Source organism: Xenopus tropicalis, chromosome 1, assembly GCF_000004195.4.
Source record: "Xenopus tropicalis strain Nigerian chromosome 1, UCB_Xtro_10.0, whole genome shotgun sequence".
NCBI lineage: Eukaryota > Metazoa > Chordata > Amphibia > Anura > Pipidae > Xenopus > Xenopus tropicalis.
In genome coordinates, this window is record NC_030677.2 from 15,839,341 (window position 1) to 15,900,288 (window position 60,948).

Here is a 60,948-nt window from a genome sequence, read left to right on the forward strand (position 1 = left end):
CATTAATGATAGTGTCATACTGTATTACAGTCTCAGTAACTTTGTGCCCTTCCCCTGCCTTCCCCAGGGGGCCGGCAGCCATTACCTGCTCACTGTCCTGGGCCACACGGTTTCCATGCTCCTCACAGGCAGCAGCCATCTCCTGGTCACTCAGAGCGCTCTCTGCAACCTCCAGGGCCACACGGCTTCCATATTCCTCACTGGCAGCAGCCATTTCCTGGTTGGTCAGAGCATTTTCTGCAACCACCATTGCCACATGGCTTCCAAGCTCCTCACTGCCAGCAGCCATTTTGCAGCCATCAGACTCTCCTCTCACCTCCTGGTTTGCCTCTGTTGCAGCTCCGCAGCTCCCTGCAGTTACTCCAACACCGGCGTCCATTTCCACAGAGTCAGAGTCACTCTCAATGCCGCTTTGGGAACAACTTTTACTTTTCTTATTCTTTCCTTTAATAGAGCAGGAAACATTGCCCTTTGCAGCGCGCTCCACAGTCACCACAATGTTTGATCCGGCAGCCCTCTTGCTGCTGCCCAAACGGGTCTTCACTACCCGGCTAAAAGGTTTTATTGCCTTCTTCCCCATTGAGTAGGGAAGGCACCAAAAACACAAAGAAAAAAGCACCCACAAAACTAACCCCCAGACCCAGCTGGGCCTGGGAGAAAGTCACAGAACCACAGAACACTCAAAGCACCTCCACTCACTAGCAACAGCAATGAGAAAATGGCCTCTGAGAAGGGGGTGTGGCTGTGGGATAGCAGGTATAGTAGGGAGAGATGGTGCCTATAGTAGCAGTGGGATAATAGCCTCTGGGAAGGGACTGGGGCTGTGGGATAGCAGGTATAGTAGGGAGAGATGGTGCCTATAGTAGCAGTGAGATCCACAGTTATTGAGATATTTATATATATAGTTTCTCTATTTATCAACTTTTCTAAAGTACCAGTTGTAGTAAAGTAAGAGGATTTCCATCTCATACAGTTTTTGTCTGAGTTATATTATATTTTTTACACTCCTCCACTAATTATTCAGCTTTGCAGGCAGCAAATACACCCCCCCGGGGAGCAGAGAGAGACAGAGATGTAACATTTTACAGTATCTCTGAGGAAGACAATTTTCTGTTCATTAGTAGCTGGGAATTCTCAGAGTCGTATGACCCCGGGGCCCCGCTCACACTCTCTGTTAATCAGCCGAGCTCCGGCCACTGTGTGTTCAGGGATAAAAGATGCCCCGTGCCTAATTGCACAACGTAAGTCGGCTTTCAGCTCTCCCTGGCTCTGACTGCTCTCTTGTCTGATAACTGGGGGGTCTCTGAAATATATCAGGGGCACTAGAGAGACAGTGGGATAGACTGCTGGTAGGCTTGATATGTAATACAGCATATGAGATGCTTGTGGCTCCACTATAGAGTGAAGCTATTGCTGTAGTGCAGCTCCACTCCTTGTCCGGCAGGGAACAGCTGGAGTCTCTAGCCATGACTTGGCCACCCAACAAGGAATTAGAAGTCATTTGCCCTAATGCCCTGAGATCTGACAAGCTTTGGCTCAGGATAAATTAAACACGCCTGGGCTCCTAATCCTATTTGCAGTAATAAAGCCATTTACATGGAATGTGCCGCTCCTGGAGCGATGCTGATACAGTCCTGGCATTGGGCCCTACAGCGGCCAAGCAGCAGCAAATACTCATTCTTATATATAGCCAGGGGGCATCTATGTGCCCAGGCATGCAAGCACTTCTCAGCCATGTAACTGGCACCTTGCTGAATGCCGGCCGGCTACTGATTTACACCAAGCAGCCCAGTCCCTCATTGTTTGGGATTTGGCAGTTTTTCTGAGCAGGATTTGGTCGAATCCAGGTGTCTGGCCAAACCAAATCCTTAAAATCATGTGCTTTGCTCCTATTCAACCCTCCCTTTGCCTAATTTAAAATAGAATGGAATCTACTAACCCATTTGTGTGTGCTCAGACCTGTAAGTGCAAGAGCTATATGTAGGTCCCTAATGCCTGGGCTCTGGGGGGAGATTTCCACTTTCTGCCCCACCCCAAAACTGGCACTGAGTGTGTAATAGTAACAATGGGAGATTGCTTCCATTCCTCTATTAGTGATTCTATATACTCATTACACAGGGGTCTCCGCTAACTGGCAGTTCCACTAATAGGGGATGATAGGGCAACGACAGTGGCATTACCAAGCAATCAGCACCCAGGCAATGGGAGGGGGGGCCCTTACCTTCCCTCTCTGCCTGATTCTGACTCATTTCCTTTATCCTCATCTCCTTTAATCACTTTACTCTCTTCCCTTGTTTTTGTGATTGATTTATTGTGATAATGTGTCCTTGCTCATCTCTATCAGTATCTTAAGCAAAATTTTTTAGGGTTGCCTCCATTTCCCTTCCAGAAGAGTGTTCTTTGGGTCAAATTCCTAATCAAGAGCTGCATAGATTACTAACCTGTAAGGCAATGGAAGATTGAGGCTAGGGCTCACAGATGGGGGGTATGCAGTGTGGTGGGCCCGGGCCATGTTCATCAGCCAACCAGAAGTTAGTATCAGATAACACTTGGGGAAGCCTTTGTGCCTCCCATTTGTGCCTCTGGGAAGGCTCACAGTGATGGCATGCACTGCCAGGTATCATGGTACTTGTGTTTCATGCCAAGCCCTGGATATGGCCAACGTAATGCCGCTTTGGAATTTAATGACAAGCAATGTTGGAAAATCTGCAAGATTAATTTTGCTACTTCAGCATCTCTATTGGCTTCTCTTGCGGCTAATGTAATTAAATATAGGGGCCCCTCTGGCAGACATTAAAGGAAAGCGCTTCCTTGCACCCCCACAGCAATGCACCCTGCACCCCGCAACACCTTTTAATTTGTGCAGAACGTATCTATGGCCTAAATGCCAGCAGGCTGAGGGGCTGCTGTAAGATGCCACAGACAGTCACTATTTATTGGGCTGGGGGGTGGCTGGTTGGGCCTCTGTGTATTTGAGATGCCAGGGCCTATTTTGTTTCCCAGTCCAGGCCCAAAGGCAAGTTCTCAGTGAATGAGTGCTAAAGGGTGCCATTTTGTGCTTTCATTCTTATGCCTGGGCCGGGGCCATTGTTAAATGACCCCCTATAGGAGGTCTCTGATCTATGACCCTTTGTACATTGCCATCCATATTTATCTGAAACCCTTTGGTTTACAAAAGAGACCAATGTGTACTTATTACACACATGTTCCTTGGGCTGCATTAAATGGCATCAATCTTCTCCCTGCAATGCTAGTGTCTGACTGGCCCCTAGGGCTCGCCGTAGAACCAACCTTATATGGAGCACCTTCATTTACAACAAGTGCTAAATAGGCCCCACATGGGCCCATGCTGCAGTAATTGTCCTTGACTAAACCAGGAGATCGTGGCAGACCCACCGCGTGCCATTCCATATATTATTATAAACTGTATAAAGAAACACTGAAGCCAATTAAAGTATAAACAAGGCAATTTAATAAAAGTTTGCCCCAGCAGCGTCAGATTCGGATGCCAGACCATAGGCCCAGACCATACACCCACTTTCCAAACTGTTTCTCCTCACTCAGCCTCTATATTCTCCTAGTCCCTTTTTTTTTTACATTCTTCCTTAAAATCACATGGAATAACCATGAACAAGGCCAAATGGTTAGAAACAGGCCCCCCGGGGAGCTTGTATCCCAATCCTGATAACCCACCACTGAAGGTGAACATGAATCCAACCTGCTGATTGGTTGCGCTAGACTTTTACAACTTATTCCAATAACCAGAAAGCACAAAGCCACAAGGAGAAGCAGGGAGACGACTGATTGGAGAGAGTGAATGTCCCTGTGGGGCAGATGCTGAAAATTGTACTTTAACACCAGTTGTTGGTTTTACCCTTCAGACTTTCCCTAATAACCTCGAGTCAGTGCCCCCTGTGCGTCTGTGCCAGGCTGTAGGGATATTACACTCAGGGTGTAGCCCGGTTAAGAAACATATCAGAAGATGGTTGAAAGTCTGAACTTAGCTGCACCTTAGCAGATGCTCCATATTATGTCCCAGATTAATGTAGAGATTAAACTGCCCCCCCCACAAGCCTTTATACCAATGTACATGGCTGACTGTCCCTAGGCAAGGCCTTGTGCCCCCGCTCCTGCTGCTGCCCTGCCATAATGACAATGAGACAAAGGTGGTGGCTCTGGGGGGGTCATAGCTGGATCTTATTCTAATGCAAGAAAACACTTTAATTAAACAGATGTGTTGCGACTCTGCTCTCCCTCATCATCTTCATTATAACAGCACATAATGCAGCCGCCAATGTAATCCCACTCCAATAAATAGAACCCCCCCCACACACAGTCTCGTTATCTGTTGTATCAGGGAGGATTAAAGGAAAACAGCAGAGGAAAAAACACAGAAACAGAAAAAATTTTTCCCTCAACTCTTGTAGCCTTGAATAAAATGTCAGTACATGCAGGGGTGGCACAGAAAGTATCATATATATATATATGTCATGCTGTGCCACCCTAACGCCAACCCTGCATGTACTGACATATTATAATGATATATATAGTATATGTTATATACTAATGGGTAGGCAATATACAGCATTCTGCACACACTGTTGGATTGTGATATAGAAAAGCCCTTGAGAAGTGCAGTATCTCTAATATCCCCCAAAGCAATTGATGGTGGAGCTCTCTCCCTGCTCCTGGCTATTTCTAATGCGGACAGTCCGGCCCTATCTTCTGCGCATATGGAACTGACAAAGATGGAGTGCGACTACCAAATCCCTGATGTTGTCATCTGTCACTGTCACTGTGACTGAGAAAGAGCTTCTAGAAGGGGACTGAATTGGGAACAACTGGGGAGACCCCAAGTTTAGGAGTCTATATATAGATATACATGCAATTTGTATTTCCCTTTATCAGCAATGTATGCAATATAGGACATGTTGCTGGCTAATGATATACAGGGGGAAATGGACAGGGGGAAGTGACATCATTGTAGACCAGTGACATCATCATAACCCCAATGTGACATCATCCAGTGGCAGAGGAAGGTGGCAAGTGATGATGCAGAAGCCTACTTGCTTTGGGGGGTTTCTTATTAAACAGGCAGAGGGCAGGGCTGTCCCTAGAAATTATCTTTTAGGGTTCGTGCTATTATAGCTTTCAGCTAATGGCTGGGTAAGTAAGGAAGAGGTGTGTCTTATTATTATTATTATTAACATTTATTTATAAAGCGCCAACATATTCCACAGCGCTGTACAATAAGTGGGTTTCATACATTGGACATACAGAGTAACATATAAAGCAATCAGTAACAGATACAAGAGGTGAAGAGAGCCCTGCCCAAAAGAGCTTACAATCTACAAGACCCTATGATTAATTGCCAGATACACACAGAATGCATTGGCCATTGGGGGTTATGGCTCTGCCCAATATTTTTTTTAAAATATATTCTGGTATATGGGGGAGTGTAGGTAGTGTCAGACTGGCCTATAGGGATACCAGGAAAACTCCCGGAGGGCCCAGGTGTCAGTTGTCCCTCCTGCCTCTAACCATTTGGTCTTTCATGGCCATTCCCTTTTTTTTGCTTGGAAACAAAGAGACTGAAAAATAGATAATAGTATGTAAGGAAGATAGACTTGTGGAACAAAGAGGTTAAATGAGAAGAGGAAGAAAAATAGTTTGGAGAGTGGGCCCATGGTTTGAGGTTTTTCTGGTGGGCCCTGGGGTCCCAGTCCGACACTGAGTGTAGGTATGACAGTCTGTGGGGACAAACTCAGGCACCATATGCCCTTTAACTGGCATTTAAACCTGTGGGGTTGGCACCCTTGCTGATATACAGTATATGGGGTGTCTGCTGCTGCTGTCTCCATTGGTCAGACTGAGACAGTCAGCTCTTAGGCCAAGGAGGTTCCTGGTTTCCTATTCTGTGTATAAAGCACCGACACGGGAGTCTCCTGGGAATGATGTGACGAACGCACCCACACAGGCAGCGCCGCAGCCACAACAAAGTAGGGAGAGACGGGGCCTGCGTGGGCTGAGAGCGCCTTGTCCTTCAAGGAACTTGCCTCTCTAAATGTCACCTCACAGATTTAATTCTACAGGTCTCCTCCATCTGACACTCTCACTGCCTTCCTCTGAGCCTAGTAATACTACTCACTGATAGGAGGGGAGGGCAGTCACGTGACAGGGGCCTGTGTATGTGACCCCAATAATTCAATAAATACTTCCACAGGGAATGGGGCAGGTGAAGGGGTTACACAGTTAGAGGGAATGGGGCAGGTGAAGGGGTTACACAGTTAGAGGGAATGGGGCAGGTGAAGGGGTTACACAGTTAGAGGGAATGGGGCAGGTGAAGGGGTTACACAGTTAGAGGGAATGGGGCAGGTGAAGGGGTTACACAGTTAGAGGGAATGGGGCAGGTGAAGGGGTTACACAGTTAGAGGGAATGGGGCAGGTGAAGGGGTTACACAGTTAGAGGGAATGGGGCAGGTGAAGGGGTTACACCCCCCCAGCCTGCACAAGGTCTCACTGACTGAATGTCTCGTTGGTCGCTGGCGAGATTCCCGCACACACACACAAAAGGACAAAATGGAACAGGTAAAGCAGGAAGCAGGTGGTGGAGACTGCTCTGTTTCTATGGAAACTGACAGACTGCCGCCAGCTGTTGTTGACAGGGTAATGACATGTTTTTTCCTGTAAGATACAAAATTTTTCTCAGCAGGTGAGGAGCCCCCCACTCACACATGTACATAGAGTTCCTGCGGCCCCCTCACTAACCTGTGCCCATGGCACGCTGCCTGCCTCTTATCCAACAACCTGCCTGCACTTATCCACAAACTATACAACGACTATACACTGGCTATACATCAGCTATACACCTACTATACACTGGCTATACACTGGCTATACATCAGCTATACACCTACTATACACTGGCTATACACTGGCTATACACTGGCTATACACTGGCTATAAACCAGCTATACACCTACTATACACTGGCTATACACTGGCTATACACCGGCTATCCACTGGCTATAAACCAGCTATACACCTACTATACACTGGCTATACACTGGCTATAAACCAGCTATACACCTACTATACACTGGCTATACACTGGCTATAAACCAGCTATACACCTACTATACACTGGCTATACACAGGCTATACACCGGCTATACACTGGCTATACACCGACTATACACTGGCTATACACCGGCTATACACTGGCTATACACCTACTATACACTGGCTATACACAGGCTATACACCGGCTATACACTGGCTATACACCGGCTATACACCTGCTATTCACTGGCTATACATCGACTATACACTGGCTATACATCGACTATACACTGGCTATACACCGCCTATACACTGGCTATACACTGGCTATACACTGGCTATACACCGGCTATACACCTGCTATTCACTGGCTATACATCGACTATACACTGGCTATACACCGACTATAGACCGGCTATACACTGGCTATACACCGACTATACACCGACTATAGACCGGCTATACACTGGCTATACACTGGCTATACACTGACTATACACTGACTATACACTGGCTATACACTGGCTATACACCGGCTATACACTGGCTATACACCTTCTATACACTGGCTATTCACTGGCTATACACCTGCTATACACAGGCTATACACCGGCTATACACTGGCTATACACCGACTATAGACCGGCTATACACTGGCTATACACCGACTATACACCGACTATAGACCGGCTATACACTGGCTATACACTGGCTATACACTGACTATACACTGACTATACACTGGCTATACACTGGCTATACACCGGCTATACACTGGCTATACACCTTCTATACACTGGCTATTCACTGGCTATACACCTGCTATACACAGGCTATACACCTGCTATACACAGGTTATACACTGACTATACACCGGCTATACACCTTCTATACACTGGCTATACACTGGCTATACACCTTCTATACCAGTGTTTTTCAACCTTTTTTGGGCAAAGGCACACTTGTTTCATTAAAAAAATCACGAGGCACACCACAACACCGGCTATACACAGGCTATACACCGGCTATACACAGGTTATACACTGACTATACACCGGCTATACACCTTCTATACACTGGCTATACACTGGCTATACACCTTCTATACCAGTGTTTTTCAACCTTTTTTGGGCAAAGGCACACTTGTTTCATTAAAAAAATCACGAGGCACACCACCATTAGAAAATGTTAAAAAATTTAACTCTGTGCCCAGCAGCAGTGCCCCCTAGTACACTGGTGCCAAAGAGCAGCTGCCCCCTAGTACACTGGTGCACAGCAGCAGTGCCCCCCTAGTACATTGGTGCCAAGAGCAGTGCCCCCTAGTACACTGTGCCAAGAGCAGTGCCCCCCTAGTACACTTGGTGCCCAGCAGCAGTGCCCCCCTAGTACATTGGTGCAAGAGCAGTGCCCCCTAGTACATTGGTGCCCAGCAGCAGTGCCCCCCTAGTACACTGGTGCCAAGACCAGTGCCCCCTAGTTCATTGGTGCCCAGCAGCAGTGCCCCCCTAGTACATTGGTGCCAGCAGCAGTGCCCCCCTAGTACATTTGGTGCCCAGCAGCAGTGCCCCCCAGTACATTGGTGCCAAGAGCCAGCCCCCCTAGTACATTGGTGCCCAGCAGCAGTGCCCCCATAAGTTAGTGTGCCCCGTGGCCCCCCCTAATACATTGGTGCCCAGCAGCATTTTACTCTTCGGCGGCTTCAGCAGCATCTTCCCCTCACGCGCGCCGCCTCTGCACTTCTGCCTACACGCGACCGCACACAGGCCCTTTTATAACGTTGCGCCCCGTGCGTACTGACGTCACCCATACACACGGGGCGCAACCAATGACAGGGCCCGGATTTTATTAAAGGGGAAAGTAAAAATTGCGGCCCTGCCTACGGCACACCAGGCAACAGGAACAGCGGTTGAAAAACGCTGTTCTATACACTAGCTATACACCGACTATACACCGACTATACACAGGCTATACACTGACTATACACCGGCTATACACCTTCTATACACTGGCTATTCATCGGCTATACACCTGCTATACACTGGCTATTCACTGGCTATACACCGACTATACACTGGCTATACAAGGACTATACACGGGCTATACACCGACTATACACCGACTATACACTGGCTATTCACTGGCTATACACCGACTAAACACTGGCTATACACCGACTATACACTGGCTATACACTGGCTATACACCGACTATACACTGGCTATACACTGGCTATACACCGACTATACACTGGCTATACACCGACTATACACCTTCTATACACTGGCTATTCACTGGCTATACACCGACTATACACTGGCTATACACGGACTATACACTGGCTATACACCTTCTATACACTGGCTATTCACTGGCTATACACCGACTATACACTATACACCGACTATACACCTTCTATACACTGGCTATTCACTGGCTATACACCGACTAAACACTGGCTATACACCGACTATACACTGGCTATACACTGGCTATACACCGACTATACACTGGCTATACACCGACTATACACTGGCTATACACCGACTATACACCTTCTATACACTGGCTATACACTGGCTATACACCGATATACACTGGCTATACACCCTATACACTGGCTATTCACTGGCTATACACGGACTATACACTGGCTATACACCTTCTATACACTGGCTATTCACTGGCTATACACGGACTATACACTGGCTATACACCTTCTATACACTGGCTATTCACTGGCTATACACGGACTATACACTGGCTATACACCGACTATACACTGGCTATACACGGACTATACACTGGCTATACACCTTCTATACACTGGCTATTCACTGGCTATACACGGACTATACACTGGCTATACACCTTCTATACACTGGCTATTCACTGGCTATACACGGACTATACACGGACTATACACTGGCTATACACCTTCTATACACTGGCTATTCACTGGCTATACACCGACTATACACTGGCTATACACCGACTATACACTGGCTATACACCTTCTATACACTGGCTATTCACTGGCTATACACCGACTATACACTGGTTATACACTGACTATACACTGGTTATGCACCTTCTATACACTGGTTATACACCTTCTATACACTGGCTATACACTGGCTATACACCGACTATACACTGGCTATACACCGACTATACACTGGCTATACACCGGCTATACACTGGCTATTCACTGGCTATACACCGGCTATTCACTGGCTATACACCGACTATACACTGGCTATTCACTGGCTATACACCTTCTATACACTGGCTATTCACTGGCTATACACTGGCTATACACCGGCTATACACCTGCTATACACCTGCTATACACCTGCTACAACTGCCCTAAACATTAGCAGCCCCTACAGAAAGCAATCCATTTTAACCTACAGCCTCATCTCACTGATAGTTTACCAATTTGGCCACTCTGCCCAAGCCAGTAGACCACATCCTCTGCAGGCATTCGATTAAACAATTATAACACAATAGTAGGGCTATGGGAGGTGATAAGGCTGAACCCAGGCCCAGACTAACACAATGGCAGCTCAGGTAAAAGGTAAAAGGCCAACCAGTAGACAAAGGCACAAATGAACTGCAGTTAAAGGAGAAGGAAAGTCATTTGCCACATTAGTGCCACCTAGAACGCTATATTTATTCTGTAGAATGCTTTATCATTCCTGAGTAAAGAGCTCTAGAAGCTTTCTCTGTTTAAGATAGCAGCTGCCATTGTAGCTTGGTCTTTACAGCTTCCTGCTGTACAGCTTTAGCCTTTATAGCTCAGATGACACATTCCTAAGGGAGGGGGAGGGAGTTCTTAGCATTCTTGTGGGAGGGGGGAGTAGGAGGGAGGGGAGAGCTGTGCAGACTCTGGCCCCAGGAACGAAGGATTTTTTTGAGAGTGGAAGTCAGATACCCAAAGAAATTGTGTGTTTCTTTTGATAGAGGACTCTATATCTATCTGTAAGTGCTTATGGCTTTATTTACATAGAGCTTTCTATAAGGCATACTTAGTTTTTACCTTTCCTTCTCCTTTAAAGAACAGTAAAACCATGATTACGGCAGGACGGTTACCTACATTACCCACCTACCGAGGCCGTTCTACAAGCCCAGCGGCATTGGTTCATCCCTTCCAAATTACATGTTAACGTGTGGCTGAGTTTGCTTATGGCCAGTGATTACAGCTCTGCAGCCTTTAACCTCCTGCCGTGCCGTGCAACAGGTCTCCAGCGCAGCCTTGATGAAGGGAAATGGGAAGGGAATGAGGCCTGCCTGGGAAACCCTCACTTACAAATGGCACCTGCTTTAATCAGATTTCCAGTCTGCTAATTACCCAGCCATAGCACTGCATGTCAGCAGCTCAGGGCCTTAAATAGCAGTTAAATCACAGCTGGTTTCTAATAGGGGTACGTTGTTGGGGGAATAGAGAGAAAGACAGGAATGGACCCTCAGCAAAGAATAAATCAGTGATGCCCATTTACAGGGGTGTGGGGGCTGTGTGTGTGGCAGTGGGGCCTGTATGTGTGGGTGGCAGTGGGGCCTGTACGTGTGGGTGGCAGTGGGCCCAGAGCAAATATTTAATTGGTGGGCCCCATGTGGCCATCCCAAAATGTTTGCAACAGTACGACCCCTGGCCCTGGCTGTGGTTGTGGGTGGCAGTGGGGCCCATGACTGTGGTTGGCAGTGGTGCCCAGGGATCATAAGGAACCTTACACTGTACAGATAAATTAAACCCCTAACACCTTATCCGGAATTCAGACTTCTGATTATCTGTTATCTTGGCTGCTCTTTTTTCCCATGGAAAGGCAGAGGGGCTGGCACATAACAAATAGCTAACTGTGCTTTTTCCACCTTTATAGGGAGGCTCAGCCTCCTTTTAGGATCATAGGGAGGAGAGCAGCTCAGGAGCAGAAAGTGCAGAGAATTGGGACCTGGGAGTGTTAATCTCACTTACCCAAAGGTAGGTTTCTAAAGCATGATGTGAAAAATGGGTGCCTTTGGCATTCCCTGAGTTGCAGTTCATAAACAATTTTTGTGCCCATACCTGGAGGGCAGTGTAAGCTGTCATGCCCTTCTATTTGTCTGTATTTTAGAATCCAGTGGGGCTGCTGGATCACTGGTATCTAATAAATAACCATAACAACGCTCTCCTTCCTATGTGCCAAGCCATGGGTGATGCCCACTTCTGAACCAGCATTCCTTCAGCACAGAGCCAGTCAGGCAGCAGCCGGCCAGATTCCCTTATTTGCTGTTTAATCAAAAACCCAGGGCTTTGATTAAATGGAGATTGCTGCTGTCAGGCTTGGCACGGGATGAGGCGCAGCATCTGTTTCCAGCTCTCACATCTCATTCCCCTAAATCCAAGGCTGAATCCTGAGCCCACGACATATTCATGCACAATTAGGAGGAGCAGCCATTCCCGCAGCTGCCCCGTGGCACAGACCCACGCCGGAGGTGCCAATCATTCTTAGATCACAGCTACTGGGGAGGTTGGATCAATAGGATATCGGATAACCAATGTGTAACAGGGTGACATAAAGCAAATATGCCTGCATTCCAATCCAATGGGATTTACAGGTTCATATAACAGGGGCCAGCAGCACAATAATGTCCAGTTCTCAATCCCTCGCCAGGGGTATTTACATGGTGACACCAGCAGGATGTGCCAGCCTTCAGCAACAGGAAGAACCTTCATACATATTGTTGCAGCTCCTGTTTGAGTTTGCCATTGGCCACAGGGTGGTCTAGCCATGAGAGTATTCTAAGGGTCTGTTTGGCTACAGGCTGATTCTAGCCCCTTCCACTGCTTAACTAGAAGGCCACTGATCTGTTTGGATGACCTTACATGCATCTTTTATATGGTCCCCTGAGTTACTCCCTAGGGGCAGGGTTACTAACCAAATGCCAGAGCCAATGGTAACTTCTCAGACTAACAGGACAGTCAGTTGTGGCTCCATAAAGTGCCAAGTTGCACAAACAGAAGCCTTTGGATCTTTTCATCAAAATGTTCTGCCCTCGTACAACAGATCCCAGGGGGTTGCCAGTGGTGAAAGCCAAGTGCAGCAAACACAGCCCAATACAGACAATTGTATTTTCCACCCTTCCCAAACCTGGTGTTAGTGAATGCTGGCCAGATACTGATTGGAAGGGTGATGGCTTTGGACCCATACACCGGATACATCAGGCCAAGGGAGGGCAGATCAGCAGCTGATATCTGACATGTATATGCACCTTAAATGCATCATCTGAATAAGTTCTTTAATTCATCATATTATGGTTAAATATACACAACAGCCAAATGGGGACAAATCATTTATTCAACAGCTAGAAAAGAGCAGAACATCCAATAGCCTTTAGTCTGGGGGGATAGAAGCACCGAGTATGGTACAGAATGGATGCCGTTCCTATATATCTTTATCCCTGGCTTGAATTGGTCTCAGGGAATGGAACTAACATGTTGGCACCCAACTATATTGTCCTACTGTCTCCATCATTCCCTGTTACTCCATCTTGCCCAACTGCACCATCCTGCACAACTGTTTTAATTTTCCCTGATGTGGCCATCTAGCCCTACAATATATATGTTTTTCTTCTGCTGCTATCTTGCCCTGCCGTCACCATCTTGGCCTGTCTCAACCACATCTTACTCCTACCATCTTGCCCTACTATTTCCTTTTTGTCCTATAGCCTTTAATCTACCCTAATGTTGCCACCTAGCCCTACAGTTTCCATGTTGTCTTACTGTTGCTATCTTGCCGTATTGTCACCATCATGGCCTGTCTCAACCTTATCCTATGCATACCATCTTGCCCTACTGTCTCCATCTTGTCCTACTGTTTCCATCTTGTCCTACTGTTTCCATCTTGCCCTACTGTCTCCATATTGTCCTACTGTCTCCATCTTGTCCTACTGTCTCCATCTTGCCCTACTGTCTCCATCTTGTCCTACTGTCTCCATCTTGTCCTACTGTCTCCATTTTGTCCTACTGTCTCCATCTTGCCCTACTGTCTCCATCTTGCCTACTGTACTGTCTCCATCTTGTCCTACTGTCTCTCTTGTCCTACTGTCGTCCATATTGTCCTACTGTCTCCTGTCTCCATCTTGTCTACTGTCTCCATATTGTCTTACTGTCTCCATCTGTCTGCCCTGTACTGTCTCCATCTTGTCCTACTGTCTCCATCCTGCCCTCATCTTGTCCCTACTGTCTCCATCTTGTCCTACTGTCTCCATTTTGTCCTACTGTTTCCATCTTGTCCTACTGTCTCCATCTTTCCTACTGTCTCCATCTTGTCCTACTTTCTCCTTCTTGTCCTACTGTCTCCATCTTGTCCTACTTGCTCCATCCTGTCCTACTGTTTCCATCTTGTCCTACTGTCTCCATCCTGTCCTACTGTTTCCATCTTGTCCTACTGTCTCCATCTTTCCCTACTTTCTCCTTCTTGTCTTACTGTATCCATTTTACCCTACCATTGCCACTATTGTCCCCATGTTGTCCTACTGTTGCTATCTTGCTCTACTGTCTTCATAACACCATTCCCTACTGTCATCATCATGGCCTACTGTTTTAGTCTTGCTCTTTTTCCCCATCTTGCTCTACTGTCTTTAACGTTACTGATGCCATTTTGTCCTTATATTTCCATCCTGACCTACTGTTGATATCCTGATTTTCTTTTGCCATTCTGTCCTACTTTCTCCATCTTTCCCTAGTATATCCTTCTTGCCCTAGTGTACTTGACATCTCACTTCCTAGCCACAGCTTCTGCTAGAGGACCTCGCTTGCTTGGCCCAGGGCCCATCGGCCTCTATTTATATGTATAAGGCCATATTTGCATGAACTTCTCACAGTCTCTAGGGGTATTTAAAGAGGAAATTCACCAGTAAACTATGGAGGGGCCTATTCTATGTATCTTTTTAGTTGGTCTTTATTTTTCACTTTTTGATCCTTCCGCCTGCCTAGTTTATAGCACATATAGTAGCAATTCAGTGCGAGCCGCCTACAGGAACTTTCCATGGAATTAGTGGGGGCTGAAACCACAGAGCAAGGCCGCAGCTAAAGCAGGGGATTAATACAAGGCATTTCCGGCGTCGCACGTCTCACAGTCTAATTTGGGACCTGGGAGAAGCAATTACTTCAAAAAGGTCAGGAAATATCTTTCCTTTTAAGTTTCTCATGTATAACGAGTGTTTCTCCTGACTAGAACCCAACGTTACAGCCAGTGACACTGCCTTCTACACCCGCCGGGCTCATTAGCTAAAAGGTGATTAAACATGGGGAAATCAGTAATAAGTACCACCGGCCATTAGGCGCTGCCAACTGGGGAAGGTATTTCAGCTGCACTGAAGAACTCGAGTCTGTTGTGCCCTATGTTCTACCGCTATTAAAGGGGTTGTTTAACTTCCAGTTAACTTATAGTATGATGTAGAAAGTGATATTCTGAGACGATTTGCAATTGGTCTTTATTTTCTTTTGTTTGTAGTTTTTTTCTAATTATTTCCATTTTTGTTCAGCAGCTCTCCAGTTTGGAGATTCAGCAGCTATCTGGTCACTAGGGTAAGTTTCCTTAGTAACCAGGAAGTGGTTGGAATGAGAGACTGGAATATGAACAGTAGAGGACCTTATAAAAATGAACAATAACAATAAAATTGTAGCTTCACAGAGCAACAGTTGTTTGGCTGCCAGGGTCAGTGACCCCCCCCCCCCTTCATTTGAAATCTGGAAAGGAAAAAGAGGGCAAATAATTCAAAAACTATAAAAAAATAAATGATAAAGCCCAATTTAAAAGTTGCTCAGAACTGGCCATTCTATAACGTACTAACATTCACTTAAATGTGAATCACCCCTTTAAAGATATCTCTTTTATAGCAGCTTGGGGAAGTAAAGCAAATGCAAAATAAAAACAATGCAATGGGCAATGTCTCGTGGTTAGGTACTACTCACACTAAGCTACTCCATGGTAGTGCCCCCCAGCTCTAGGACTGTGGCAAGTAGCTTAGTGTGGGTAGGGCCTAACCATGGAGTAGCTTAGTGTGAGTAGTGCCTAACCATGGAGTAGCTTAGTGTGGGTAGGGCCTAACTATGGAGTAGCTTAGTGTGAGTAGTTGCCCTAAGGAGCCAGCTTGTTGGGTGCCCAGCGGGTAGCTAGTGTGAGTAGTGCCTAAGCATGGAGTATGCTGAGTGCTGGAGCTAGTGCCTATATCCATTGGAGTAGCTTATGTTGTGAGTAGTCGCCTAAGCATGGAGTAGGCTTAGTGGTGAGTAAGTGGCCTAAGCATGGAGTTAGCTTAGTCGTGGGGTAGATTGCCTATACGCATCGGATGTAGGTAGCTTAGTGTGGGTAGTGCCTAAGTGCCTAACCATGGAGTAGCTTAGTGTGAGTAGTGCCTAACCATGGAGTAGCTTAGTGTGAGTAGTGCCTAACCATGGAGTAGCTTAGTGTGAGTAGTGCCTGACCATGGAGTAGCTTAGTGTGAGTAGTGCGCTAGCATGGAGTGCTTGATCGTAAACATGGAGTAGCTTAGTGTGGTAGTGCCTAACCATGGAGTAGCTTAGTGTGAGTAGTGCCTAAGCATGGAGTAGCTTAGTGTGAGTAGTGCCTAACCATGGAGTAGCTTAGTGTGAGTAGTGCCTGACCATGGAGTAGCTTAGTGTGAGTAGTGCCTAAGCATGGAGTAGCTTAGTGTCGGTAGTGACTAACCATGGAGTAGCTTAGTGTGAGTAGTGCCTAACCATGGAGTAGCTTAGTGTGAGTAGTGCCTAAGCATGGAGTAGCTTAGTGTGAGTAGTGCCTAAGCATGGAGTAGCTTAGTGTGAGTAGTGCCTAAGCATGGAGTAGCTTAGTGGAGTGGAGTAGTGCCTAAGCATGGAGTAGCTTAGTGTGAGTAGTGCCTAACCATGGAGTAGCTTAGTGTGAGAAGTGCCTAAGCATGGAGTAGCTTAGTGTGAGTAGTGCCTAAGCATGGAGTAGCTTAGTGTGAGTAGTGCCTAAGCATGGAGTAGCTTAGTGTGAGTAGTGCCTAACCATGGAGTAGCTTAGTGTGAGAAGTGCCTAAGCATGGAGTAGCTTAGTGTGAGTAGTGCCTAAGCATGGAGTAGCTTAGTGTGAGTAGTGCCTAACCATGGAGTAGCTTAGTGTGAGTAGGCCCTGCTTAGCTACTCGCCACAGTCCTAGAGCTCCCAGCAGGTTACTGGGTTACTAGCAGCCGGCTAAGATCTGGGGGGAGTAGCAGGGAGCTCTGGCACCGGTAGCGGCAAGCAGAACGCCAAATGTGCCGCAGCCCCTAAAGTGTTTCAGTAATGAGGATTCTAATAATGATCAGTCGGCTGCACTGGCGCATTTCTCCCGTAGCTGAAATGAACTTTATCTTGCGGATGAAAGAGCAGACCCCTAAAGTCATAATTTGCCATAAATAAATCAGCAGCACAGCAATTAGTTTGCTCACTCAGGTGTGTGTCATGGAACATTTCCATCAGAGAATAAAGGTGCGGGGGGGACACAGAGCACAGGTTCGGTTACTATTGCCCCGGGTGCGTTTGTGGGAGCAGTAAGTGGTGCAAATGGGTGTCTGTGAGGGTGGGACATGGGTGCACTCCCACCCCATTTACGTGTGTGATTCAGCCATTGCAACGAAAGTCCTGCGTTTACTGCCCTGCAACTAATGCTCCTAGTAGGTGCAACTAGCTAGTGCTAGTACAGACAGGTGCAAGTAGGTGCAACTAGCTAGTGCTAGTACAGACAGGTGCAAGTAGGTGCAACTAGCTAGTGCTAGTACAGACAGGTGCAAGTAGGTGCAACTAGCTAGGGCTAGTACAGACAGGTGCAAGTATTTGCAACTAGCTAGGGCTAGTACAGACTGGTGCAAGTAGGTGCAACTAGCTAGTGTTGTATACAAGGGCATATGTAGGTGCAACTAGCTAGGGCTAGTACAGACAGGTGCAAGTATTTGCAACTAGCTAGGGCTAGTACAGACTGGTGCAAGTAGGTGCAACTAGCTAGGGCTAGTACAGACAGGTGCAAGTAGGTGCAACTAGCTAGTGTTGTATACAAGGGCATATGTAGGTGCAACTAGCTAGGGCTAGTACAGACAGGTGCAAGTAGGTGCAACTAGCTAGTGCTAGTACAGACAGGTGCAAGTAGGTGCAACTAGCTAGTGCTAGTACAGACAGGTGCAAGTAGGTGCAACTAGCTAGTGCTAGTACAGACAGGTGCAAGTAGGTGCAACTAGCTAGTGTTGTATACAAGTGCGTATGTAGGTGAAACTAGCTAGTGCTAGTACAGACAGGTGCAAGTAGGTGCAACTAGCTAGTGTTGTATACAAGGGCATATGTAGGTGCAACTAGCTAGTGCTTGTACATATGGGTGCAAGTAGGTGCAACTAGCTAGTGCTAGTATGCATGGGTGCAAGTAGGTGCAATGAGCTAGTGCTAGTATATACAGGTGGATGTAGGTGAAACCAGTTAGTGTTAGTATACATGGGCGCCAGTAGGTGCAGCTGGCCAATGCTAATATACATGGGTGCATGTATGGGTGCAGTGCTTGTATATATGGGTGCAGTGCTTGTATAACTGAGCACAAAAAGTGCTCTGTGCATTGCATTTTAAAGAGTGCAAATCTGCACCAATTTTTGCACTAACACTGTACTTATCAACCTAATGACAAACCTTGCCCTAGAAATTCACTAAGTGGGGTCCTGGGTTCAATTACAGGCAGGGCACTGGAGTTTTATTTGTTCTCTCTCTGTCTCCCCCAGTGTCCCAGGTTACTGAATCATTTCATCTCTATTCCTCGGCCAGTGGGGCAGCGACTATTGGGTTAAACTGACCCGGCTACAGCGTGATTGTGCCACTTATATCCTTATGCCCAATGGCCGGGGGTGATTAGTACTGTAATTACTTCCCTACAGATGTTCCCTCTCCCTGCAGGTTGGACCCGGGGTCCAGGCTCCTCGGATTCCTTCAGCTGCCTGCAAAGTCTCTTGTTCTCATGGAAGCCAAATCAGATTTAATTAGAATTCAGGGGGGTTTTTATTCCCACCCCCGGCTGTTTCCCTGCCTTTCTCCTGTACTTTCCCCTGTTTCCTTGGCAGCCTCTAACTCGGAACACAAGGTAAGTGCTGGGGCTGCTGCTTTCCCAAGGCCCCTCCATGGGGGGGGGGAGGTTGGGGGGGGTTCACATGAGAAATCCTCGTCCCGACATTTACGTTATCTCTATAAATAGGAACAAACCATCAATAAAAATCCCCCTCTTATGTGCCACAATGAATGGGAGCCTGGAGGCATAAAGGTCAGGCTGTCTATCGTGGCACAGATTGCTGGACTCTATCTAGAAACACTATCAAGATGGTTGGGTGCAAATGTTTTAACTGTTTAATTACCCCACACTTGGCCAGATGCCTAAAGGTGGCCATACACGGGCAGATTTCAGCTGCCAATTGGGGCCCTCCCGACTGATATCCGGCCAAAAATTGTCCAGATGTTGAACGGACAGGCTAGATTTTTCCACCGGATCAGGGGGTCACGTCGGCTCATTGATGCGGCCATTTGGCCACCTTGACTGCCAGTGACAAGATCAAAGGCACTGGGTGGCATGAAGGGTTAATCTAAATATAGAAAATAATGGCTTCAGAAGTGTTTCCTAAATAGAAACCCAATGTGTGGGAATATACAGAGCGCCACCCTGTGTGCAAGTATTGCCAAGTACGGCTGCGTTACTACGGGGAAACCAGGGAGGAAAGACAGAGCTTGATGAATGCCAGGCTCATTATATCCGAGTAACTATGGTGCCATAGGGCCTTAAAGGGGAACTCAACCGACACTCACTGTATATTGGAAAGTGGCTTAGAAGGACATTGGGCAGAACCCAGTTTTTGGGCAGAGATCCCCTCTAAAGGGTAAGGCCTAAAGGGTAAGGTCACCCTGATACAGGATCAAGGTTTGTATGCACCTATTTGTAATTTCTCAAACCTACAGTTACAGGAGCGGTTTTTGTATGTGTTTCCTGTGTCTCATTCAAACCACTGCCTGGTTACTAAGATAAATAAGACCCTAGCAACCAAATAGCTTCTGAAATTCCAAACTGGAACAAAACGCAAAATAACTGGAAAACCACAAAAAAATCAAAAAGAAAACCAATTTCAAATTGTCTCAGAATATCAATTTTTTATGTCATACTATGGCGACCAACCCTGGTCAGTTACTAGGGTCAATGATCCTGGCAACAACAAAGCAAAAAGATCTATATATAACTTTCATAAAAAGGAAAATAACCATTTCATAACCGAATCCGCCACTTTCTCCAGATTTGATAGTTGATAAAAGTAAGTGTTTGCTGCTCTCATATATAGGTGACTATATTGACCCCAAAAGGATATACAGTCCATCTAATTCAGTTCTATTTAAGAGTTGGACATAATGGGGCATAATGGGCAGTTCATCAAATCTAAATCCAAATACTTTTCTTTTTGTATGCAGCATCCATCAGGGAGTAAGGATTTGGATGGGTGATGGCGCTCAGTGCTGCTGCTGAACTGTGCTGAGCACCAACACCCCACTGAACAGTCTTCTACAGTCTTGTACATTCATTTATTGCAAGATAGAACAATAATAGTCAGATCTTAGGGAATGGAAAGCATGGATTGGCCAGAACCACCTAAGATCCAGTAGGGGAAGAACGCCTGGGACAGACACAGGGCTCCCCCGAGCATGAAGTAAGATGGAGCATTAATAGTCTGATCTCAAGCAGTTAGGGAATGGGCAACCCAATGGAGCAGTAACTATAGAAAGAGAGAACCCAGGAGTTGGGGGAATATAGTCTAGGACAGACACAGGGCTCTGAGCATGAAGTAAGATGGAGCATTAATAGTCTGATCTCAAGCAGTTAGGGAATAGGCAACCCAATGAAGTAAGAGTTAGGGAATAGGCAACCCAATGGAGCAGTAACTATAGAACGAGAGAACCCAGTAGGGGACAAAAGCCCAGGAGGACACAGAAGTAAGAGGGACATCCCCACACATACAGTACAATGTTAATAGAAGAAAATAAATGTGGCCAAACCGTGCTGCCATTTATATCCAGCTCCTTCCTCTCCTGCCTCCGAGCAGAACATTCCCCTAACCCCAGATTGTGAGCTCTTGGGAGCTGACAGACAGGACATGGCCTAGCTATCCGTATAACTGGGTCACTCCATGAATCATCCCTGAAATAATAACGGAGCAATGTTCTCTCCGTATGTGCGACATTAAAGGGCTCTGCTATGGGGGCTGCATCTGACTCCTGGCGCCTCTGAGCTCTTTTTAGCAACAAAGAATGACAGCCGCTAATAAATGTCTCATTAGTCCATTGCTGCTTTTTTGGAAAGTCCTTGCTTCTTATTCCTATTGGAAAATGTATCTTCCCTTCCGAACTCTGAAACAAAAATATATCTTTCTGTATCTATGGGCAAGGCAGCAGCTTATTTAAAGGGGAACTAAATATTCAACCAAAACCAGGAATGCATGCAGGACATAGAACTCAGGGTACCAGAGTCTCATGTATGAAGAATTGAGTCTCAAGGACTCTAAATATAGCTACAGTATGCACATTCTCTGTACAGGCTATGAGCCAACTTAGGGGGCTGTTCCTGCTGAATTGTGCTTAGTACAGGGGAATCCCTATGTGCCATAGTTTTATGGTATCTCTCTGTACAGGCTATGAGCCAACTCAGGGGGCTGTTCCTGCTGAATTGTGCTTAGTACAGGGGAATCCCTATGTGCCATAGTTTTATGGTATCTCTCTGTACAGGCTATGAGCCAACTCAGGGGGCTGTTCCTGCTGAATTGTGCTTAGTACAGGGGAATCCCTATGCTGCCATAGTTTTATGGTATCACTCTGTACAGGCTATGATCCAACTCAGGGGGCAGTTCCTGCTGAATTGTGCTTAGTACAGGGGAATCCTTATGTGTCATAGTTTTATGGTATCTCTTTGTACAGGCTATGAGCAAACTTAGGGGGCTGTTCCTGCTGAATTGTGCTTAGTACAGGGGAATCCCTATGTGCCATAGTTTTATGGTATCTCTCTGTACAGGCTATGAGCAAACTTAGGGGGCTGTTCCTGCTGAATTGTGCTTAGTACAGGGGAATCCCTATGTGCCATAGTTTTATGGTATCTCTTTGTACAGGCTATAAGCAAACTTAGGGGGCTGTTCCTGCTGAATTGTGCTTAGTACAGGGGAATCCCTATGTGCCATAGTTTTATGGTATCTCTCTGTACAGGCTATGAGCAAACTTAGGGGGCTGTTCCTGCTGAATTGTGCTTAGTACAGGGGAATCCCTATGTGCCATAGTTTTATGGTATCTCTCTGTACAGGCTATGAGCAAACTTAGGGGGCTGTTCTGCTGAATTGTGCTTAGTACAGGGGAATCCCTATGTGCCATAGTTTTATGGTATCTCTCTGTACAGGCTATGGGCAAACTTAGGGGGCTGTTCCTGCTGAATTGTGCTTAGTACAGGGGAATCCCTATGTGCCATAGTTTTATGGTATCTCTCTGTACAGGCTATGGGCAAACTCAAAGTACAGATGTGGGTTAAAATGAGCCCAAAATCAGAGGATCCGACATGCTAATTGCTTTTTGGAATGAGATTGTTGTATAAATCCGGGAGTATTGGAGCGGCTGATGGGAGCGGGTGGGAAACATAATGAGGTTAGGCCCCTCCGCACGCCTCATTTATATTCATCTCTTCTGCATGTTGGACTGGGGCGACGCATCGCTAATTAATAGTCATATACCCATGGAATGGAAATAACCCTGTAACGAGCTTGTCTCCAGATAAGATATAACCAGTGCTGCTGTTTCCAAAATTTTTTTTTTTTGTAGTTTCTACAACACAAGTGTCCACTAGAACTGCAACTCCCAGCGCCCAGTGAGAGTCAAAACACAAGAAGGTTCTTATCTCTGCATTAATAACATTAAATATAATACCAATTCTTATACCATTTATCTGGCATTTATCATTTAGACATGGGCCCCTTTTGACGGTTTCTCGGAAATAAACAAGTCTGTCCCTTTATCCCCATGTCTGATTCCTGTGCCATATAATGAAGAAAAAAATGACAATTATCTCTATATGTAAGAGAACAGGGAGATGCCTGACACAGTGCTGGGAATCAGCGTTCTCATTGGTCACTTCTCTTGCATTTATAATGAGATTTTTGGTCAGTAGAATTCTCATTGGTGAATTTTTTCACATCTATAATTTAGTTTTTTTCGACAACTTCTATAGCAAAACTAGTGGGACAGCGTGATGGTTGGGTTTATATCCCCTTTAATATCACAACTCACCAACCTGCAAAAGTGGTTATTTAACTAGGGGCCCCTATGAAACTGAACAAGGCAAGGGGCCACAGAAATAATCACCATTTTTACAGATAAGCCCCAAGCGTAAAAGAATATTCAGAATATGAAGTTTACTGTCACAATTTTTTCGAGCCCAAAAATTTGAGAAATTCTCAGAATTTAAATGGCCGTTCATTTCCATGAACCCTCTTGATTTTTCCCAAACAGGAAGTGCTCCAGCGGCCATTTTAGGAGCATTGGCGCTCATTCTAGAAAAACAATAATGTGTTTAAGTTTCACTTGACACTGTGTGAAATAGAAAACAATGACGGGATTAAGTTCCCCTTGAAAATGGGTGAAATAGAAAACAATGACGGGATTAAGTTCCCCTTGAAAATGGGTGAAATAGAAAACAATGACGGGATTAAGTTCCCCTTGAAAATGGGTGAAATAGAAAACAATGACGGGATTAAGTTCCCCTTGAAAATGGGTGAAATAGAAAACAATGATGGGATTAAGTTCCCCTTGAATGGTGAAAAAAAGGGATTCCCTTGGGTGAAATAGAAAACAATGATGGGATTAAGTTCCCCTTGAAAATGGGTGAAATAGAAAACAATGATGGGATTAAGTTCCCCTTGAAAATGGGTGAAATAGAAAACAATGATGGGATTAAGTTCCCCTTGAAAATGGGTGAAATAGAAAACAATGAGGGGATTAAGTTCCCCTTGAAATCGGTGAAATAAAAAAGCAATGATGGGATTAAGTTCCCCTTGAAAATGGGTGAAATAGAAAACAATGACGGGATTAAGTTCCCCTTGAAAATGGGTGAAATAGAAAACAATGACGGGATTAAGTTCCCCTTGAAAATGGGTGAAATAGAAAACAATGACGGGATTAAATTCGCCTTGAAAATGGGTGAAATAGAAAACAATGATGTGATTAAGTTCCCCTTGAAAATGGGTGAAATAGAAAACAATGACGGGATTAAGTTCCCCTTGAAAATGGGTGAAATAGAAAACAATGATGGGATTAAGTTCCCCTTGAAAATGGGTGAAATAGAAAACAATGACTGGATTAAGTTCCCCTTGAAAATGGGTGAAATAGAAAACAATGACGGGATTAAGTTCCCCTTGAAAATGGGTGAAATAGAAAACAATGATGGGATTAAGTTCCCCTTGAAAATGTGCCAAGGACAGGCTGACCATTCGATTCCTATACTATTCTGAGCGGCCATAGAACTCCATAGGACTCCATAGGAATGGTTCTCGGCAGCTTAAACCTGGGATACATTTTGTCAGTCTAAAAAAGTCACACAAAATGATATAAATCTGGAACGTTTGTGTACGGCCCCCCCAGTACACACACACTGTTTATCCAGGCTGGAATTAAAGTTCATCTTTTGACTTTCATTGTGATGTAGAACATACAAATCTCTTACCCTTTATTTCAGCTCATCCATTTATCTTCAAGGCTGCGGCCTTGGTTGCTAGGGTAAGTGGGATCCTAACAACCAGATAATTTAAAACTCCACACTGACTGAAGACACTGACAGATCTTGGGAGAACATGCTGTCTCGCTGCCCAGGCTGTTGGCTTTACCCCCGGTGATACTCTGAAAGGATTACACAGTGTTTTACATTCATGAATCCCTGAAATATAAAGTACAGATAATTCCTATTGCTTCTGCCATCGTCTGCCCCCCCTGAACCCCCACAGCTACAGCTTTCATCTTATAGGCTTGCCCGCAGCTGTCTGTATTCAGGCGCCATTCACTTTAATACGTCTTATTCATACAGGAATCTTTCATGTAACAGCAACTTGGACATTTCCTAATGAACAGGTAATGATAGCAGTTAAACAGAGGAGGCTCCACTGTCAGTCAGTGCTTCATAAGGGGAGAGTCAAGCACTGTTCAGTTATTACTTACTGTACGAGACAATGAGATGGATCAGCAGGGTGCAAATAGTCTCATTACTTTATTTATAGCTCAGAATTCAGTAATTATTGCCTTGGGCTGTAGGTTAATGCTTTGTTATACAGATAGCTAGAATCTCAGCCATAAAGCAGGGCAGGACTGCTGCTTACAATGGGGGGATCAGATGGGATCTGTGCCACTGTGACAGAATGCTCTGTTATACAGATAGCTAGAATCTCAGCCATAAAGCAGGGCAGGACTGCTGCTTACAATGGGGGGGATCAGATAGGATCTGTGCCACTGGGACAGAATGCTCTGTTATACAGATAGCTAGAATCTCAGCCATAAAGCAGGGCAGGACTGCTGCTTACAATGGGGGGATCAGATGGGATCTGTGCCACTGTGACAGAATGCTCTGTTATACAGATAGCTAGAATCTCAGCCATAAAGCAGGGCAGGACTGCTGCTTACAATGGGGGGGATCAGATAGGATCTGTGCCACTGTGACAGAATGCTCTGTTATACAGATAGCTAGAATCTCAGCCATAAAGCAGGGCAGGACTGCTGCTTACAATGGGGGGGATCAGATAGGATCTGTGCCACTGTGACAGAATGCTCTGTTATACAGATAGCTAGAATCTCAGCCATAAAGCAGGGCAGGACTGCTGCTTACAATGGGGGGATCAGATAGGATCTGTGCCACTGTGACAGAATGCTCTGTTATACAGATAGCTAGAATCTCAGCCCATAAAGCAGGGCAGGACTGCTGCTTACAATGGGGGATCAGATAGGATCTGTGCCACTGTGACAGAATGCTTTGTTATACAGATAGCTAGAATCTCAGCCATAAAGCAGGGCAGGACTGCTGCTTACAATGGGGGGATCAGATAGGATCTGTGCCACTGTGACAGAATGCTTTGTTATACAGATAGCTAGAATCTCAGCCATAAAGCAGGGCAGGACTGCTGCTTACATGTGCCTTAATTTGCATCTTATAAGTGCCTGTTTAAAAAAAAAAAAAAACTTGCATTACATTTTTGGGATTCCAACAACACCCCTTTCAGTAAATGAGCCCCATGACTGGATATATATATATATGGGGGGGGGGTGGATTTATTCCCTTGGAACACATCAAATTGAGTCAAGGCAAGTGGCTCTTGAGAAGAACAGAGGAAGAAGAGGGAAACGCCGGCAGGAGAATGTTCCCCACAGAATGACAAGTGTCTCTGTGCCCCGACATGAAAGCGCAGTGTGACAGGGAGACAATGTAGTCGCCTGAAGGGAACTGCGGGGGGCGACTGTTCTGCGGGGATGCGCTGAGTGTCAGGGGAATCGTACAAAGAATCTTACAGGGGACTTCTCCCATTCGCTGGCAGTTAGAGCGCAGTGCCTGTCCTATTTACCCGACCCCTACTCACTCTCCTGTTTTATTTACCCGACTCCTACTCACTCTCCCATCCTATTTACCCAACTCCTACTCACTCTCCTGTCCAATTTACCCGACTCCTACTCACTCTCCTGTTTTATTTACCAGACCCCTACTCACTCTCCTGTTTTATTTACCAGACTCCTACTCACTCTCCTGTTTTATTTACCAGACTCCTACTCACTCTCCTGTCCTATTTACCCGATCCCTACTCACTCTCCTGTTCTATTTACCCAACTCCTACTCACTCTCCTGTTTTATTTACCAGACTCCTACTCACTCTCCTGTCCTATTTACCCGACTCCTACTCACTCTCCTGTCCTATTTACCCGACTCCTACTCACTCTCATGTTGTATTTACCCGACTCCTACTCACTCTCCCGTCCTATTTACCCAACTCCTACTCACTCTCCCGTCCTATTTACCCGACTCCTACTCACTCTCCCGTCCTATTTACCCGACTCCTACTCACTCTCCTGTCCTATTTACCCGACTCCTACTCACTCTCCTGTCCTATTTACCCGACTCCTACTCACTCTCCTGTTTTATTTACCAGACTCCTACTCACTCTCCCGTCCTATTTACCCGACCCCTACTCACTCTCCCGTCCTATTTACCCGACCCCTACTCACTCTCCTGTCCTATTTACCCGACTCCTACTCACTCTCCTGTCCTATTTACCCGACTCCTACTCACTCTCCTGTTGTATTTACCCAACTCCTACTCACTCTCCTGTCCTATTTACCCGACTCCTACTCACTCTCCTGTTGTATTTACTCGACTACTCTACTCACTCTCCTGTCCTATTTACCCAACTCCTACTCACTCTCCTGTCCTATTTACTCGACTCCTACTCACTCTCCCGTCCTATTTACCCAACTCCTACTCACTCTCCTGTCCTATTTACTCGACTCCTATTCACTCTCCCGTCCTATTTACGCAACTCCTACTCACTCTCCCATCCTATTTACCCAACTCCAACTCACTCTCCCGTCCTATTTACCCAACTCCTACTCACTCTCCCGTCCTATTTACCCCAACTCCTACTCACTCTCCCGTCCTATTTACCCGACTTCTACTCACTCTCCCGTCCTATTTACTCGACTCCTATTCACTCTCCCGTCCTATTTACGCAACTCCTACTCACTCTCCCGTCCTATTTACCCGACTTCTACTCACTCTCCCGTCCTATTTACTCGACTCCTATTCACTCTCCCGTCCTATTTACGCAACTCCTACTCACTCTCCCGTCCTATTTACCCGACTTCTACTCACTCTCCTGTCCTATTTACTCGACTCCTATTCACTCTCCCGTCCTATTTACGCAACTCCTACTCACTCTCCCATCCTATTTACCCAACTCCAACTCACTCTCCCGTCCTATTTACCCAACTCCTACTCACTCTCCCGTCCTATTTACCCGACTCCTACTCACTCTCCCGTCCTATTTACCCGACTCCTACTCACTCTCCCGTCCTATTTACCCAACTCCTACTCACTCTCCCGTCCTATTTACCCAAGTCCTACTCACTCTCCCGTCCTATTTACCCAACTCCTACTCACTCTCCCGTCCTATTTACCCAACTCCTACTCACTCTCCCGTCCTATTTACCCAACTCCTACTCACTCTCCCGTCCTATTTACGCAACTCCAACTCACTCTCCCGTCCTATTTACCCAACTCCTACTCACTCTCCCGTCCTATTTACCCAACTCCAACTCACTCTCCCGTCCTATTTACCCAACTCCTACTCACTCTCCCGTCCTATTTACCCGACTTCTACTCACTCTCCCGTCCTATTTACCCGACTTCTACTCACTCTCCTGTCCTATTTACTCGACTCCTACTCACTCTCCCGTCCTATTTACCCAAGTCCTACTCACTCTCCTGTCCTATTTACCCAACTCCTACTCACTCTCCTTCTTACTGAATCTGACTCCTCTGCTTACTCTACTGCCCCAAGTGGATCTCCTGCTGTAGTGAGTATGAGCCACAGACACATGTTGTTATGTAGCGCTGGAGCACGTAATTAGACAATGAAGCTGAGTTGGAGGATACTGTCAACAAATAATTGTTATTATTAATTATCTCATTTGCTATGCATGGGAAAATAGCATTTATTTTCAGCTGAAAGCCAATGATTTAAAGGCGATTAGCTAATGAGATTTTAATCTTCTCCCTCACTCAGGAGACTGCTACACCCAGCAGGAACTCAGGAGCCTTTAATAGGGGTCAATGGGATTGGTGTAATCTCCCACCCTCTCCCAGTGGAACCCACTTTACCAGCAATAGCCTGGGGGACAGGCCGGCCTGTTTATGCCGTGGGGGTTATTGGGCAATAAATGAAGAGAAAAAAATTATAAAAATTAAGAATTCAACACCAACTTAAACCCCATGTCAACTGAGTATATGTTAGAGAATCTGCAGGTCTCAAAACAAGAGAAACTTACCTTCCTAATGTGCAAAAAAAACCCAAGCAGTCTGATTTATGTGCAGTCTGGGGAATAAAGGAACCTGAAAACCGTACTCAGTCAGTAGGAACAGCACAAGGTAACTGGATATATTGACAATACTTTATATAGTAACATTTTCTATAGTCTCATCTCCCACATAAAGAAATCTATGTCCCCCTTGGCTCCCTGGCACTGACTAGGCTATGCTAACTACATACGCTTCCCATCCCTCTCTGCAGGGAAGAATTCTATAGCTGTGGGCACACTGCCCCCTAATGGTGACTGGGATGTTATCAAAAGGACCTTGTAGGCATTCTCATATACGGGCATATTTCACCACTCTCTAATCATTACTATGGGATTTCTAAAAGTATTTATCAATAAGTGAAAGTGAAAGTTCACCCTTTGATAAATATGTTTTTCAAAATGCCAAGTTAATGAAGAGTAGTGGAATTTCTGGTTGACTGTCGCAAGTTCTGACTTCAATCTTTCATAGATATTGCCCCATAGATGGAGATTAATTCCCAGCACAGTACATTTCCCATAAGTCCCTATATAAAGGGGAATGTTGGGGGGGATACACCTAATGTGGGGGGGCACAGTACATTTCCCATAAGTCCCTATATAAAGGGGAATGTTGGGGGGGATACACCTAATGTGGGGGGGCACAGTACATTTCCCATAAGCCCCTATATAAAGGGGAATGTTGGGGGGTATACACCTAATGTGGGGGGGCAAAGTACATTTCCCATAAGTCCCTATGTAAAGGGGAATGTTGGGGGGATACACCTAATGTGGGGTGCAGAGATTCCAGCACAGCCCTGCACAGTACATTTCCCATAAGTCCCTATATAAAGGGGAATGTTGGGGGGGGATACACCTAATGTGGGGGGCAGAGATTCCAGCACAGCCCTGCACAGTACATTTCCTATAAATCCTTTATGGAAAATTAGGATGGTTTCCCCTTTAGACAGGCACCGGAGGGGGGCCTTATGGGTTATGGACACCTAAAGGTGGTCCTAGTTGTTTATGTGTGAAAAGGGACTTTCCCTGTTATTCAGCAGCAACCACTAGGTGGCAGTGTGCTGCGATATAAAAAGGGCTCACACTGCTCCATCTTGGAGCAGTGTGAGCCCATACAGCAAGTAGTTGGGTGTGTGAGCAGCAATCAATATTTTGTGCCAGCAAAGATGGCTGCCAAGTCAGAGAGTGAGACCAGCCTTTCCTCCCTGCCCGAAAATCCTGGGGATGGAATAGCCTATGATGCGGGATTCCGCTATATATGGACTGGCCTGTTTGGTGAAAAGACCACGCGGTATGGGGATTCCATTATGGTGCCGTTGTGTGGGCAGTGCGGGGCCGAAGCCTATCAAGCCCTAAATACTGCTAAAGGTCAGTGCCAGCAATGCCACAACAAGTGTTGGGTGGGGCCCCTGAGAGTTGAGACCCGGAGAGGGGAGGCCCGACCCAGTGAGGCAGTGGTACAGAGAGCCACACTCCCATATTGTGAGAAGTTCTCCCAAGAGGTGTTAGCACCCCCATCCTACCTGCGAGCCTTGAGAGAGGGGACTCTCCCCCATGTGAGGATGGTTGAGGTGCTTGGAGGAGGGTTGGTGGCAGGCAGTACTCCCGGCTGGGAGGAAGATATAGAGGAGACAGAGGAGGATGGAGCATCCAGTACCCCTCTATTTAAGCTGCCGGATAGTTTTTGGGCACCCCAGAATATCTCTCGTGAGGAGGAGAAGGAGTTTTGGGTGTTGCCCGGCCAGGCAGACCCAGACATCTGCGAGGTATCCCGCATACAGAGGGTGATTAACTTTAATGTCTACCGCTTGTGGGGATACTACATGCCTTACGCACCCCTCTGGGTGTATGACAAAGTGAAGAGCCTGATGGAGCACTGGGTGGTGGAAGAAATCGCTGCTAAGGAGAAGAGTGTCGGAAACTCCCTTACCCACCCAGACCCAGCTAAGAAGATGGCGGCCTGGAGGTTTGTCAGGGCCATTGAGAAAGAATGGTGGTGGGGACGCACAGTCTTGCGCCACAGTGTGCACAGCTGCAGCAGGAGAAACCCAGAGCCCAGGTACTTCAGCACCGAGGTAACCCTGCCATCTGGTGAGAGAGCCGAGAAGCCTCATCCAAGGTATTATGCCTCTTATGAAGACATCAAGGTGCGCTTCACCTACATGGTGTGAGGGCCCCAGGGGGCATGTTTTATCCCAGGTTGGAACTGTTGTTTAAGGGGTTGGCACCTGCAGTTTTGGTGTACCCCTCAGGCAGGACTTGTGCTTTCCCAGGAAGGGACTGTTCGGGGTTGGGATGAAGGTTACCCACACCGCAGCCAACCGGCTGGTTGGGAGGCAAGGCCTGCTCCTGTTTAATTCCCGGAGGGGAGATCCTGTGTTGGCCAGAGGAGGATGCCCAGGACTGGGTCTTTCAGTCAAGTTGCAGGACTGAGAAATAAGTTATTTTTCCAGTTTAATAAAGTTTAGGAATTGGTTAAAGGCAAACAGTTGTCCTCTCCATTCTTTTGCAGTGTAATTTCTTAATAGGATTGGGGCTCTTTATTGGGACTAAAGGTCCCCATACACGGGCCGATTCTAGCTGCCGATATCGGTCCCTTAGACCGATTCAGCAGCTAATTGGCCTGTGTATGGGCACTACCGACTGGCCTGCCCGACCGATATCTGGTCTAAAATCGGCCAGATCTTGATCGGGCAGGTTAGAAAATCTAGTTGGGTCGGGGACCGCATCGGCTCATTGATGCTGTCCCTGGACCGACTTTTCCTATACCCGTCATTATAATTTAATCGTTTGGCCCCAGGGCCAAACGATCGAATTAGCCTGGATTCTCCCTATATTGCCCACCCGTATGGGTATATGGGGACCTATATACCAGAGACTTAAGTGATTGAGTGAAAATGTTTATGTGTTTAACATTTTCTTGCAGGAAACCCATTGTATCCTTGACAGACCTCAGGAAAGGCTGTTGAAGCGTGATGTAAAAAGTATTGAGAAAAGGTACATGGGTTGTATGAGATGTGTCAGCCAGGAGGTGACAATTTTTCAGCAAGGGGAGAATGTAGGGATCCAAAGATTTGGGCCCCTTATGGGTTATGGACACCTAAAGGTGGTCCTAGTTGTTTATGTGTGAAAAGACAGTTTCCCTGTTATTCAGCAGCAACCACTAGGTGGCAGTGTGCTGCAATATAAAAAGGGATGACACCCATTTTGTGCAAGGTTTTAGTCCTGGAACCCCACCTCTTACAGAGGCAAGCTACAGGCTGGAGTTATAGCTTGGAAGCTTTTGTTATAGTTCACTCTAGGAGTGCAAGACAGGGTATTTAGAAAGGGCAGTGGGACGCCCCTCCAGGAGGTAGTGAGGTTAAGACCTCCCGGCATTTATAGCTGGAGTTCAGGGACATGTAGTGGCCAGCTCAGGTGGAGCAAGGGACCACATAGTGGAGATTCTTAATCAAAGGGTATTCCAGTGTGAGTAACAGGGAGAGGCCTCAGGGAGGGTTGGCCTGGTGGGAGTACTGGGGAGAGGCCTCAGGGAGGGTCGGCCCGGCAGGAGTACTGGGGAGAGCCCTAAGAGAGGGTCTCCTGGCGCGAGTACCGGGGGGAGCTCCCAAAGAGGCTCTTCTGGCGGGAGTACCGGGAATTAGCCTGAGAGAGGCTCTCCCAGAGGCAGTTAGGCGAGTACCTGAACTGCCTGTTATACCCTGGACAATCTGTGTGCAAGTAATAAACAAGTTCCTTTGGTTCATCATTACTGCCTCCACTGCCTGGTAAGCAGCCCAAGGGGGGCAAGGTACTGGGAGCTGCAGGGAGTCCCTGTCCAAGGAGGACTGTACAGAGTTTCCCAGGGAGGGGTGTTACAGTTCAACCTGTCCCTACTCTGGGTGGAGGCACGCCAAGTAACAGCAATATTATACCTGCCCCCCATAGTAAGCGGGACACAGGGCTCCTGTAGCGCTATACGCAACTAAATGCGTGGTAAAAGCAGCAGCACCGGCTAAAGTGGCCTGCACTTCTATATAAACACTGAGCAACAAGGAAAAAAGTGACAATAAGACCAACCTGATCTGGTGGCCTTTGTGCCAATGGTTGGGATTATGATGCCGGCCTATGGCAATCCCTTTGGGCTGGTAATGGCCAGGCAGCTAGCTCCATACATTGGCCACTAAACTCAGTCTGGGGCTTCTTGTCCATAACACCCTGACAGTGTCAGTTTGTGCCCATGGCTGCCCTCACTTCTGCCCAACTAAAGCTAAAGCACACTGGGCTCTCTCCACAGTAAACTCAGCTGCAAGCCCTCTGACTACAGCTCCCAGAGTTCCAGCTGAAAAGCAGTTTCACTTTCCCAATAATTCATATTTTTCCTTTCAAACTGTGGGTCCCAAATCCCTGCCTTACTGCTTTGGGAGAGGGAATGGGCACTGAGCACTAAGTGATTTTGGGGTGACAAAAGGAAGGAGCTAAAATGGTGCAGTATATCAGTGACTGAAGCCTAACAGTCAACTTTATCATTCTCCCACAAGATAATGTTTCTAAAGCAAAACCCTGCAAGCTGGAAGAACGGCCCCTAACTTTGCCCTTTACAAGTATGGCGGCCGCGGTAGCGCTGTGCGTGCGTCCCACAAACGTATTGCCAGCCTGCGTGGGAAGCGGCGCTCTCTTGCAGCGTCTCTATGGTGCCGCCACACAGCCGCGTTACTGGTGAGGGGAGGAGGGGGCGGGTCTCATGTGACAGGTGTGACGTGGAATCCCCAGGAAGATATGCATGTAGTTACACAGGGGTCGGGGAACTCCGGGGATCGGGGGCCTAGTAGCTCTGGCTGCGAATAGAAAGGAGCGATCCGGCTCTTTGCTTGCAAAAAGGTATGGGAAGTTGTGAAGAGGAACATGAACAATGGCGGGCCGGGGGGAATGGGCATTGGGGTAGATGGGAAGATTTAGGGAGCTGGGGTAGATGGGAAGAGTTAGGGAGCTGGGGTAGATGGGAAGAGTTAGGGGGTTGGGGTAGATGGGAAGAGTGAGGGAGCTGGGGTAGATGGGAAGAGTGAGGGAGCTGGGGTAGATGGGAAGAGTTAGGGGTTGGGGTAGATGGGAAGAGTTAGGGGGTTGGGGTAGATGGGAAGAGTTAGGGGGTTGGGTAATGGGAGGTAGGGGGGTAGATGGGAAGAGTTAGGGGGTTGGGGTAGATGGGAAGAGTTAGGGGGTTGGGGTAGATGGGAAGAGTTAGGGAGCTGGGGTAGATGGGAAGAGTTAGGGAGCTGGGGTAGATGGGAAGAGTTAGGGAGCTGGGGTAGATGGGAAGAGTTAGGGAGCTGGGGTAGATGGGAAGAGTTAGGGAGCTGGGGTAGATGGGAAGAGTTAGGGAGCTGGGGTAGATGGGAAGAGTTAGGGAGCTGGGGTAGATGGGAAGAGTTAGGGAGCTGGGGTAGATGGGAAGAGTTAGGGAGCTGGGGTAGATGGGAAGAGTGAGGGGGTCGGGGTAGATGGGAAGAGTTAGGGAGCTGGGGTAGATGGGAAGAGTGAGGGGGCTGGGGTAGATGGGAAGAGTTAGGGAGCTGGGGTAGATGGGAAGAGTGAGGGAGCTGGGGTAGATGGGAAGAGTGAGGGAGCTGGGGTAGATGGGAAGAGTTAGGGAGCTGGGGTAGATGGGAAGAGTTAGGGAGCTGGGGTAGATGGGAAGAGTTAGGGAGCTGGGGTAGATGGGAAGAGTGAGGGAGCTGGGGTAGATGGGAAGAGTGAGGGGGTTGGGGTAGATGGGAAGAGTGAGGGGGTTGGGGTAGATGGGAAGAGTGAGGGGGTCGGGGTAGATGGGAAGAGTGAGGGGGCTGGGGTAGATGGGAAGAGTTAGGGAGCTGGGGTAGATGGGAAGAGTGAGGGAGCTGGGGTAGATGGGAAGAGTTAGGGAGCTGGGGTAGATGGGAAGAGTTAGGGAGCTGGGGTAGATGGGAAGAGTTAGGGAGCTGGGGTAGATGGGAAGAGTGAGGGAGCTGGGGTAGATGGGAAGAGTGAGGGGGTTGGGGTAGATGGGAAGAGTGAGGGGTTGGGGTAGATGGGAAGAGTGAGGGGGTTGGGGTAGATGGGAAGAGTGAGGGGGTCGGGGTAGATGGGAAGAGTGAGGGGGTTGGGGTAGATGGGAAGAGTGAGGGGGTTGGGGTAGATGGGAAGAGTGAGGGGGTCGGGGTAGATGGGAAGAGTGGAGGGGGCTGGGGTAGATGGGGAAGCAGCAGCAGAAGAATAAGGATGTGGTGGGGCAGAGAAGGAGAAATGGATGTAATGGGCAGAAGAGGGAATGAAGGGGGGTAATGGGGCAGGAGAGTGACCTGAATGTGATAGTCAGTGAGGCAGGAGGGGGTGCATGGGGTACAGGGGCAGGAGGGGGTGCATGGGGTACAGAGGCAGGAGGAGGTGCATGGGGTACAGGGGCAGGAGGGGGTGCATGGGGTACAGGGGCAGGAGGGGGTGCATGGGTACAGGGGCAGGAGGGGGTGCATGGGGTACAGGGGCAGGAGGGGTGCAGGGTACAGGGGCAGGAGGGGCATGGGGTACAGGGGCAGGAGGGGGTGCATGGGGTACAGGGGCAGGAGGGGGTGCATGGGGTACAGGGGCAGGAGGGGGTGCATGGGTACAGGGGCAGGAGGGGGTGCATGGGTACAGGGGCAGGAGGGGGTGCATGGGGTACAGGGGCAGGAGGGGGTGCATGGGGTACAGGGGCAGGAGGGGGTGCATGGGGTACAGGGGCAGGAGGGGTGCCATGGGGTACAGGGGCAGGAGGGGGTGCATGGGGTACAGGGGCAGGAGGGGGTGCATGGGGTACAGGGGCAGGAGGGGGTGCATGGGGTACAGGGGCAGGAGGGGGTGCATGGGGTACAGGGGCAGGAGGGGGTGCATGGGGTACAGGGGCTGGAGGGGGTGCATGGGGTACAGGGGCAGGAGGGGGTGCATGGGGTACAGGGGCAGGAGGGGGTGCATGGGTACAGGGGCAGGAGGGGGTGCATGGGGTACAGGGGCAGGAGGGGGTGCATGGGGTACAGGGGCAGGAGGGGGTGCATGGGGTACAGGGGCAGGAGGGGGTGCATGGGGTACAGGGGCAGGAGGGGGTGCATGGGGTACAGGGGGCAGGGAGGGGGGTGCATGGGGTACAGGGGCAGGAGGGGGTGCATGGGGTACAGGGGCAGGAGGGGGTGCATGGGGTACAGGGGCAGGAGGGGGTGCATGGGGTACAGGGGCAGGAGGGGGTGCATGGGGTACAGGGGCAGGAGGGGGTGCATGGGGTACAGGGGCAGGAGGGGGTGCATGGGGTACAGGGGCAGGAGGGGGTGCATGGGGTACAGGGGCAGGGGGGTGCATGGGGTACAGGGGCAGGAGGGGTGCATGGGGTACAGGGGCAGGAGGGGGTGCATGGGGTACAGGGGCAGGAGGGGGTGCATGGGGTACAGGGGCAGGAGGGGGTGCATGGGGTACAGGGGCAGGAGGGGGTGCATGGGGTACAGGGGCAGGAGGGGGTGCATGGGGAGAACTGGACAATAGATTAACCAAACTCCTCTACTAAAGCCAAGTTGCTGGGCTGCACCTATGGCATTAAAATGAAATTTTCAGTGTATTTTTATTGTTTTTTTTTAAGATGTGCCCCATATTGTTCCATGGTATGGTACCCATAGGCCATATGAGAGTTATATAATTGTGCGCTGTTGCTCAGAGACAGAGAGGGCACGGGGGGCAATGGCTGGGTATGACGGTGGGTATAAAGTAGAGTCAGTGTGAGTTGGAAACATGCCAATTACAGTTGATTTTCATTATTTTACAGGTTCCTAGGACGTTCACAACTTTGTGCTAATCTTGCCCTCTTGTCTGGTCCCCCCTGGGATCTGCCTGTTTCATGGGACTCCATCTTTGTAAGGGGCATGTGGCACTGCATTCTGGGAATCAACCATCTGGCACCCTGACAGTATTTAGAAGATTCCGCACTATTACCACATCTGTGCCGTTACTGCAGGAGTGGGGATGACTGGCTTGTGACTTTCTATGAACTATTTACATCAGTAAACGGGACACTGGGTCTTACAGCAGGGGCCACACATCATTCCTCTGGGCCCCCAGTCTCCTCTCTGACATGTCCAGACTGGAAGAGATTGCCAACGTGGTGCTCAGACTTCCCAGCGTTGTCGTCTTGGATCTGTTATACCGATGGGACTTCCAGGCATTTACAGAGCTCAGCCGACCAACGTATGAAACAAACTTTTTCAAGTCAAAATATCTGTGGAATATTTATTATCTCGGTAAGAAGCGACTCCTCACTACAGAGACCTCTGAGCCCCACTAGGGGGCAGATCTGTGCCAACTGGGATTTAAAGAAATACTGTCATGGGAAAACATGTTTTTTTTTTCCAAAACCCATCAGTTAATAGAGCTTCTCCAGCAGAATCCTGCATTATAATCTGTTTTTCCCATGGGGCTAGCCATATTCTTCATTTCCCAGGGTGCCACAGCCATGTGACCTGTGCTCTGATAAACTTCAGTCACACTTTACTGCTGCGCTGCAAGTTGGAGTGATATCCACCCCCCCTCACCCCCAGCAGCCGATCAGCAGAACAATGGGAAGGGAGCAAGATAGCAGCTCCCAGTAGGTATCAGAATAGCACTCAATAGTAAGAAATCCAAGTCCGGCTTGGGACTCCTCCAGTTACATGGGAGTAGAAGAAACAATAGTTAAGCTGAAAGCAGTTCTAATGTGTAGGGCTGGCTCCTTCTGAAAGCTCAGACTCAGGCACACTCTACTGCTGCGCTGCAAGTTGGAGTGATATCCACCCCCCCTCACCCCCAGCAGCCGATCAGCAGAACAATGGGAAGGGAGCAAGATAGCAGCCCCCAGTAGGTATCAGAATAGCACTCAATAGTAAGAAATCCAAGTCCGGCTTGGGACTCCTCCAGTTACATGGGAGTAGAAGAAACAATAGGTAACAAATGGGTCTGACTGATAGGGTTGACCTTGGGGCTTCACTATCACATTTATCTGTATGGGCCTATGAAATCAATCAGTAGCAGCTGGACTAGTTTTCCTAACCATCAGACAGTATGGATCAGTATATCAGGGCTCTGCCAGTTGGCCTTTGGCAAAGTCAGATGTGAGTTAGGGCTTGCCTGCCGCTGCCAGAGTTGCTGCAGGTTCAGAGTCCAAGGTAAATGACATAGGTTGAACTCACACTCTACTACTAGTAGAAGCTTGTAGTGGAGGGTTCACATGTAACAACAAATACAGCCAGACTTTACTGCCAGTACTGTCACTTGGGCTGATGAAAAGTATTCTAAAAAAACAAACAAACAAATAAGCATATGTGGGTGAGCCCACCCTTGGCCAAGTCAGCAGCTTCTAGGCATGTATATGGAGCTTTAACCCTGGTCAGTATCAAAATAAGACTCAACGTGAGATCCAAAAATGTGGGTAGACAGACAGAGGAAATATTAGCTTATTTTGCCATCTTTGCCAAATGAGTAGATTTTTCCTGTACCAAAAGATTTCAGTAGTAGCTGCTCTTTCTAATGGTCAGAGCTCAGCAAATGATCCCAATTACATTACACGTGGTCCAAAGTTGCATACACTCAGGTCTGGACTTGGATTGTAAATAGACCCTGGCATTTCAAGTACACAGAGGCCCTACCTGCCCACTAAATAGTAACTCTCTGTGGCAGTGGTTCTCAACTTCCTAATGCCGCGACCCTTTAATACAGTTCCTCATGTTGTGGTGACCCCCAACCATAAAAATTATTCCTAAGACCATTGGAAATATGTGTTTTTCGATGGTCTTCGGCGACCCCTGTGAAAGGGTCATTCAACCTTCAAAGGGGTCCCAACCCACAGGTTGAGAACCGCTAGTCTATGGCATCTTATAGAAGTCCCTCTGGCATTTGCAGATAGGCAGTCCGGGCATGCACAATATGGTCAGTTAGAAACAGTGTGAGGGGCCTAAGTGTTTCCATTTATTTTGGGCATATCTCTTGTTATACATTGGTCTTACCAAAGGGAATAAAGGGGAAATTCAGCAGTTTATTTCTGCAGTCCCCTCTGGCAGTTAGGGAGCCGTAGCCTTGGCCGATGCTGTGCTTGTAGGTATATACATGTGAATGTGACATTTATTTTCATTTCCAGCTCACGTGCTATGTGCCGTTCTGCTGCTCCTTCCCCTGCGGTACCTGGTCAGTATCTACCTGTATCTGCTGACGGCCCTGCTCCTGTATGTAGGGCACCAAACTACAAGGTAAGTCTCACTGCGTCTCATGTTGCTTTTATACGTCTTCTGTTTGCCGTGCCTTTATTCTTTCCCCTCTTTGCGTTCCCCAGGGACTATATTCATCAGGAGATGGACTCGGACTTCCCTGGGGCTCTGTTTGAGGACCAAGGCGCCCTGAGCCGCATCATCACTGCATTGACTGGTGAGACTCTAACTTGGGCTCCATACACTGGCTCTGTTAGCTGGGAATAACTGACAGCAGATGAGGGTGGATTAGGCACATGAGAGCACAATCACATATGGGGTTATGCAATAGAAAGCGCTAAGTTTGCCTGGGAGCAGTAACCTATAGCAACCATAGTTACAAAGGGTTCAACTGGTCCCCTGTTTAAAAGCAAACATCTTATTGGCTGTTATGGGTTACTGCTCCTGGGCACACTTAGTGCCTTTTATTCCATATAGGGGATAGTCTGTTCATACTAAGTATTACAAAGGGAAACTGCTCTTGCTCTCTTACTTAAGGCTACCCAGCAAGGCAACAGCACAAAGGGCAACTACACTAAGGCTGTTCATACCCCTCTCCCAACCACAACCATAACATTTGGGTTGGCCACAGGTTGTCTGTGGGTTTGTCTAATAGTAAGGGTGGCCATATACGGGCAGATTTCAGCTGCTGATTCAGGTCCTTCACACCGATTAGGCAGCTTATCTGCCCGATTATGGGCACCCCCGAAGGGCCTAGTAGCCAAGAAAAAGTAGCTGCTACTAGTAGCTCAGTGTCTCTTCCCCCTAAGACTTAATCATCACTGCAACACTAAGAGGCCATCTGCTTCCCAACATTTACACAGTTTGTCCAATTAAAACTGTGAGCTTGGTCCTTCACCTACTGGTGGGCGAACCAAACCGTTTAATGGTTTCTTCTCCCTTGTTACTGGATGGTCTGTGGGATGCTGGGAGTTGATATGTCAAAAACTGCCAGCAGGTCGCAGTTGCCCCTTAAAGTAACCACTCTGGTCCTTTTGTTATTGAATATCGACTTTTTGCCACTCCAGGTGTTGGAGGATGCTGGAGAATGATCCTTGACTGTTAGCCGAGTGACCATAGTGGGGCTCAGTTATTAAGGAGGAGCCTTAAAGCTGTGTATCCAGACCAACATCTGTTCTACCTGATGTCTTTACACTTCTGGTTACAGGATTGGTGATTGTGGGTACTCTGTGCTCCCTGCTCATGAAGACCCGGCACGCCTGGCTGTTCTGTTCTCCAGTACTACCTCTGCTGGGCCGAATAGTTGGACTCCCGCTTCAGGCCCTGCCTCCACTCAACAACTTTTCCATATTCCTGACTGTGCTGGGATCTCTCTTCTACGTGCTGTCCAACCTGGGGGTGCTCTTAATCCTATTCCGGAAGGTGTACCAAGAGATTGTGCAGGTACTGAGCCAAGAGCATCCAGGGGAGATCATAGAATGTTCAGTGACTGTATGTGGGTTGATCTCTGATGTCTCTCTTCCTGCAGGTTCAAGAGCTTGACAGGGTGGTGGCTCTGGTAATGCAGCTCTGGACACATCTGGCTGTCCCTCTCCTTTTCCTGGTCTTTTGGTTGGTGTCATTCAGCTTCCATATTGTCTCCTTCCTGTCATCCAAGCCTGGAGCTCTGGGACAGCAAGGGCTGATTTTCATCTTCCTGAACAGGTGCCTTACGCTTATTCCTGTACTTGGTGCACTGCTGACATAGACAGTCAGAACCCTGTACCTAGGTAATTACTAGTTGGAGAGTAGATTCGCTTAACAGGGGGTAGTTAAGCTTGACCATGGGAGGAGAGAAGCCCAAGAATAACATTTAGCCTAAATCAGAGCTCTGTATTTAGATTCACTTATCCAAGGTAAGATTGGTACTGGTCCATAATAGACCAGTACCAACCTCATTTCCCTTTTGATGTTGACATCTCCCCCTCCCTGACTCTCCCTCCCCGTGCAGTGCTGCCGAATGCTGTGGGACTCCATATTGCCTTATTGGTCTCACCTTCACGGTCTCTTATTTGGCCCTGGGAATGCTCAATTTCTGCAAGTTCTACCTACTGGGCTTTGATGCCTTTCGGAATGGCAATGTCATGCACAGGTAAGTACTGGGTGCAGTAATGGCAGCTTCCTTTGTTTGACATTTCTGTGCTTCCACTATTGCTAATGACTGTCTCTCGGATACTTTTTACTGTGGGTTCCATAAAGAGGTACAGTATGGAGTAATCTGACATCTCCCCAAATATATACAGGGGCGTAACGGAAGGGGTGACCCTAATGCTGCTGGCTCTGCAGACAGGGCTCCTCGATCTTCAGGTGCTTCAGAGAACCTTCCTCCTTAGCATCATCCTCTTCATTGTCGTCACCTCCACACTACAGTCTATGATCGAGATTGCCGACCCTATAGTGCTGGCGCTTGGAGCCACCAGAAACAGGTACTTATGTTCCGTCTGGCTAATCAGTTGGTAATCAGACTGAATTTGGTCAGAAGAAAATGGCTACTTATGGAAGGGTCCAAGCATAATTGAAAAAGCCCCCTAGTAGTGATGCCACAAAACTATGCCAGCACTGGTATTTCTATGTACTAAGCACAATTCAGCAGGAACAGTCCCCTAAGTTTGCTCATAGCCTGTACAGAGAGATACCATAAAACTATGGCAGCATAGGGATTCCCCTGTACTAAGCACAATTCAGCAGGAACAGCCCCCTAAGTTTGCTCATAGCCTGTACAGAGAGATACCATAAAACTATGGCAGCATAGGGATTCCCCTGTACTAAGCACAATTCAGCAGGAACAGCCCCCTAAGTTTGCTCATAGCCTGTACAGAGAGATACCATAAAACTATGGCAGCATAGGGATTCCCCTGTACTAAGCACAATTCAGCAGGAACAGCCCCCTAAGTTTGCTCATAGCCTGTACAGAGAGATACCATAAAACTATGGCAGCATAGGGATTCCCCTGTACTAAGCACAATTCAGCAGGAACAGCCCCCTAAGTTTGCTCATAGCCTGTACAGAGAGATACCATAAAACTATGGCAGCATTGGGATTCCCCTGTACTAAGCACAATTCAGCAGGAACAGCCTCGTAGAAAGTCCTTAGCTTGTCACATCCTACAGAAAGGTTTTCTTGCCAAATCCCCATTTCGGTATATACTCTGCGTTGCTATTTTTACCCATAGGGAGAAGTTTAGGTATTTGTCCCTGTGAGTGCTCACCTTCCCTTATGGGAACTTCCTGTGGACAATGAACCTTTGAATGAGATTTATTGACCTTTGTGCCCCTATATGTTACATTGTTGGTGGCTGGCATTATCCCCTTACAAGTTACTGTATTGTCCTGGGTGATACAGAGCTCGGGGATGTACAGTACCTAGGAAGTGAATAACCATAACTGCTCTCACTCTTTAACCTGCTGTCAGAGTGTTCTAGTCCCAGGCAGTGCACTGTTGTAGTTGGGCAGAGCTGGTACATGGCTCGACCCATGGATGTGACTGCAAGGTGCTGCTTTATGCGATTGCTATTTGGGTCATTGTTGCTGTTTCTCCTAGGAGTCTATGGAAGCATCTACGTGGGGTCAGTATGTGCCTTTTCCTGCTGGTGTTCCCCTGCTTCATGGCCTACAAGATTTCTCAGTTCTTCCATATGGATTTCTGGCTGCTGATCTTGGTATCCAGCTGTATGCTGACATCCCTGCAGGTAACTGGCTGCTCAGCCTCTGGCTTCGGGGCCCTGCTGGTCATGCAGGCTGGTTTGTGAGACGTGCTTTCATTTACTATTTTATTGCATGCAGATTTATTTTGTTTCTTTATTACATGCAGCTGAACTGCAGCTCTTTTACTTACTTCCATGTTTAGCGTGAAGCTCTACCCAAAAGGAGTTGGAGCTTAACACTAGACAAGGAAGTCAGTAAAAGAGCTGTAGTTTTTGGCCTGAAATGGTTACACTGCAAACGAGATAGCAAATGGGATATGCCAGAATGAATTTGATTACTTTTAAAGTTTAAAATACAGCACTAGATATTTCCTATTAAATTCCCCACCCTGTAATTTCCCAGATATAGACCTTTGTACTTTCTGCTTTTGGGCTGCTCTCTTCCCCTGGTCAGGCTATGTAAGGGTATCCAATTTCCCTATGACACTTACCTAAATATATTGTTTTAATACTCTCTTTCCCATAGACGTTTATGGGGATGAAGAAATGGAAAGTAGTTTGATGCAATTCCATTGTACATGGGCCAATTCTGATCTAAGCCCTGTCCCTCTTATAACAATGGAAAGAGAGCAGCCCACAAGCAGGAACTAAGGACAAACAGCCCTGCACCTATGTAAATAAATATGAGTTCATCTACTCGGGGTGTTCCTGTTTGACCATGGGAAAGAGAGCAGCCCAGAGGCAGGAAGTGCAAAAAAGCTCTCTGCTTGGGTCAGCAGGTACCAAATGGGGCTCATATCGGTTGTGCCAGGACTCTGTCGAAGGCTGAGTTATCTCTTCTCTTGTGCTTCGCAGGTTCTGGGGACACTGTTTATTTACGCTCTGTTCATGGTGGAGCTTTTCCATGACAGCCAGGTGGAAAAAATAGATGAGATAATTTACTACGTGAATGCCGTAAGCCGCGTCCTGGAGTTCCTCGTGGCTGTTTGTGTGGTGGCCTATGGCACGTGGGAGTCTCTGTTTGGCGAGTGGAGCTGGATGGGGGTCTCTGTCATTATAGTCCACTCCTATTTCAACGTCTGGCTGAGAGCTCAGTCTGGGTGGAAGAGCTTCCTGCTGAGGAGGGAGGCGGCCAAGAAGATCAGCTCATTGCCCATGGCTACCTCGGAGCAGCTGAGGGCTCATAATGATGTGTGCCCCATTTGTTTCCAGGTAAGGGAGAAGGAAATATCTACATTGCTGAACTGCTAGATCTTAAAGCAAGAAAGTCACTACTGTCCTGCACATTCCCTCCTTCCTGCAGGTTAGATAGTAACACCTTAACTAATTATGTAGTAACTAGATAGTAACACAGGCTTTTATCCAGTGGCCCATAGTAACCAGTCACATGTAAGCTTTCATTAATCTTATTGCACTAACTAGTCAAAGCTAACTCCTGATTGGTGGTTACAAATTGCTTGTTCACTGGGACAAACTGTGGCCATTATTATGATTACTAAATGTGCTTGTTTCCCTGCATGCTCAGTGCACTTCAATGTGACCAAGAGCAAAAATAAATAAATAAATAAAATTGCCAATAACTACTAAAGCACTAAGTACTTTTACCTTTTAAATAATGCCAACAGATATATGTATGTATTGGCAACACATAGGGGCATATTTATTAAAGTGTGTAAGCTAACATCGCCGGTGATGTTGCCCATAGCAACCAATCAGATCTTTGCTTTTGTTTTCTAAAGGTGGCCATACATGGGCAGATTTCAGACCAATTTGGCAGCTTATCTGCCCCTGTAGGGGTACCAACAACGGGCCTATCTGACTGAGATCTGGCCTAATATTGCTCAGATTACAATTTTGTTTGATTTTCTGTCTGATTGGGACCACATAGGCTCATTGATGTGGTTCTCAGTCCATCATCCTAGGGCCAAGCAATCAAATTAGCCTGATATTGCCCACCTTTCGGTGGCATATCGGGAGAAGATCCACTCGTTTGGTGACTTTGCTAAATAAGCAAATCTTGCCGTGTATGGGCACCTTAACTCGTTTAAATCTAATTGGTGATGTTGGCTTACACACTATAATAAATATGCCCCATAGAGTACTGCCACATGATGTAGGACTCCCCATCTTAATCTTTCCCACTTCCCTTGCAGGACATGTCTGGCGCCGTCATCACTCCGTGCAGCCATATTTTCCACGGTGAATGTCTGCGTAAATGGCTTTATGTCCAAGACACCTGCCCTATTTGTCACCAGCAGGTGAAGCCCCTTGCAGAGACACTAAGAGAAGGAGAAGAAAAGAGCGAGGAGGAGGAAGAGGTTGAGGCAGATGAAGAAGTGAGGGCAGAAGTCACAGCCCACGGATTCAGAAGAAACCAATGTAATCCAGAAAGGGGGAGAGAGGAGATGGAGCTAGGAGAGGACAGACGGGATCAAACCAATGGAGGAGGTGAACGCAGATGTGATGCAAAGCATGAGAGAGAGGAGGTGGAGGAAGAAGATGAAGGAGAGAACTCGGCCAGCGGAGGAGGAGAAGGATCCCATCTAGAAGGGGTGGGACAGGTGGAGGTGACTGACTGTGGCAAATAAGACTGTCAGCCTTAAAGTAAGGGAGCTGAAGAGATAAAAGGCTTACTCCAGCGAAAGGAGGTCGAAAGTCTGTGAAGACAGTATGGTTGGGGGAACAGATCTCCGGCACCCCCCTAGACTTTGCCCCCACCCCGAGTGCTCTAGAAACAGGACAGGCTTCCTGTACAACAGATTTGCCATAAGTGCAAGTGAGGTAGGAAATAGAATAGACGGATCGGAGCAGGAAGGAGAAGGGGCTTGATCGTAGCAGATTTAGGAGACTGCTGGAGTTTATTTCTGCAGGGAATTCCGGTACTTTGCTAAAGTTAAGTATTTCCTAGAAACGCTGGGACCTTGAGACCAAAGGGTTAAATTCAAATTCAGGGACTATAAAACCTGTGCTGGGAGGAGGCTGCAGGGTGAGTTGATTTCGTCTTGCAGGTTCCACAGTGTTGCCTTTGGAGGTTGCACATTGCAGAGGTGATTGGCTATTGGCCAAAGATTTGGGGGTGAAGGTACCCTGCCCCCCCCACTGTAAGAAAGAGGGACTTGCAGTATTGCCCCAGAACCTGATGCCGTTAATCAGAGGAAAATCCATGCAGTAGGGTCGGGAAGTTTGGCAGTATGTCTGGGGCGCCCGATCGCTGGCGCGTTTACAAGAAGTATTTCTCTGCTTCAGGGTCCATAACGTACGCAGCACAAACACTAACCAGTAGCCTTAATTTGTACTGTCTGCAGCCGGGGCAGTGGGAGTGATAGGGTTCCTCTGAGCCCTGTCTGTTCTGCTTGTCTGGCTGCCATCATTGTTATGCCCTGAGGCCTTTCCCTTGTAATATGCAATGCCAGTGCACTAAATAAATGTATGGAAACGTGCAGCTCTGCTGGCTGTCTGTCTCTATTCTGTTCTATACCCACTGCACACCCCCTTTCCCAGTCTACCCAGCGTTCCCCTTCCCTATACATAATGATTTTACATTTATAGGTTTATCAACGCCATCTTGTGGACAGTAAGAGAAAAGCAAGTTTGGCAGAGGGCACAGTGGGGGAGATGGGTAGATATCGGAATGAGGACGGCATCAAATTATATAAATATAAAAATGACAAACTGCTCTCTTTCCCATGGTTCAGCGGGAAATGCTCCCTAGGTAAGTGAATCCAGTCTCCCTCTACTATGTATCCAGGTACAGAGTTTGTATTCCTTGTATTTCCTACTGCTGAGCTGCTCTCTTCTCTTTGATCAGACAGAGGGTAGGCATGGCCCTGTGAGTAGCCTTCTCTGCTGCTCCTGTTACTGAAGCCCCACACAGCATGGCAGTTAGCAATCTGACCCCTAGATGGCGCTGTCTGCCCATGCTATGAACAGTTCTGCAAAGTTGAACCTTGGGTTGCCAAGCGAGCAGGTCTTCTCCCGATATGCCCACCTACAGGGGGGTATAAGCGCCGTCAGTTTGGGGACCGCATCAATGTGCCGATGCGGTCCGCGATCCGAGGGAAAAATCAAACCTGCCTAATTAAGATCAGGCCAATTTCAGCCAGATATTGGTCTGGGAGGCCCGTCAGTAGTGCCCATACATGGGCAGATAAGCTGCCATATTGGAGCAGAAGCCACGAGATATGTAGGTGATGCAACGACTGGAAAGTAAAATAGACAGAAAAATGTGTGAGGGGTGCCCATTGCCCAGTCTGTTTGGGCTCTGAGATGTAGGCCTGGCACTGCTGCCCACACATTGCAACTCTGGGCGTTAAAAGTTGCAGAAAACCCCAAACACTACATAAAAATAATTAAAGGGAACATTTCCTGCCAACTATAGTTCCGACTTCTTATCCCTCTATAGAAAGAAATCCTCAAATCTGCCCAGCTCAGGAGAAATTCTGAGGAACCGGGTGGGACAGTAGGGCAAAATGGTGGCACTTTGTATCAGCATTGCCCAGCCTTTAGCATTATATAATCAAAGTGTCCCCAGCCCGTGGCCAATCGGAGCATTAGAACATTCACAGGGCTAGACCCACCTGTAGCCAATCAGAGCAGTAGAACATTCACAGGGCTAGACCCACCTGTATCCAATCACAGCATTAGAACATTCACAGGGCTAGACCCACCTGTAGCCAATGAGAGCATAAGAACATTCACAGAGCTAGACCCACCTGTAGCCAATGAGAGCATAAGAACATTCACAGAGCTAGACCCACCTGTAGCCAATTAGAACATCAAAACAGCTAAATGAACCTGTAGCCAATCAGAATGTTAGAACATACAAAGAGCTAGACTGTCCATTATCAAATCAGAGAATTAGAACATACAAAGTTCTAGACCATTCTGTAGCCAATCAAAGAATTAGAACATACAAAGAGCTAGACTGTCCATTATCCAATCAGAGAATTAGAACATACAAAGTGCTAGACCATTCTGTAGCCAATCAAAGAATTAGAACATACAAAGAGCTAGACTGTCCATTATCCAATCAGAGAATTAGAACATACAAAGTTCTAGACCATTCTGTAGCCAATCAAAGAATTAGAACATACAAAGAGCTAGACTGTCCATTATCCAATCAGAGAATTAGAACATACAAAGTGCTAGACCATTCTGTAGCCAACCAGAGCAATAGAACATTCCAAGTGCTAGACCATCCTGTAGCCAATCCCAGAATTAGAACATGCAAAGAACTAGGCTGTCCTTTAGCCAATCAGAGAATTAGAACATACAAAGTGCTAGAGACCATTCTGTAGCCAATCAGAGCAATAGAACTTTCCAAGAGCTAATCATCCAGTAACCAGAACGCTAGACCAACCTGTAGCCAGAGCTTTAGAACATTCCAGGGCTATAACAGGCTTATAGAATGGTAACAGCACAGCTCAATGACTAAAGAAAGGAGCCAATCAGAATATCAGAATGTTCTCAGGCTATTGAGTGTGTTAATGTCTTATGTCCCATTCTTTCCCCTTTTGGCTCATTATTATCTCTATATACCTCTTCTACTATTTGGATAGTTTCTATTATTAACTAATAGATTAATAGATTCTATTATTACACATTTATTGAGAACCCCCCTAAAAAGCTGTTGGCTGCTCTCCTCCCCATGTAGTGTCCTGTGCTAGAGTTTGTTTGACCAGCCAGGGTGCTTAGGGATTATTAAGGGAGGATATTTGTAGATTGTAAGCTCTTTTGGGCAGGGCCCTCTTCACCTCTTGTATCGGTTATTGATTGCTTTATATGTTACTCTGTATGTCCAATGTATGGAACCCACTTATTGTACAGCGCTGCGGGATATGTTGGTGCTTTATAAATAAACGTTAATAATAATAATACCTTTAGGGAAAGCAGGTGAAGGAACCGAGGCTGCCCCCTGCTGGAGAAAGAGGGAAAAACAACTGAAGCAACAAGGAGCAAACAACATGGCAGCTTTGTGGTTGATAAAGAGAACTACCCCGGGTGCAGAAGAGGAGTTAATGAAACACACAGGCTTACTGCAGGTATCTGTACAATGTAATAGCCAGTAAAGATGATCAGGTGTCCCTTTAACTTGCATGGAGCCCCCCTGCCTGGCCCTGGCTGTCAGTACAACATGGCCTATCAGTCAGCTGCTAGAAGCTGCCGCGCTGATGTGATTATGGCTCGGTGAGAGTCACAGCTGGTTGCCTCCGGAGCTCAGCAGCACACACTGGGCCTGGGGCCGAGGCCGGGAAGCAATCAATATGGAATGCAATGGAACTAACAAGGTAATCACACTGCAGAATCACTTAGCAAATCACTGAGCTCCCGGAGTGGGCTCATTCCAGCGCTGCAAGAGGGCCCAGTCAGGCCTAATCCTCAGCAGGATCACAGCGCGGCTAATTAGGGCTTCCTGAATTAGCTCCAGGATATTAATAACATATCACTGATATCACATTACTGCTTGTGTCTGCTCTTCCTACGTCTGGGGGCAAATTGTCCTGATCAACTGGAGCCTCTCCCCGGGTCTTCCTGCCACACAGAATTAAAGGGGAAGTATTCTGTTGGTTATTGCACTTTATATAGTTTCAACATACTTGTGCAGCACTTGTTTCTCATTGACATTAGTCTCTGCGCCAGTAGAACTTGCAATCTATAGTCATGATCACATTCCACAGCCATAAAGCAGGGCAAGACTGCTGCTTACAATGGAATCTGTGCCACTGTGACAGAATGCTCTGTTATACAGATAGCTAGAATCTCAGCCATAAAGCAGGGCAGGACTGCTGCTTACAATGGGGGGGATCAGATAGGATCTGTGCCACTGTGACAGAATGCTCTGTTATACAGATAGCTAGAATCTCAGCCATAAAGCAGGGCAGGACTGCTGCTTACAATGGGGGGGATCAGATAGGATCTGTGCCACTGTGACAGAATGCTCTGTTATACAGATAGCTAGAATCTCAGCCATAAAGCAGGGCAGGACTGCTGCTTACAATGGGGGGGATCAGATAGGATCTGTGCCACTGTGACAGAATGCTCTGTTATACAGATAGCTAGAATCTCAGCCATAAAGCAGGGCAGGACTGCTGCTTACAATGGGGGGGGGGGGGATCAGATAGGATCTGTGCCACTGTGACAGAATGCTCTGTTATACAGATAGCTAGAATCTCAGCCATAAAGCAGGGCAGGACTGCTGCTTACAATGGGGGGGGGGGGGGGGATCAGATAGGATCTGTGCCACTGTGACAGAATGCTCTGTTATACAGATAGCTAGAATCTCAGCCATAAAGCAGGGCAGGACTGCTGCTTACAATGGGGGGGGGGGATCAGATAGGATCTGTGCCACTGTGACAGAATGCTCTGTTATACAGATAGCTAGAATCTCAGCCATAAAGCAGGGCAGGACTGCTGCTTACAATGGGGGGGATCAGATAGGATCTGTGCCACTGTGACAGAATGCTTTGTTATACAGATAGCTAGAATCTCAGCCATAAAGCAGGGCAGGACTGCTGCTTACAATGGGGGGATCAGATAGGATCTGTGCCACTGTGACAGAATGCTTTGTTATACAGATAGCTAGAATCTCAGCCATAAAGCAGGGCAGGACTGCTGCTTACAATGGGGGGATCAGATAGGATCTGTGCCACTGTGACAGAATGCTCTGTTATACAGATAGCTAGAATCTCAGCCATAAAGCAGGGCAGGACTGCTGCTTACAATGGGGGGATCAGATAGGATCTGTGCCACTGTGACAGAATGCTCTGTTATACAGATAGCTAGAATCTCAGCCATAAAGCAGGGCAGGACTGCTGCTTACAATGGGGGGATCAGATAGGATCTGTGCCACTGTGACAGAATGCTCTGTTATACAGATAGCTAGAATCTCAGCCATAAAGCAGGGCAGGACTGCTGCTTACAATGGGGGGGATCAGATAGGATCTGTGCCACTGTGACAGAATGCTCTGTTATACAGATAGCTAGAATCTCAGCCATAAAGCAGGGCAGGACTGCTGCTTACAATGGGGGGATCAGATAGGATCTGTGCCACTGTGACAGAATGCTCTGTTATACAGATAGCTAGAATCTCAGCCATAAAGCAGGGCAGGACTGCTGCTTACAATGGTATAGAATCTAACTAGAATTAGTAGCCCCTCTCTTGTCCGTGAGAAAGACCAGTCCTGGAACACTGTGGAACACATGGTCATCTTGGATTTTTTACAGGAACCAGGAAGAGAGAGATAAGCAGCGTGGGAGCAGCAAGAAAGGAGAATTTCATGTTAGTATTGTGCTTGTACAAGTGTAGATGTGGGAATACTGGCTTGTCTGGAGTTAATGGAGTGCTCATTGGCCATTTTCAGTGATCTTATTGGCTTGTCTGGAGTTAATGGAGTGCTCATTGGCCATTTTTAGTGATCTTACAGGCATGTATGGAATTAATGGAGTGCTCATTGGCCATTTTCAGTGATCTTACTGGCTTTTCTGGGTTATTATAGTGCTTATTGGCCATTATAGTTCTTATTGGTCTGGGTTATTATAGTGCTTATTTTCTTGGAATGTTTGGGGTTAATGGAGTGCTCATTGGCCATTTCTACAGTGATTGTATTGGCGCATCTGGGGTTAGTATGCTGATTATCCATTTTCTGTTGTAATTCTACCAACATGTCAGGGTTTATTATGCCTGTTATCTATTTTATTTAGTGCTTATATTTTTGCAAAGCTGGGGGCAGCAGATATTTTTGTCCCTCTTTTATTCTACCAATATTGGCAGGTCCAATTTTACACTCAAATAGGGACCAGCGACCCCACTCACAAGCTGCCCTACAGGATAGCTTACCCCCCTCCGGCCCTGTTGGGCCTTGCTGGCTGCTCTCCGTCTGAAAATTCTCTCTTCTTAGGATGAACGTAAAGATGGCCGTGTGTTCCACTGTGAAACACATGGGCATTTTTAATGATTGCAGGAGGCGGAGCTGGGCAAGAAGCATGGGAGCACTAATAAAGAAAAAACTTTTTTGCCATCAGTGGGGTAACTGGATGTCACTGGTCCCCAGAGATGCCTTTATAGCAATGGTAACAGGTCTTTCTTTAACCCCCAGTTACATAATATAATGATATAAGTACAGGGCTGTTATACAGTTATATAATTACAGGGATAAACATGGTGGAATGGTGTCTTTTTTGACTTTGACTTAATAAAGATCATAAATAGCATGGCAATGTATCCAGGGCTGAACTTCTGTATAGTTTGGGGTTCAGTGGTGTTACTATATACAGCAGATCCTACAGTCACGGGGGGGGGGGCGGACCATGGGGTCTGCTGTATCGTAGTCCCCCCTCCCTGGCCTCTCTGCCACCTTTAGATATAGTGGCATGGTGGGGGCAAGGAGGTGCGAGAGGGCTGGGGGGGGGGGCAGGGGAGATGGGACTTGTCACACTGGGCCCCCTCAGAGGATTTTTCTGCAAGGGGGCCCAGAGCGACCAAGTTGGGGTTATTCTCCCCCCTCCAGAGGAGACAAGGGTACAGTTAGTGGGAATACTGGGCATTATTGGGCACATAATGAGTTGCTTACAGAACAAGAAGTCCCAAATCAGCACTGCCGGCTCCAAAAGAACTTCCATTGGCCTTTCCCATAGGAACTCATAATAACGGCCATTTCCCATTGAATAAATCCATCGTTCGTCTATAAGCCCAGTAACATCTGCCCAAGCCATCTCCTCTGCTCAGCCCTCTGCACTGACTGTTCTGACTTTAACATCACTTGGCAGAGTGCGCTGCTTTTCTCTTCACTCCATTCATCAGCCCCCGGGCCCCGCGTGTTTGCTGCCTAACGACTCTGTGTTGCTGCAAAATGTTTGGCTTCAAATTGAGGGAATTGTTACAGGAAAGAGAAATAAGCAGAGATTTTATTGCGTTCTGCAACTCCTTTGTTTCTCTTTGCCTGTTTTTTGGCTGTTTTGGCTCAATAGAGGTCTGTGTGGGACCCAGGGAAGGAGTGTGACATCCATTGTGGTTTTTTAGTTATTTGGCTTTTTACTCAAGCAGCTCTCCAGTTTGCTATTTTAGCAGCTATCTGGTTGCTAGGGTCTTTGTTTACCCTAGAAACCAGGCAGTGGTTTGAACAGGAAATTGGAAGATATATAGGAGAGGGACTGAATAGAAAGATAAGGAATAAAAAGTAACAATAACAATAGAATTGGAGCCTCGCAGATGAAGAGGTTTTGGCTGCCGGGGTCAGTGACCCCCATTTGAAAGGTGGAAAGAAGAGGAAGGCAAATAATCCAAAAACTATATATACAGTCATCTAGATTTGTTACAGGAATTCATTCCTTTTCTACTAATTTTGGGTTTCACCAAAATGCAAAAATCTGACCCAGTATCATAGAGAGAGTTTGCCCCAACCAATCATTGCTGCTGTTGTGCAGCGAGCAGACGTCCTTCAGTCGTATTTTTTCACGTGCTTGTATCTACCACCAGGCTTCTGCCTCTCCTACTGGCCCCCTGTCTTCTTTCACTGGCCCTCACACTGATATTAAGACCCAGTTCTAGCCCTAGGCCTATCCCCTCACATGCTTCTCCGGCTGGCCTGGGTCCTAACCTCAGTTATATGTATATAAGGTTGAAAGACTGTTGACATAAAGGGCTATTAACCCTCAATAGACTTTATTGCAAAGGTCACAACATGTTTTGGGATAAGTCTCTTTATCAAGTAACAAAAGGGAGGTATCCCAGGTTAATACCACCTTATGGGACTAGGCCTTAACCTTACATTTGACTACAGAGCGCACTGTTGGGGGACAGCAGAGGAACTGTAATTAAGCCATTCAGGTACCATTCCAAACTCCAAACTACTTGTGCATTGGCCTGAGTAACCCCAGCATCACAGCCTCAGACGAGCCTATACACCCAAGGGGCAAGCTATTGCTGGACTCGGCTAGTGCAAGGCCAGTCCTTTTTTTCTAACCTAAATTACATTGGTGGTTCTTGGGCCCTCCAATCCTTTCTCCATAACAAGGCCTTCTGCTCCTAGCATTACTCACTGAGGAACCAAAAGAGGCTAAACCGCTCTTCTTCTGGCACCATAAAACATCCCATGAAGAAGAGTCCCAGTACAACTTTACAGGGGCCTACAGAGTTCTTTTATCTCCAGAACATTCCCTGCCTAGATGGGGCCCCACCTCCACCTGCCCATCCCTAAGTGACACTGTTGCCTAGCTATGGACCCCCTAATGGGACTTCCTTTTATTAATTCATCTCTCCTTTTTAAACCATAGGGGAGAGACTCATCATTCTTTTACAGTCTACTGGGACCTTCTAACTCCAGAACTTTTCCTTCCTAGATGTGGCACCATCTTCAACCACCCATGCTTCAACCACCCAAGTGATCCTGTCGCCGAGTTAGGGACCCTATAATGGGACCTCTTTTTGTTACTTCCCTCTACCTTTGATACCATAGGGGAGAGCCTTAGTATTCCTTTACAAGTCTACTGGGACCTTCAACCTCCAGAGCTTTATGTGCCTGGATGATAACCATCTTTACTCACACCTTATTGACCCTGTCCCTTATCTAGGAACCCTCTCATTGGAATTCTCTCAAGAAGAAGGAAATCAATTTTTGTTTCTTCCCCTTTCACCTTTTATGCCTAATTACAACTTGGAAGGGTCCAACAGGGACCTCTTACCTCCAGAACTTGCCTAGATGGGGCACCATCTCCACCCACCCATCCCTAAGTGACCCTGTTGCCTAACTATGGATCCCTTAATGGGACTTTCTTTTGTTATTTCATCTCTTTTTTATACCATAGGGGAGAGGCTCAATACTCTTTAGCAGATTTACTGGGACCTTCTACCTCCAGAACTTTTCATGCCTAAATGGGAAACCATCTGTGCCCACACATTATTGGCCTCATGGGAATTCTCTCAAGAGTAGTTGGAGATTACTTCCCCTCCACCTTTTATGCATCAACACTATGAGACAACTTGACAGAACTTGCCTAGATGGAGCACCATCTCCGCTCACCCACACCTACTGTAAGTGACCCTGTCCCCAGCGAGGGTCCCCCTAATGGGACTTCCCTCTAAAGGAGATAGAAATCATTTTTGTTACTTCCCCTTCACCTTTTATGTTGTAGGGGAGAACCTCAATACTACTTGACTAGAGATTCCCTAATTCCAGAACTTTCCCTGTCTAGATGGGGCACCATCTCCACCCACACCTAATTCGCCCTGTCCCCCAGCTAGTCCGTGTCCCCCAGCTAGTCCTCTAATGGGACTTCCCTCTTGAGGAGGTGCAGTTTACAAACCCATTCTAGGAGCCCCATAACACCATGATCTACTTGCAAGGACAATGCATAACCACAGACCAGGTTCTAAGAGATATTGAGGGTGGACAGAAGAACTGGAATACAATGTTTGTATTGGGAATGGGAGGATGAAAGGAAACCTACTCAGGCACATACCCCCAACATGCCATCATCTGATGAGTCTACAGTCTGGCATCTGTGTAGCCAATATGTACGCAGCGCCAGGTTCCCACCAGGCTTACACTGCGCTCTTCTGTTGGACAATGGGGAATTTTAATCATATTCACATGTGTTTTTTACTCCACACGGAACAGAATGATGGATCAGGAGAGCAGCTAATGGCACAGCACATTAACGAAACACTTGGCTTGGGTCGGGACTCGGATTTCAGTGTTTTTTTTTTCTTTTTTTGTCAGAGAAATATTTTAACCAGCAAACTGAAAGCCCCCTGGGGAGAATGGAGAGTAAATTATGGGCCTTCAAAGATAGAAGATACCAAGTTTATTAAGGAAATGGGAATCCAGTTCATGGAGAAAACTCAATAACAAATTCTTTCCAGTTACCCCCCCAGGATTCCGTCTTCCTATACAGAACTGGAAGGGAAGAACCTTGATAGGTAATGGAAGCTGCTTTGAGTCTACTGGGCAAGGCAAGAAGCTGACTTGGTGAGCTGCTTCCTCAAACGCTGAAAGCAAATTATAAATCAAATAATGAATCAAAATATTACTCAAAATCTAACCAGAAGCCAAAGTGTACAAAAGAAATCAATATAAACGATAAAATTCGTACCAAATTAAACAATAAGGTCCGGGTGTGAACACCCCGAACCTAGCACAAATATTTAGAGCCGAAGCTCGTGAAGTCCAATGGTAATCAGTTCCACTCACCCAGGTCCCGAGGTGGTCCGGGTGCTCAGGGCCCCAAACCCGTAGCCAAGGTAGTGATTCCAAAGTTCAAACGAAAGAAGCTCCAAGCACACCGGATTAAAAAGGGTAAAACTTCATCTTTATTAGTCCATTAGGATACAGGTACCTAACGCGTTTCGTGCGCGTGCGCACTTAGTCATAGGCATACCCGTATGTCAAAACGAAAGGTTTAAATAGTTTATATCACCTGATAATAATTAACGAATCAACCCACCCCAAAACGTAAAATTTAAACAACGATGATCCCAATGAAACCAAGATAAAGAAAACAATCACATAATGAATACAATAATTCGTGAAAACATTAAATGTTAGCTAAATCATGCATGTACATAATGATATATAAAGTCAATTCAATCATTAATAAAGAGCATAAATATATATAAATATTTTCAAAACAACAAGATGATTTTTAATGACATGATATGAAAAGGCAAGAATTGTTAACAAAAATAATAAGAGGACAAATGAATTGTAAAGGAGCTGACATATGTAAATATAAAAATTGTTTTAAATTACCTAAAATTGTTTTTAATCGCAACCATCATGTATGTCATCTAAGGGTGTGACCACCAATCGTAGCATAATATATACTAACCCTCAATTCACCGTTATATCCGAAAGGAAAGTATCCAATCGCCACAATATAGTATAGGGTCCAATGCTACGACATATGACTAAATAATAAAGTCATTGCCCCACTAAAAACTAACCATTATATGTTTGAATGGCTGTCAAAATAAATATCAAATAAATCCATAAGAAAGCATGTTTGTCACGATCCCATCATACAAATTATAACTCAAAATCCCCATAATTCACAGTCAATGTCGCAAAACCAGATGACGTAAATATTCGCTATTCGCTATTGAGCAAGGATCAAAGTTTGCCATCAAATAGTATGATTTATGGCTGATAATTTCAAGATTACCCGCCTATTACTAATAATTTTGGCCTTCACTTGAATGCGAGGATATTACTAGTCCAGCGCCACCGTATCAGGTATGAAAAATCACCCCAAAAGTCTTAAAAGGCAGTTCATAGCATAACTATACAATGATAAATCATAAATGCTTTACGTATAGCAACTCACATCAAATATAGAGTTAAGGCCATTCGGACACCGTGTACCAAGGGTAAAAATCCACTTGACCTCAGAGCGCAATAAACGTGCATATAAATCACCACGTCTCTCATCAGAAACAATCCTATCAATACCTTGTATCTGTAAACACGATACATCCGAGTTGTTACAATGAATAAAATGTCTGGCTAGGGGACTATTACTATCAGTGGCAACTATGTTCCGAATGTGTTCGCGCATCCTATTTTTAAGGGGGCGTGTCGTGCAGCCAACATATTGGATGCTACATTTAGAACAGGTCAGCAAATAAATAACATTCTTAGTATTACAATTGATATAAAAATCCATATTATATGACCTGCCAGTTGCAGTGCTGGAAAAGCAAGTAGATTGTTTAATATGGGTGCAAGTCACGCACCTCCTAGCGCCACAGCGATACGTACCCTTGGTGGTTAGCCACGTAGGTTTTTTGGGAGGCTGTGATCTCCACAAAGTCGGAGATAAAAAGTTACCCAGAGTAGGAGCCCTACGTGCTACCACCTTATAGCCATCGTGTAAAATGGTGGCTAAATCAGAATCATAGAGAACTGGAACGAGTTCATTCACAATTTGCCTAATTTTGTAAAACTGATTACTGTAGGCCGTAACAAAGGTAGGTAACCCTCCAGGCGCATTAATACTACTAGAATCCCTATGTGTAGATAATAGAGTAGACCTATCTGTGTGTAAGGCTTTTTCAAAGGCCCGAGAGAGAGATTTCAAACGATAGCCCCGATCCAAAAATCGATCTCGTAAGGAAAGGGATTGTTCAATAAATGCACTATCTGTGCTACAATTGGTGAGCTGCTTCCCTCCACAAACCCTGGTTATACAGTATACGGGAGGGTAACAGAGAAATAAGTCTGGGAAGTTCTTCATGTCCATAATCTCTACCAGGAGATCCAGAGGATAGCACAGAATCCACCTGCAGGCAGAAGCTCTTCCCGGCCCCAGTATGAATCTGTTCCCATTCTCTGTATCATTTATAGACCCTTTCTTGCAGGTCCTCTGGTCCTAATTAGATACTCATCTTGTACATAGTTAAGTTGTAAGTTTTAATTATACCTAACTTAGGGGCAGCAAGCACAATTCAGCAGGAACAGCCCCCTACGTTTGCTCATAGCCTGTACAGAGAGATACCATAAAATTATGGCACATAGGGATTCCCCTGTACTAAGCACAATTCAGCAGGAACAGCCCCCTAAGTTTGCCCATAGCCTGTACAGAGAGATACCATAAAACTATGGCACATAGGGATTCCCCTGTACTAAGCACAATTCAGCAGGAACAGCCCCCTAAGTTTGCTCATAGCCTGTACAGAGAGATACCATAAAACTATGGCACATAGGGATTCCCCTGTACTAAGCACAATTCAGCAGGAACAGCCCCCTAAGTTTGCTCATAGCCTGTACAGAGAGATACCATAAAACTATGGCACATAGGGATTCCCCTGTACTAAGCACAATTCAGCAGGAACAGCCCCCTAAGTTTGCCCATAGCCTGTACAGAGAGATACCATAAAACTATGGCACATAGGGACTCCCTGTACTAAGCACAATTCAGCAGGAACAGCCCCCTAAGTTTGCTCATAGCCTGTACAGAGAGATACCATAAAACTATGGCACATAGGGATTCCCCTGTACTAAGCACAATTCAGCAGGAACAGCCCCCTAAGTTTGCTCATAGCCTGTACAGAGAGATACCATAAAACTATGGCACATAGGGATTTCCCTGTACTAAGCACAATTCAGCAGGAACAGCCCCCTAAGTTTGCTCATAGCCTGTACAGAGAGATACCATAAAACTATGGCAGCATAGGGATTCCCCTGTACTAAGCACAATTCAGCAGGAACAGCCCCCTAAGTTTGCTCATAGCCTGTACAGAGAGATACCATAAAACTATGGCAGCATAGGGATTCCCCTGTACTAAGCACAATTCAGCAGGAACAGCCCCCTAAGTTTGCTCATAGCCTGTACAGAGAGATACCATAAAACTATGGCAGCATAGGGATTCCCCTGTACTAAGCACAATTCAGCAGGAACAGCCCCCTAAGTTTGCTCATAGCCTGTACAGAGAGATACCATAAAACTATGGCACATAGGGATTCCCCTGTACTAAGCACAATTCAGCAGGAACAGCCCCCTAAGTTTGCTCATAGCCTGTACAGAGAGATACCATAAAACTATGGCAGCATAGGGATTCCCCTGTACTAAGCACAATTCAGTAGGAACAGCCCCCTAAGTTTGCTCATAGCCTGTACAGAGAGATACCATAAAACTATGGCACATAGGGATTCCCCTGTACTAAGCACAATTCAGCAGGAACAGCCCCCTAAGTTTGCTCATAGCCTGTACAGAGAGATACCATAAAACTATGGCACATAGGGATTCCCCTGTACTAAGCACAATTCAGCAGGAACAAGTTTGCAAAGCAATGAACACAATGTTTCCTATGGAGCAGAAGTAAGTTACTATCGACTGCATTCAGCCATAATATTATGTATCTCTTGTCAAAACAGCCCCGCCCCACCTGTTCTGTTCTATGGCGCCTCACATAATACATATTCATGAGCCACCCCTAACAGCTCGGCCGAGGAAACCACAGGTACATTCTAATGGCAATATCACTCTCTCTAGTAATGGTGCCACAGAGAGCAGCCTAAGTGAGCATTATGTCTAAGTGCTGTCGTACTGCCCCTTTAATTCCAACAGTCTCCCAGCAGCCCTGTAGGTTTCTTTCTTTTTGCCCAACCTGTATCTACCTGTCCTATCTGCCTCTTCCTACCCACTGCCACTCTATCTGCCTCTTCCTACCCACTGCCACTCTATCTGCCTCTTCCTACCCACTGCCACTCTATCTGCCTCTTCCTACCCACTGCCACTCTATCTGCCTCTTCCTACCCACTGCCACTCTATCTGCCTCTTCCTACCCACTGCCACTCTATCTGCCTCTTCCTACCCACTGCCACTCTATCTGCCTCTTCCTACCCACTGCCACTCCATCTGCCTCTTCCTACCCACTGCCACTCTATCTGCCTCTTCCTACCCACTGCCACTCTATCTGCCTCTTCCTACCCACTGCCACTCTATCTGCCTCTTCCTACCCACTGCCACTCTATCTGCCTCTTCCTACCCACTGCCACTCTATCTGCCTCTTCCTACCCACTGCCACTCTATCTGCCTCTTCCTACCCACTGCCCACTCTATCTGCCTCTTCCTACCCACTGCCACTCCGTCTGCCTCTTCCTACCCACTGCCACTCTGTCTGCCTCTTCCTACCCACTGCCACTCTGTCTGCCTCTTCCTACCCACTGCCACTCCGTCTGCCTCTTCCTACCCACTGCCACTCCGTCTGCCTCTTCCTACCCACTGCCACTCCGTCTGCCTCTTCCTACCCACTGCCACTCCGTCTGCCTCTTCCTACCCACTGCCACTCTATCTGCCTCTTCCTACCCACTGCCACTCTATCTGCCTCTTCCTACCCACTGCCACTCTATCTGCCT

The 60,948-nt window shown here is 46.9% G+C and overlaps 1 protein-coding gene across 1 annotated transcript; it reads left to right on the top strand.

Annotated features, from left to right (window-relative positions):
* Positions 1 to 33,959: 33,959 nt before the first annotated feature.
* On the top strand, positions 33,960 to 46,536 carry rnf145l (RING finger protein 145-like). Its single transcript, NM_001112996.1, is given in 11 exon segments — positions 33,960 to 34,066; positions 37,008 to 37,479; positions 39,348 to 39,456; positions 39,540 to 39,631; positions 40,622 to 40,857; positions 40,943 to 41,118; positions 41,405 to 41,545; positions 41,697 to 41,879; positions 42,994 to 43,141; positions 43,952 to 44,308; positions 45,250 to 46,536. Coding segments are annotated over 10 exon segments (2,043 nt in total). The 5' UTR covers positions 33,960 to 34,066; positions 37,008 to 37,313; the 3' UTR covers positions 45,685 to 46,536.
* Positions 46,537 to 60,948: the final 14,412 nt, after the last annotated feature.